Source organism: Pongo abelii, chromosome 19 (assembly GCF_028885655.2).
Source record: "Pongo abelii isolate AG06213 chromosome 19, NHGRI_mPonAbe1-v2.0_pri, whole genome shotgun sequence".
Taxonomy (NCBI): domain Eukaryota; kingdom Metazoa; phylum Chordata; class Mammalia; order Primates; family Hominidae; genus Pongo; species Pongo abelii.
In genome coordinates, this window is record NC_072004.2 from 28,655,891 (window position 1) to 28,727,208 (window position 71,318).

Sequence of the window (71,318 nt, forward strand, 5' to 3'; positions counted from 1 at the left end):
AGTCTTAATGTATTCTTAGCCTTAGTGATGGCAAGGACCCAGCTTTGGGAGACCTGGGTTCTAGTTCCAGTTCTGTCCCAAACTTTCTGTGTGATCTTTGTCTTTCTGAGTCCAGTATTTGCATTTGCATAATAGGACACAAACACCAATTTTCATAGCCTCATAGGGGTATTACAGAGGTCAGAGAAGAGAAGATACATATGAATATTTGCAGACTATAGAGTGTTTTGTTTAGGTGAAAGGCTGTCAGATCCTGACAAGACTCTGGAATGAAGATGTCAGAAGTTGTAAGCCTTCAATGCCCAGAGAGGTGGAGTGACTCTTCCAAGGTCACATAGCTAGCCAGAGACAGACCTAGGGGAAAAAAGAAGAGAAACATGGATTCTAACTTGGGCTCTGTCTCTAACTGCCTGGGAGACTTCTCAAGCCCCTTCCCTCTCTGTGCCTCAGTTTCCTTGTTTTTACAATATGTGAGACAGGATGAGGGGATGGATGGGGAGGATATCTGGGGGCCCTGCTAGAACTCACCTCTAGGGCCCAGGCTTGGGAATCCCCAGAACCCCCATATTGTCCTGTATGCCTGAGTGGCTGTGCTCAAGGGCTCAGGGAGGGGGGACTCTTGCGGCCCTGGACTCCCTAGCCCTTCCCCTTCTGTGGGCCCACCCTAGGCTGTCAGCATGTTACGTGCTGGAAGGGTCTGAGCTGGTTTGTAGTCATTTCCGAGGCAGTTTATGGTCGCCTCACCTCTGTCCGTGCCATGTCCTGAGCAGAGGCCCCGGGAAGAAGAAGTCCCGGGGGCCAGAGCCACCCGTGTCACCACTAGTCATGGTAGTCCTCTTCCCCATGAGGAGGGTGCACCCTGGGAGATGGCATTGGGTGGAATGGAGCATCTGTCCTGACCTCCCCGTTAAGCAGAGGTGGCTCTGGGGCTCTGGGCAGGGATACTGGAGTGGCAGTGGGAAGCGAAGTGGGGGAGGAAATATTGCTGGGTACTAATGAGTCACAGTTGATAGACTCATGTCTTCATGTGCTGTGGAGGCAGTGTGGTGAGGTGCAGATGGCATATGTTTTGGTGATCTACAGGCTTACATTCAAATAGCTGTTACCTGATGTTCCACGTCTGTGACCTTGGCAGGGGGAGCTCCTCAACCCCTAACTTTGCACAGCTGAGTGGGAGAAACCAGAGGGGTCTTGTGTTGTCAGGGACCTGGCATCATGCCTGGCTCAGAGCACTTGCAAAATCTTCATTCTCAAGACTGGCATTTGTAGCTCTGGGGGATACACACAGAGGTCTCTGTTTGTACGGGCAGGTACATGTGGATAGGTGTGGGTCTGTTTGTGTGTATGGGAGTGCATGTTTCAGGGACACAGGCTATCAAAACCAGCACAAGTTGACACTAATAAGGGAAGGGAGGAAAGCGCATGGTAAACCAGGAAGACACACTAGAGATGGGGCTTCCTGCACCCCTCTTGGTGCCTGTGCCATTGTAGCCTTCAGTGCTCATGCTTATCATACCCTCCGGGTCCTCCCCTGGATCTCAGTGCCTGGCCTGTGGAAAGCTTCAGTAAATGGGGAAACATAAATATAAGGCAATATAACTAGCTAATTAGGGTAATTAAGTGAGGAGTAGCCATTTCCAACATATATTAAGCTGTCCCTGATTTTTAGGGCCTGGAGGTCTAGTGAGGGAGACAATTTGCAGCATGATGGGGAGGAAGTAGGATTCACAGAGAAGGTGAACTCGGCTTTGTTGGTTAAGTAGAAATTCAGCAGGCAGAGAAGATGTGGGAAGATGCTCCAGGCAGAAGAGCAAAGGGATCAAAGCCATGTGGTGAAAGAACAAGGCAAGTGGGTCAGCAATGCTACTAGAGGGGGAGGAGAACAAGTCAAGGTAGAACTGGAGGGGCCTCAGCTCCTCAGTGCATGGGGTGTTATGCTAAGGAATTTGGATCTTACCCTTTAGTCTATGGGACAAAGGAGGGACATGACCAGGTTTGCAGTTTGAGAAAATTATCAGGATGGTATCTGGAAAGAGGAAGTTCTGGGGCAATGAGACCAATGGGAGGCTTCTCTGCTCAGGTGAGAGATGGTGATCATCTGGATTAGGGAGAATTTGAACCCAAGGCTGTAGAAACTGAGAAGACAGTTCCAGTTTACCATATGTGGAGTACCTGCTGTGGCTGGCAGGGCACCAGCACTTCTACTCAGGTTATTTCATTAAAATTCTAAAGTAGACCTGGTCAGCTCTGGAAGACACCTGGGCCTCAGGCATGAGAGAGGAGAAGGAATTGGGGCAAATCTAGTGGGTGGGTGCAGTTGGAGATGCTGAGCCTATTCGCAAAGATGGGACAGGAAAGTGGGGAGCAGAGAAAGGAGTGGCAGGGAGAGTGAGGCCTTTCCCTGCCTGGCTGCAGCCTTTACCCATGAGCCTCCCGTTCCTCATTCCTGCCAGATCTGCTGGACCAAGGACCAGGACCCTGGTTGGTGTTGAAGGTTCTGTCTCTTCTGTGGGCTTCCCTCCCTCTGCTTCTTCCTTCTGAGGATTGCTCAATGTTCTGCCTAAACACGAATCTGACTGCATACTCTCCTGCTGATAAATCTTCAAGGATGCCTCTGATTCTGGGCAAAGCCTGAGCTTCTTAGTTTTATGTTCTGGGGGTCTCCATTGTTTGATATCCCCTCCTCAGTTTCCACTCTGCCTGTTCCTCCTCATCAAAGTATCTGTATTTTAATATGCTACCTCCTCTCCTTTTCCTCCAAGATTTTCATAATTGTGCTTGTGATGATGATGATGATGGTGATGATGGTGATGGTGAAGGTAGTGATAATGAAAGTGATATTTATGTTGAGGATGATGGTGAGAATAGTGATGGTGATAATGTTGGTAATGGTGAGGAAGGTGATGTTGAAGGTGGTGACCATGATAGTGATAGTTATGCTGAGGATGATGATGATGATGATGATGATGGTGAGAATGGTGAAGGTGAGCATGGTGATGGTGATGATAAGGATGGTGATGGTAAGGTGATAATGATGGTGATGGTGAGGATGATGATGGTGAAGGTGGTGATAATGATAGTGATAGTTATGCGAGGATGATGGTGATAACGGTGAGAATGGTGAAGGTGAGCATGGTGATGGTGATGGTAATGGTGGTGATGATGAAGTGATAATGATGGTGATGGTAAGGATGGTGATGATGAGGTGGTAATGATGGTGATGGTCAGGATAGTGATGGTGAAAATAGTGGTGGTGATAATGATGATGATGGTGATGGTGAGGATGGTGATGGTGAAGGTGGTGATGATACTGTGATAGTTATGGTGAGGATGCTGCTGCTGATGCTGGTGAGAATGGTGAGGGTGAGACTGGTGATGATAATGAGGATGGTGATGGTTCACCCCTTGATTTGGCAATTCGACATCTAAGAATTGTTCATTTATTCTCCGATTTTTTCTGGTTTTTTGGGTCAAGACTTCCCTATGTTGCCCAGGCTGGCCACGAACTACTGGCCACGAGTGATCCTCCCACTTTGGCCTCCTGAGTAGCTGTGATTACAGGCATGAACCACGGTGCCTAGATTTACCGTAGGAATTTATCCTGAGGAAATAATCAGACAAGTGTGCCAAGTGGTATTTAGAGAAGGGTATTTATTGTTGCACTGATGATAGTAGGTAAGATGTGGGAAGAATGTAAATGACCAGCAATAAGAGATTGGCTAAATAATTGTGCTACAGCTAGACAAGGGGCTGGCTTATGGCCATTCAGAACACAGACCCTCCTGATTGAGTCAAATCTCCCGTCACTGCTCTCACACACCACACATCTCCGTCCTTTTCAGCACAAATTACAATCGTAATTTTACATTTCTTTGTGAACCTCTTTGATGAATTTCTGTATCCCTCATTAGATGCTAAGCTCCATGGAGGCAAGGAGTATGCTGTGTTCATTATTGTGTCCTGCATGCCAAGTTAAGTTCCTGGAACACAGTACACTCTCAAGAATTTCTTGTTAAATGAATGACTGAATCTATATTTCTTAGTATGGAAAGATGTTTCAAATATGCAATTAAGAGAAAGAGCAGATTATAAAGCAGCATGCATGCTGTAGTACACACTGCAAATTCCCTCCTTTCTTGATCTTCTTTGGGGGACCACATGCGCACTCTCAGTCAATGAATTATGATTGATCCAAAGTCAATCATGACAATGCTGTTCTCTACTGCTAGGGATGGTCATAAGATCAGGTTCTGGCCAATCGAAACACAGATTTCCAGACTTAAAGAGGAATCCTCTGGGGGTCACCTCTGAAGTTCTTGCTTTTCTAATAAGACTACAGAAGTGACTGCTTTTGCTGGTCTTGTAAACTCATGTAGTGGTTGGAGCTGCAGTAGCCGTCTTACAGCCATGAGCTAAATTCCAATAGACTCACAAAGATGCTGGGCCTAACATTGTTGAACCAGTGAACCATAGCCAGGAACCATAGATACTCTAACTATGTAAGAAAAATGAACCTGTCTTTGTTTAAGTGACTGAACTTTCAGATTAATGCACTCCCAACAGATACAGAGCATGATCCCATCTATACCTCTATGTGCAAATATGAATAGAAAAATAATTAAAGTGATTATCTCTGTGTAGTAGGATTCTCCTTCATATTTTTTATTTTATAAAGTTTTCCCAAAGGGCATGTAAATAATAATCAGACAAATATTTCTGTACATTCAGAAAATAATCAATGGTACTAATTTTATTTTTAAAAAATAAAAAAAATATTGGGGCCTCAGAAGGTAGTTCACTACCATATGGTAAGTTAATTAGCCACGACCGAGATGAACACTTGTGGGTATCCTGGAGGACAGGTTCTGCAGCAGTGAGAGGTCCCCTCCAGAAGAGTATGTGGTTCTAAACTCCTGAGGGAGGTGGGGCAGACCCCAAGGAAGTAGATGAGAACCTGAGTGAGGCTCTGTGGGGAGAGAGGATGTTCCTCAGCCCTCACAAGGACATGTCAGTTTCAAACGAAATTAAGCCCCAGCCTTGGCTGGGAAGCCTGCCAGGCAGGTTCTCAGCAGCATGGGGTGATAACAGGAGGAGGGGAAGCCTGGCAAGCTGGGGCAACTCTGGGGTCTTCAGCTGTGGCTATCTCTGGCAGCAACTGTGTTGGCTGTAAACACAGATTTCCAGGAAGCAGAGCGTTGCCATCTCTCCCATCACAAACCTGGACCATTAGGGATGTGTCCATAGCAGCATCCATGCCAGTGAGGCATCTGGACATGATCTGTGATCCCTTCTCCCACTTTTCCTTTTCTCTTAGAATGGGACAGAGCAGCCTGGAGCAGCTAGTGTCCTGTAGTGACTCCAGTTTGCTGCTCTCTTCCTTATCTTCTTCCTCCTGTCCTCTGTCTCCTCTGCATCCTTCACCTTCTACATCAGGAAGCTCAAGTCACTGGGCTGAGCCTGGGCTTCTCATCTAAATCACGGAGTGCCAGTCAATGCCTCCCTTCCTCTTCCCAGGGAGCAACTTCAATCTTCCCTGCCTCAGTGGGGAGCTAGACCCTGCTCCTTATTCCCTGTGGGACCATCCGCAGCCTGTTTCCTCACCCCTGTAATGGGACTGCAGCCCTCCCTGCCCACCTGGCAGTGCCAATTCCAGGCCGGGAGCCCTCCTGGGAAAATCAACAGTGTGGGTGATACGGTGGGTGTTTGTGTGTGTGGAGGGGTGGGGCTGCCACCTGGCCATTTACAGACCCCACCCCTCTCTCCCTGTGTTTGTCGCATGTCAGGAATCCCTCTCCTTTGTGCCATGAAACATAAGGCATTTTCAGATCCATCATCTCACTGAGCCTTGCATCTCCTTGGTGAAGTTGGAGTTATTGTCACCATTCTACTGATGAGTAAAATGAGGCTCAGAAAGGGGAAAGTCGTTGCCAGGGTTCCGCTGTGGACTTATAGCGGAGCTGGGATTACGATGCGTGTTCTGGATTCCTGGCGGGGTCCTGGCCCATCTGCAGCTAAGGCCTGTCTTTCTGCTCCCATGAGGTCCCTTTTCCATTCCTTTCCTCCCCATGACAGCCACTGTCACCACCACTCAGGGTGTGTGCTCACTGTCACACCACCCCTCGCTGACCCCTGCGTCTGGGCTGGAACCCACCATGTCCATCAGACAGATTTTCCTCAATGGTTGTTGGGCTCCAAATCCACTCTCCCCAGACTGACACAAATTGCACTACAGGGGGCCGCAACTGTAGGCATTTCTGATCTAGAGAGAGAGAGATGGTCCCATAGAAATGTCAACATCACTTGGTGAAGAGGAGAGTGGAAACACAGGGGAAAGTTCAGGGAGTGATGTCAGGAGGAGGTGGCCCTTGAGTTGGGTTTTGAGGGATGTGTAAGAGTTACCAGGCAAGGAACGCTGGGAAGGACATTCCAGGAGGAAAGAGCAGCATTCTCCAAGGCTCAGACAGGTCTGGTGGCTACAAGGTAGAGCTGGGTGATCTGGACCCCTTGAGACAGTGCTCCCTTTTCAGGAGGAAATCTGCAGTTCCCATACCTTGGGATGTCTCAGAGTCCCCCAGAGATCTTGGGAAATTCCTGGGTCCAGTTCCCAGGCATTCTAGTCCAGGCAGAGGAATCCGCACTTCTCACAGGCAGGGGCTGTGACCTCACCCCACAGTTCTGATGCAGTTGCTCCCTGGATTACTCTTGGAGAAATACAAGCAGGACTGAGAGGCTTTGACCCAAGCACTGTGCAGGGGGTGGGATGGGGATAGATGTGGAATGGGCCAGAGGAATAGTGGTTGGAGCTATACCCTCCTGGACAACCTTGTCAAAATTGTGGCTCTCCCATCCCCCTTTCCCACTGACACATTCTATCCTCTTTCACTTTTCCTTTATTTTATTTCATTTTATTTTATTTTTTGTAGATTCAGGGTCTCACTATGTTATCCAGACTGGTCTCAAATTCCTGACCTCAACCATCCTCACATCTCGGCCTCCCAAAGCATTAGGATTACAGGCATGAAGCACCATGCTCTCATCACCAACTCACATGCTGAACATTTGACTAGTTTATTTATTACCTGTTTCACTCTACTAGCATGAGGGCTACATGAGGAGAGGGACTTTGTCTATATCATTCACTGCTGTAGCCAAGTGTCTACAATGTGTAAGGTCATGGAAGCTTTTTCTGTTTTGGTTTGTAATTTTAATTTTGGGAAGCAGAAGATATCTGAGTGGACACAGTGGCTGACAGGAAAAGGGAGAACAGTCTTGGTGTGCACAAGAGTGACAGGGAGACCTAGACAGAGAGATGTCAGAGGACAGTTCCTGGAAGAGGCTGATGGAAAGGTGGGGCAACTGGGGAGGGTCTCTCTGGACATGAATTCCTTTGAAGCTGGTAGGGAGGGAGGAAGTGCATGGGTGGAGAGGAATGTCTGAAGAAGACCTCCTTGGCTTCCATATTCTTCATGAAGTGACAGGTGAGGGGCTGCCTGGGAAGAGAGGGCAGGAGGGGAGCAAATGTAGGCTGGTGATGGTGGGCCTGCAGCAGTGCCCCAGGATGAAGGGGTGAATGCATTACTGAGGCTGGACCCTGGTCGTGACCCTTGCCTTGGCCTCAAGACTCATTAAAAACCAGCCTCCTCCAGTGAGCTTAGATCATGCCACTGCCCTCCAGCCTGGAGACAGAGTGAGACTCCGTCTCAAAAACAAAAACAAAAAAAGAGCCTCCAGTCCCAATGTGCCCAGCTGGACCATGCGCTTCTTCCTGGATGTGCCACCAACACAATTGGAACACAAATCCTGAGTCACTGCCTCTAGAAAGCCTGCCTGGATTCAGTGCCCATCAGACTGGGCTCCTGCAGCACCTGGTCTGCCACTACTATGTGACTTGCCTCTGCCTGCCTCTTATCACAGGTGCCTGTGTTTTTACCTGCCTCAGTGAGGGCTGTTGAGGACCGGGCCAGGCTGATCCATCTTAGGGGCTACAGCAGGTGCCAGCAATGGCTGGGCTGTGTCAGGGCTGGGCAATAGGCAGCCCAGGTTCTCACGCAGGGCACTGGGTGCCCTTTGTGGGCTCAACTGGGCATGACCACTGCTTCTGAGTGGCCAGAAGAGTCCTGGGAGAGGCCTGGTTATCTTGGGCTGACCCTCGCTCCCCAGTTCCTTCCTCCCTTCCTCCCTTGCTGAAACCCTTTTGCATGTCCTCAAAATCCTGCTCCAGCACCAGCAGCCCCCTGGTTTTCAGCAGCCTCAGGGAACTCTTCCTTTTCTTCCTTGCTGTGAGTAAGAGGCCCGATCCCCTGAAGACACTGCTGCCTTGCTGTCCTCTGCTCCAACCCTTCCCTGAGCCTGAGCAGGATAGGTCCTCGTTGCTTCTCATTGCCTCCCTCTTTCAGCTCATCATCCTTCTCTCCCATAAAAATACATTCATATGCCACAAAATGATGTTTCCGTCAACCCAGACCGCATGTGCAGTAGTGGACCCATGAAACTATAATGGAGCCGAAAGACACCTACTCCCTAGCCCAGTGACATAACAATTGTAACATTATGGCACAGTTACTTTAAAAATATATTTATTAAAAAAGATTTATAATTCTGTAGAAAAAGAAATATATATCTCATAGTGTAGCCTAAGTGTCCAGTGCTTATAAAATCTGCAGTAGTTCACAGTCATGCCCTACGACTTCACCTTCACTCACCATTCACTGACTCACCCAGAGAAGCTTCCAGCCCTGCACGTTCCATTCATGGTAAGTGTCCTAGACCAGTGCACCATGTCTAGGTACCATACTATATTTTTATATAGTGCAATACTATGTTTTTACTGTACTTTTCATGATATGTTTGGATGCACAAGTACTGACCATTGTGCTACAACTGCCAACAGTATTCACCGCAGTAACCTGTGCCCAGGTGTGCAGCCTGAGTGCAGTAGGCTGTGCCATAGAGCCTAGGTGTACAGTAGGTAAAATATTGAGGTGTGTGTAAGCACACTCTGTGACGTTCACCCAAAGAAAAATTACCCAAGGACACGGTGACACACGAAGGGAATCAGTATTGAAGCTCTTGCCCTCAGATTGCACCCAGGACAACATCCCTATGCAATGAAGACTTATCTCCCAGTTCATGGGCACTTTCTCCTACAGAGGTGATGCCAACATGCACATAGAGAGTCCTCTTCATGCTCTGGCTCTTGGTCCCTCCACCCCTAGAGACCTTGTCTCCACCCTCCCTGAGTCACCCACTCCTACCTTTATATTCTTGTCCTTGTCACTGCAGAAACTGTAGCTACTCCAGACCCTCAATTTCAAACACCCTTTTTTTGACCACCACTTTCCTTTTTCCCGCTGCCTCCCAACTCCAACACACTTCAATGACTCCAAATTTTCACTTTTGTTTCTCACTCACTTTCTTGCAAATTTCCGCTCCTCCCAGCTGAGACTATATGGTCCAGCCTGTCATCCACCCTCTCTAACACTCTCCACTCTCTTGCCCTACAATTGATTGTACTCCCAGGGCAAAACTGCACTCTGCTGAAAACCAGCCACCCGCTCCCTCTGCTCCTGCACTCAGGTGGCTGAGCACAGCAGAGAGAAACACACATGCATTTTGCTCTCATTTAATCATTAAGCCCAAACCTCCAGGGGGCCCTGGATGATGTCCTACAAACTCACTCATTTCCTGAGTCCATAAGTCTGCCAGACTTCTCTATTTGTTATCTTAATAAAAATATATATAATCTAAGCATGTTATGAATACCAACTGATTTAATTATCATAAAACTCTATGAATCTGTTCTATAATAATCACCATTTCACAGCTGAGGAGATGCTGGCACAGGAAGAGATGAAGTGACTTGCCCTGGAGCCCAGGCACCCAGCTCTGGAAATGCTGCCCTGTCCCCAAGCAACAGTATCGTGCCTTCTCCTTCCTCCTTAAACCTCTAAAACCTTCCCCAGCCTTCCTTACACCTGCTGCCTTGCTTCCTATTTCAATTTGAAAATAGATGCAATAAAGAGAGAACCTTCCCTGGATCCCACCCCCACATCTCCCCAGCTGCTTGCCTCTGTGCTTCCTTCTCCACCTCCACTTGATTGTAGCTGGAGTGTCTGCACTCATGTTAGGGGAGACTTTTCTCCATCATATCCACAGCTCAACCCTCAGGTTCTTTCCTGAGTGTCCGCTTTGCACACTGCCCGATTCCGCAATGCAGCTCTCCCACCCATCTCACACCCTGCATGCTTACTTATTCATCATCTGTTCTGCTCTACTACATGAGGGCTACACAGGGGCAGGGATTCTGGGTAACTTATTCACTGCAGATTCCAGCATCTGGAGCAATACCTGGCCCCTAGAAGGCGTTGGTATTCAATGAAGTCAGTCATTTTATATGTCAGGCTCTGGCCTGCTGCTGGGGACACTAGGGTGATTCAGACAGGTCCCTGCTTATACCAAGTTTACAGTCCCATAGGGGAGACAAACACATTACCTGACACATTTGCAGGCAGCCATTTATATTTTTCATCTTACAAAGCAGTCCTTATTGTACTTGAGAGGAAATGCACTCAAGCTGTGAGCTGTAGCCCCATCTCCCCTACTTCAGGACAGAAAGCCCCCGGCTCCAGCCCTTACATTCCTGGGCCTCCAGGGCTCCTTGGACTTTAGGAAACAGCTTGTAAGGGAGTCCAAGTCCACTTTGACTCAGAGCTCTGGGATGTCAACAAGGTGCTTCCCCTCTCTGGTCCTCAATGTCTTTGTCTATTCCAAGAGATAATGGTGCCAGCTCAGCAAGCTCCACGGGGCTGGGGCAAATGGAACAGGGATGGTGACAATGCTTTGTGGACAGAGGAAGAATTCTGAGTGGCTACCGGAAAGGCACCATGTTTATTTGACAATTTCAAACATGGCAGAACTGCAGAACACAGACATCAAGACTCCCCTGTAATTCCATTTGGAGTCTAAAGCTTAGATGTTGTTTTGTTTAAGCAGTGGCAAACATTATGTATAGATATAGATGTGGGATCATAAAATGTGTCTAAATGTTATTGATGTGGGATGACTTTGCCTATCAATATACAAGCATTTATTTTGTTTTAATAGCTGTGAAATATCCCACTGTGTGAAGAGACTAAAATCTGTCCTTCTATTGTGGATATTTGGATTGATGAACCATTGGACCAAAACAGAGAGGGCAATCAAATCATTTGACAGCCTGGCAGATCAAAGTGAGAGGTTTATTACAGAAGACAGTAATGCTAAAAGGGGAAGAGAGCTAAGTGAATCCACCTGCTGCAATCAGAGCCCAGAATCCCACCACCCTAAGAGGCATGAGACAACGTGGCTAAAAGGGCAGAGACCCCCAGGGCTCCCAGCAGTGCCAGATGCAAACTTGTCATCCCACCCTGTGTGTGGGCTTCCTATGCCCTGGACAGTCTTTCCTGAGGCAGAGGCTGTTTTAAGAGCTTAGAGCACCCATTCTACAGCAGATTTTCTTATGAATGAGGTCCCTGTTCTGTGCTCCTCACCTATGCTGGGTCCTTTTCTCAACTTGACTTTGAGTAGTGTGTGGATATAGGCTCCCGGTAAACACGAGGCCCCAGGTGACATCAGGGCTCAAGTGGACACACAGGCTCCATGTGTATATCAGGCCCCAGGTATATACCATTTTCCTGGTATGTATTAGTAACCAAGGGGACACTGGAGTCCAGGTGTACATCAAGCTCACAAGTGGACACCCAGGCCCCATATGGACACCAGCCTACAGGTGAGCATCTGGCTGCAGGAGGATACCCAGGCCTTAGGTAGATATCAGGCCCTATAAGGACACCAGGCCTCATGTGGACATCAGGGCCTAATTGGGGACTCAGGATCTAGGAAGACACCTAGGCCTCAAGTAGCATCAGGGCCAAGGTGGATACTAGACTCCAGGTGGACATCAGACCCTAGTTGGACACTAGGCCCTAGGTGGACACCTGGGACCCTGGTGACCATCAGGCCCCAGATTAACTCTAGGCCTTAGGTGAACATCTGATCCCAGTTGGATATCAGGCCCCAGGAGAACATCAGTCCCCAGGTGGATATCAGCTTCCAAGTTGACATCAGGCCACAAGTGGACACTGGATTTGAGGTGTACATCAGGCCTCAGATGGACACCCAGGCCCCAGGTGTACATCAGGCTCAGGTGGAAATCAAGGCACAGGTAACACCATGCCCTAGGTGGTTACGTAGGCTTCAGGTAGACATCAGACCCCAGGAGGACACCTGGGTCTCAGGTGGTCATCATGCCCTAGGTGGAAACTCGGGTCTCAGGTGGTCATCAGGCCCTAGGTGGAAACTCAGGTCCCAGGTGCACATCACGTTCCAAGTGGACACCCAGGCCCCATGGTGATACCCAGGTTCCAGGTGGGCACTGGGCCCCAGATGAACACCAGGCTCCGGATGGATACCAGAACCTGGGTGGACACCCAGCTCTGAGGTGGATATCAGGCTCCAGGTGGACATCAAGTCTCGGGTAGATATCTAGTCCCCAGGAGGACATAAGGCCCCAGTTCGACACCATACCCTGGGTGGATACCTAGGTCTCGGGTGGATGCATCTCCAGCTGAACATCAGGCTCCAGGTGGACACCCAGGCCCTAGGTGAACACTAGGTCTTAGGTGGACATTAGGCCCCAAGTGGACAACCAGGCCCCAGGTGGACACCCAGCCTTAACATGGACATCAGGCCCTAGGTAGACGGGCAGGTTCAAGGTGCATATGAGGCTCCCGATAAACATCAGTCCCCAGGGAAACCCTTTTCCCCAGGTGAACACCAGCACCCAGGAAGACATCCACCTCCACCTGCACATCATTCCCCAGGTGTATACCTAGGCCCTATGGGAGCACCAGGCCCCAAGTGAGTACACAGATCCCTGGTGGCTATTAGGCACCAGGTTGACACCCAGGGCTTAAGTGGACATGAGGCCCCAGATGAATGCTAGTCCCCAGGTGGATAAATAGGCCCCAGGCATACATCAGGTCTGAGGTCTATACTCAATCTTCAGGTGGACACCAGGCCCCATGCAGACACCAGACCCCAGATGGGTACCAGGCCCTATGCAGACACCAGTCTGCAGGTGGACAGCAGGCCGCAAGAAGACATTATGCCCTGGGTTGACACCTAGGCTTCAGGGGAACACTAGGCCACAAGTGGTTCCCTATGCCCCCGGTGGACATCAAGCCTTAGTGGAATTCCTAGTCGCCAACTGAACATCAGGCCGCAGGTGGATGCCCAGGCTCTAGGTGAATAGCAGGTCTCACATGGACATTCGGCCCCAGGTGAACATCAAGCCCCAAGTGAGTACCTAGGTTCCTGGTGAACATCAGGACCCAGGTGGCACTCAGACCCTACACTCAGGCCATAGGAAATCAGAACATATGTGGACACTCAGGGCCCAGGTGGCTATCAGGCCCCAGGTTTATATCACTTTCCTGGTAGACATCAGTATCCAGGTAGATACTGGACTTCAGGTATACATCAGGTTCCTAGTGGACACCCAGGCCCCAGGTGGACGCAGCCTACAAGTGGACATCAGACCACAGGAGGACACCCAGGACCCAGATAGATATCAGTCTCCAGAAGAACACCCAGGCCTCAGGTGGACATCAGGTCCCAGGTTAATTCCAGACCCCATATGGAACTCGGGCCCCACCTGGACACAAGTCCCTAGGTAGATACATAGGCTCTGTAGGCCCTGGGGAACATCAGGCCTTAGGTGAAGTTCTAGACTACAGGTGGACATCTTGCTCCAGTTGGACATCTGGTCCCAAGTGGATATCAGTCTCCAGGTGGACACAGAGTCCCAAGTTGGACATCAGGCACCAGGAGGACTTTAGTCCTCTGGTGAACACCAGCTCCCAGGTTGACATCAGGCTACAAGTTGACACCTAGGGCCCAGATGGACACGTGGCCCCATATGAACACTAGTCCCCAGTCAGCTAGGGCCTGGGTCCACCTGGAGCCTGATGCTTAGCTAGAGACTGGATATCCACCTGAGGCCTAGGTATCTACCCAGGGACTGGTGTCAAAGTGGGGCCTGATATCCACCTGGGGACTAGGTATCCACCTGGGGCTTGATATCCACCTCGAGCCAGATGACCTTCTGGAGTCTGATGTCCACCACAGGCCTGGGTGTCCATCTGGGGCCTGGTGTTGATTTGGATTCCAGTGTCTACCTGGAACCTGGGGTCATGTTGTCCACTTGGAGCCTGGAGTTTTCACCTGGGGCCTGGTAGACATCTGGCCCCAGTAAACATCAGCCTGGGGCCTGGTTGTCCACTTAGAGCCTGGAGTTTTCACCTAGGGCCTGAAGATCACCTGGGACCCAGGTGTCCACCTGGGACACCAGACTCCAGGTTTACGCCGAGGCTCCTGGGTGCAACAGGCCCCAAAAGAACTCTAGGCCATATTAAACATCAAGTCTCAGGTGGATGCCCAGGCCCCATGTGTACACCAGGCCCCAGGTAGACAGTGGACGCCAGCTGATCATCAGCCCCAAGGTTGACACCCACACTACAGGTGGGTATCAGGCCCCAGGTGAAAACCTATGCTTCAGGTGTGCATCAGTCCCCAGGTGAACATAAGGCCACAGATAGACATCAGGCCTCAGGTGCACATCTGGGTCCAGGTAAACATCAGGCCTTAGGTGGATACCCAATCCCCAGGTGGACATCAGAGACCAGGTTGACACAAAACAATCCCAGTGGGTATCATGTCCCAGTGGACATTCAGGCTCCAGGTAAACACATCAGCCCCACCGTAACCATAGCCACCATAACGAGAAATGGTAGGTCTAAGTACCATCATGCTCCTTGCTCACAAAAGGATGCTTAGCTATTTTATTCAAAATACAACTCCATTCATCACTCTAAGCAGCGATGTGTAGAAAGAAAAAGAAAAATAAACCAGGCCTCAAAGAATCCATCCAAAATGAGGTAGATATTATAAGGGACAGAAATCCCCAAATGAAATGTTATAGTTGACATAGAATAGTCTTTAAAACCCATTAATTTTCTCGCACATTTGATACAGAGCATTATTTCCAGAGACTGAACCTAGAAAGAATTGCTTAAGACTAGAAGTCTTGTTCCAGCCTAGATTCCACACTGTTGAACATCTATACTTAGTACACCACATTATACATAGCACTGACATGACCTGTGTGCATTTAATTTTCTAATACTTGTTCATCTCTGGCATACTTTATATATATATATATAACATATATTATGTACATACATACAAGTACACACACACACAAAGTATATAAGGGTAGGATAGTATAATTGTGCAGTAACGTTTCTTGTGAAAGTGGTGGAAAGTGGATTGCGTTGGCCACATGCTGGAATGTGCTTCCATTGGCAGAAGTAAGGCTTTCAAAACTAGTCGTTTACATTTTTCTTTAGCAACTGGGAATATTAATAATTGAAGATGTGTTGGTATAAAAATAATCATAATAATCACAATGAAGTGGTGTTAATAATTGTATCACAAGATATAATAAACATTATAGATATTATAAGATGTCAAAAAAAGAAGATGTCATAAAATCTTTGAGATGATTGACACGTTAAATGCGGCCTCCTGTGCCGCCCTGGGGCGCCACTCTCTTTGGGTTCTTGGCGGTGCTCACCCTACTCCACCTGCTCAGCCCAGGCTCCTGCGCCCCCGGAGTCACGCCATGGGAGCGAGGACTTTGCCTCGGCCCTAGACAAGGACAGTGAGGAGGGGGTGCACGTGGAGTCCCCGCGGAGAGGCTGGACGCCGGGCAGGAGACTTTGCGGGGGTGCACAGCCTCCTCTGGAATCCCTGGTCGCTGCCCGGTGCCTGCTGCGCCCTGCGAGCTCCGCGGCGGTGGAGCCAGGCCTGCGCTGCCGGCTCTCGGCCCCGCCTGCGGAGCCTCTGCCCTTTGTCTTGCCCCTGGGGCCCGGGCCTCAGCTGGCCCGGGGTTCCTGATGTTAGCTGATGATGGGCTGGCCTCTGGGACTGGGTCGTGGGCCTCGTGCAGTGGCCGCCGCGTCACCAGCGCCAGGCCTCCCCGCGGTGCTGCTGGCGATGCGGGATGCCCGGGCTCTGGGTCTGCTGGGCCCCCTGGCGCTGCGAACTCCGTCACCTTCCATCGCGGCCACCATGCTGCCCGCTGGTCAGCCCTGGTCTGCAGCCTTCCTGGGACCCCTCCGGCCCCAAGGAGGCAACACTCACAGCCGCTTGCGACACCGGGGCCGCCTGAACCTCCGCCAGGGCTGCGCCGCCCAAGTGGCTCCAGCCAGCCAGCCCTGGCCCACGAACGAGACTTTCCGCTCCCCGAGAAGATCGCCCTCGGCAGGCATACACGGCCATGGAGGATGCAGCGGATACCTTTCAAAGTTTGTGGACACTCTTCTGCCACAACAAAAGTTTCACCATCAGCTGCGATGCCGACTGGGGCGCAGAGACCCCTCCGGGAGGTGGACCAGGCAGTGCCTTTGCTGGGCATCCGCAGTGCTGACCACCCCAAGTGCAGATCCCCACTTCGTGTTCCTCCTCCTCCATGTTCCGCATCCAAAGTTCTCTCACCATTTCTAAGCAGGAGAAATCAAAAGAAACTGAAATCAGAAAGAGAGAGAGAGAGGGAGAAAAAGCCACGAGCAAAAAAAGAGCAAAACCTTTTGGAAAGCGTAAAACGCCCCAAAGCCAAAAACTAATTCTTATCTCTTTTAAAGCTTCTGCACTTCTCCAATGATGAATGATTTATTTTTTTTTAACCACTGGCAATTCGTAATTATTAACTTCTCTGGCATTAATGAATAGAAGTTGAATCACATGTGGTAGTATTATTTGTATTATATGAAGCTTTCCATATTTTAAAAAATAATTGTCTAGTTTTTCTCCATGGATTAACAATTAATGGAAAATTTTCAACATTACTGTGTTAATGTCTCCTGAGATAATTAGATGTGAGCAATTTTTATAAATAGAATTTCCTGGGTGGAATTTCTCATCTTCAGGAGCTCCATAAATAACCATATCCCAAGAGAACTGTGAATTTGGGAACCGAAAGAACTGAGTCCCAACTTGTCCAGCCTGGAAACTTTTGGGTGATCACTCTTGCAGGTGACTTCACTGCCTTCTGTTGAAGGGCTAGTGAGAGCCTGGGGGTTTCAACTTGCAAGAGCCTTACCATTTTAGGGTTAGCATTAACAATGAGGAAAAGGCATATTTTTTGATATTCTCCGTATGTAATAAAATAGTTACCAAAACAAAGCAAAGTGTGAGTGGTGACTATTGAGAGGACCCTTTCTATCTTTGCTGGATTCCCAGAGATTTCTGGGTTTCTTTTGGAGTCAATAGTATTTCCGTGTTAATTCTGAGCTCTTAAAACCCACAATATGAGTTGCAGCCAGTGACTAGAGTTGCAGCCAGTGACTAGAGTTGCAGCCATTGACCAGTGTTGCAGCTTGTTAAACTGATCACTGGTGGTAGAGCCTTTTCATTCTGCTCACTTCTTAAAAGGTCAGCTTGGTCAGGGATTAGTGCTACCCTGCCAGAAATAAGCAGTTAGGAATTAAGTAAAGGAGTCAGCTAAAAGCGTAATTACGAAGTAGTGAGGTCACAGCTAGATGGTTGTTGATCTCATTTTCTCTCTGCTGCTGATTTCAAGGCTTTATACTGTGTTTTGATGTAACATAGAATGTATACTATGAAGGACAAACAGTCTGTTAGCTTCTTGGAGCTATACTCCGTTACTGGAGCAGGGGACAACAATTTGAAGGACATTATTACTTAGACAGTTTAATCTGCCTTTGGCTAGGATAAACTTCAAGTTCCAAGGGGTGGGTTCAGTTGTTATGCAAACTTAGATTGTTGCGGTAAAATTTCCAAAAAAAAGGATAGGACTCTTTAGATGAAATAAGAATTTAACTGTATTTGAACCCCGTTGAAGGCCAGACAAGTTTAGGCAAAATCCCATGACTGATGAGTCCCTTTAAATTCCAACATATAATCGATGTTGGTAAATATGATACGTGCACTGGAAAAGGATGTGTATTCAGTAGTCGTTGAGTGTCCCGTTCTGTATATGTCAGTTTATGTCAAGTTTGTTCATCGTGTTCATCAAATCTCCCTTTCTCTTATGGATTTTTTTCTGTTGGTTCCATCGGTAATTGAAAGGTATGTTAAAATCTATATTGTAGATTAGTCCATGTTTCTTTTAGTTATATCAGTTTCTGTAGTAAATAATTTGAAGGGATATTTTATATTTAGACATATTTAAAATTGGCATACTTTTCTGGTGACTGACATCATAAAATCTTTTTTATCTTAGCAATATTTCTTGGCTTAAGTCTAAACTGTCAATAATAACATAGCAACGTGAGCTTTGTGCTGATTAGTGTTTGCAGGCATGTTTTCCATTGTTTTACTTCCAAATGTCTAGATTCTTGTATTCAGATAAATTAATTAAAACATAAAAATTAAATATAATATAAAACACTAAAAAGTGAATATTCTAAAAATCCAGCCAGAGATGTTTCACTTTTAATTGAAGTGTTTAGGACCACGGCTCTCACACTGTGTGCTAAGGTGCTCTAAGATGCTGTGTTTAACTGACAGGGGCACCAGCAAATAGCGTGTGAGTATGTGTATGTGTGTGTGTGTGTCTGAGATGGGGGTCTCACTCTGTCCCCCAGGCTGGAGTGGAGTGGTAAGGTCTAGGCTCACTGCAGCCTCTGCCTCCCTGAGTAACTGGGACAACAGGCAAGCACACCACCATGCCTGGCTAAATTTTATAATTTTAGTAGAGACGGGCTTTTGCCATGTTGCCCAGGCTGTATATTTTTGAGGGAAACAAAGCAACATTTGCTGGAGACCTTAGGAACTACTAGCCTGAGGCAGTTCATAGTTCAAAAGTAGTTAGAAGTGCATTTCTTTACCTTTAAGGTGGGTGTTGTTAATTACTGCGATGAAAGGAAGTATTGTGCTAAAGTCAGTGAGGAATAGGAATAAGGTCCAGTGGTTGAGATCCAGTCCGATTTTAAGATTTGAAAAGTTGTGCTGTGTGCCCAACAGGCACATACATCCCATTAGTAAGTAAATTGTGCTTTTTTAAGAAAGAAACAAAAATACTGTTTCTACTTCCATTGCGTGTTATTTTTTATATGTACTTGCAAATCCATCACCAAAATAAAAATAATGGACATATCCAGCACTCATAAAAGTTTCCCCTTGTCCTTTTATAATCCCAAACTTTCTGTATCTTCCTACCTTACCACTCTCCCTGACAATCACCAATCTCTCACTATAAAAGAGTTTGCCTTGTCTAGACATTTATATAAATGAAGTGTAGTATGGACCCTTTTTTGGAGGGGTCTGGCATCTTTCACACAACATAATTATTTTGAGATTCAGCTATATTGTAGGCAACAATAGGTCATTAATTTTATTACTGAGTAGTATTCTATTGTGCAGATCGGTCACAACTTATATATCCATTTGCCTGTTGATGGGTTTTTGCATTGCTTCCAGTTTGGGACTTACACAAGTACATTTGCAATGAACATTCATGTACATAAGTTCTTATAACTTTGAGTAAATATTAGGAGTGTAATAGCTAATAGGTTTAGGTTTAGATTTAATAGACCGTCAAAATGTTTGCCAAAATGGTTGTACCATTTTATATTTTTATCAGCAGTATGTAAGAATTCCACACTCTTGCCAACACTTTGTATGGGTCTTCTTTTAAAATTTTAGACATTTTCATGTGTGTACAACAGTATTTTATTGTGGTTCCATAATGCCTAATAATATGTAGTATCTCTTTATGTACTTACATGCCATCTGTATATATTTGGTAAATGTATGTTCACATTTTTTTTTGCTTCTTCCCTTTTTGTTTTTTTCTTTGCTTATTTTCTCATTATTAAATTTTAATAATTTCTTTATATACTCTGGATTCAAATCCCTTATTAGATATGAGACTTGCCAGTATTTTCCCCTTGAGATTTCTTTTTTGTTTTCATAACACTATCTTTCAAATAGCAGATGCTTTTAATATTGATGGGGTCCAATTTATTAATTGTTCTTGTGCATTTGGTTTTTGGGGCTTCATCTAAGACATTTTTGATTAATTGAATATTACAAAGATTTTTTTTCTGTATTTTCATCTAAAAATTCATAGCTTTTAATACTTTATTTTATATTTAAGTCAATGGTCCTATAAGTGACAGAGCTTTAGCCCAAGTCGCTGTCATGCATAGCTGGACCCAGGGGCTTATATAAAATCGTCAAGAAATGTTCTCCTTCTTTCTCTCGACACTTTTCCTTTTGTTTTAGCCTCATTTTTTCCTTCTGAAGATGACTCTCTTCTCTCTCTGTAGCAAGAGATAGTACGACGAATAAGCCACTTTACTTTGTCCTCGCAGACCACAGTGGTAGAAAAAGCAAGAGTCCTTCCTGATGATTCCAAAAAAAAAAAAGTACTGAAACTGTTGCTATGATCCAAGGGTAGAGTCTTTTGCCAGAGCTGGGCATCATGATCACCTCTAGGACTGGGGCTGGTAGGTTGGGTCAGGCCCAGTTGGTGCTCATTGAAATGGTCCTCAAAGAAAATGGGGGCTCTCAAGAGGAGAGTTGCTGAACACCCCACCAAAAAATAGCCACTGTGTACATACCTACAATTCCTTGCCATTTTATAAGCAACTGGTTGGGTGGAAAATGACTAGAAATTCAGTTGTCATTAACTTTCCTTTATAATGTCAGTAGAATGAGCCATACATTTCACATGTTGTGGGTTATGTCCATGATAGTCATTTCTGTATATTAAGTATCAATTTGAAGTATCATCTGAAGAAATACACTATTTTGTGACATTATCCTTAAATTAATAATTTTAGGATAAAGAATTATAGGATGAAAGAAAAGTCTAGGATAGAAATAAAAGAATAGAGAAAATGGGAGCATGGATATACTGCAGAAAATGGCCAAACAGGAAAAGTACTTGTGAGAGGTATTGAAGTACATAATTGATATCACATAGACCTCCAGGAAATTACAACTACTGGCTTAAGAACAAACTATCTGAATAGTCTTTGCTATTACTGAGTCTTTTCTGCTTGCAAAAGAAGTAAGAATGGTAAGGAATTGGGACATTGTTCAGATACGCCTGAATGCATTTATTCATTTACCTGTTGATGGGGTTTGGGGGTATTAATGAAGGATGTTAATAAATAATAATGGGCATGTTAGGTAATCATAATTGATTTGTCCATTGGGTCTGAAGAAAATTTTGCCTAACTTCTTTTTTGTCAAGGGATTCATTTTTAATGTCATGTTGGATTCTATGGCTTACTGAATGTGTAATTGCCTATTTATGGATTCTGAAGAATTTTGTAAAATATATTTGCCAAACATTTTGAAAGCTTAGAACTTCTCCTAGGCAGAAGTTCTTTAGTGCTTTAGTGCTGCCCTGACAAATATGGTAGCCACAGCCATGTGAATATTGAGCACTTGAAATGTGGCTAGGCTGGTCTGAGATGTGCTGTCAGGGTAAAACACACACCAGATTTTGAAAACTTAGTAGGAAATAAAACTAAACATATCTAATTAATAACTTTTATATTGGTTAGACATTGAAATAATATTTTGTATATATTTTACATATAAATATACATTCATGTGTATGTGTAATTAACATCTTCATATGAAATACTTCTCAATTACAATTGGAAGAATGATGACTTTGTGGTGAAGAAATCTGGCACAAACTTGATCATGTGCCTCCTGCTGTGATGTCCTAGGAAGACCACAGCAGTATTTCTGTGGTTTTCTTGTGAAAGATACATGACCTAAGTCCGGATGTGGAAACACATCAGATGGAAAAAGGTGAACACATCCTTCATAAATGCTTATGCTCTTTAAAACTCTTAAGGTTATGAAAAATAGGGCAAAACAGAGGAACTGTTTGAAGGAGCTTAAGAGACATGACAATTAATGCAATGGGAACTCCTGGATTGGATCCTGGATTACAAAGTTCAAAAAAAATGTATTTAGGGCACAACTGAGAAAATTTGGATGAGATTATAGCAGCTGTTGTTTGGACAGTAGTGTTGGGTGGATGCTGATATCCTGATATGGATGATTATGTTCTGGTTAGGAGAACTTTTCCCAGATTCCTCATCGTTTGCCCAGTGAGTTCGTGGACAATGTGGCAATGGTAGCAGGAGAAGATGCTACATGTTTCCAATAACATGAACTTCCCTGCAGCAGTGCTGCCTACTGCCCAGATGAGTGCCCTGACTGCTGACAATGAGCAATGCTGAGACCCTGGAAAGAGGAACTGCCTTGCCTAGACCAGACAGATTTCTGGTAATGTTGTAATAATATTTTCTCCTTTCCTTCATGGAAGTGGTAAAGGATTGCCGTCACTGGAATAGATGCATATCGGAATATGAACTCCGCTTCATATGCTTCTCATAGCATCAAATTATTTACATTTTCTGAGTTCTTATTGTCTGCTATCATACAATTACTACTGATGATGTAGCTTATTTTACAAAAAAAGAAGTGATGTGGGCTTCAGCCCATATTTATTGGTCTTGTGACATCCCACATCACCCAGAGGAACATGACCTCACAAGAATCAGTTACTTCACCAACTGTGAGACCCTGAGGGGCTGGGTTTCTATCCTACGAGATGTGTTAGATGCCCTGACCCAAGAGCCCTCCTACCCAGAATGCATGGTTCCATGTAGCAAGGATCATTGTGATGGTGGTGATGATGATGGTGAAGATGGTGATGGTGAAGGTGGAGGTGGTGATAATGAAGTGATAGTTATGTTGAGGATGATGAAGGTGATGATGATGGTGAGAATGGTAAAGGTGAACATGGTGATGGTGAGAATGGTGATGGTGGTGATTGTGATGGTGATGATAAGGATGGTGATGGTGAAAGTGGTGATGATAACAGCGATAGTTATGGTGAGGATAATGGTGATGATGATGAGGATGATGATGGTGAGAATGGTGATAGTGATGATGATAGTGATGGTAATGTTAATAATGATGATTATTATGAGGATGGGGAGGGTGACAATAATTATTATGGTGAGGATGGTGATGGTGAAGGTGGTGATAATGATAGTGATAGTTATGGTGAAGATGCTGGTGTTGATGATGGTGAGAATGGTGAGGGTAAGAATGGTGATGGCGATGATGATAGTGTTGGTGATTGTAAGGATGGTGATGGCGATCATGGTGATGATGATAATGGTGCTGACTGGGCTATGAGGTAATGGAGGCAAAAAAGTGGCAGTTTCTAGGAAGTATAGAGCCAGCTGGGAACTGCAAGGCAATCTTAGTGGGGGTGGAAGATGTCGGGCCTCTGCCTCATTTCTAGACATCTGGGGAAAGCTCACCCCTCACAGTAGTTCCAGGAACCCCTCCATCCAGCATTTCCTTCTCACAATCAGCATGGAGCTTTTGGGGTGCAGAGAAGTGTCTTCTATTCACTGCACTCTGTGGGAAGGGAAATGGGGGAGTGGTATTTATGAACCCAGTATAATACAGTAGGGTCTCATCTAATATATTTTGGGAGAATTTTCAGCTGAAGAGAGCAAGCCTCAGAGAAGTCAGGTAACTTTATCTTCAATAGCATCCAGTTGTGATTTATTGAGCAGTTACTATGTGCCAGGCAACATGCTGGGTGGTTCCTTATATGTTATCTCATTAAATCCTACAGCAACACAAGAAGACAGGCACAACTACCCCATTATAAAAATTGTGGTAAAATAAACTAAAAGTTGCTGTCTAACTATGTTTAAGTTTACATTTCCGTGGCACTAAATACATTCACAATGTTGTGCAACCAATTTCCAGAATGCTTTTCATCTTGTAAAACTACAATTCTGTAACTCATTTAAAAACAACTCCCCAATCACCACCCTCCCCAGGACCTGGTAGCCACCATTTTCCTGTCTGTCTGTATGGATTTGACTACTCTAGGTGCCTTGGAAAAGTGGAATAATACAGCATTTGTCTTTTTGGTCTGGCTTATTTTGCTCAGCCTAATGTCCTCAAGGTTCATTCTTGATGCAGCAGGCATCAGAGTCTCCTTCCTTTTCAAGGCTGAACACTATTCCACTGTATGCATAGACAGCATTTTGTTGATCCGTCCATCCATCCATGGACACTTGGGTTGCTTCCACCTTTTGGTTATTGTGGATGATGCTGCTCTGAACATGGTTGTGCAAGTATCTCTTCCATGCTAGCCCCATTATACAGAAGAGCATAGAGAGATTCTGGGAGGAGGGATGACCTGCCCGGGGCCTTTGGTGAGGTTCGGGTGGAGGATCTCCCCGACCTCAAAGGCAGAGTTCCTCTCCTCACCCCACTGCCTTTCTCAGGACCTGCCTCCTGCCCCACCACACAGTGCCCACTCCCTGGTACTAGACTTGCTAAGGCCTCTTGATCCCTGAAAATTCAGGGACAGGAACTGGTGGGCACAATTACAGTCACTCACTTCTCTGTCACCTACTGCAGATTCTGTGCCAAACAATACATGATAATGACCTGCTTTCCACTCTTTCACCAGATGTGGATGAGGCGCCTGCTGCATGCCAGGCATGTGTGGTCACAGGACAGAGACCCCTGGGAAATGAGAAGATGTGAACTCCTCAAGGCCAGGGGCAGCCCTTTCACTTGCTGCTACCCTCTGAGGGATGGAGGGGAACCCTGAAGCATTGGAGAAGTGCATGAGTGACCTAGCTCAGATGATGATATCATAGTAACCCTGTTTATTCTCACCTACCATGTGCCAGGCATTGTGCGAAGTACTTTGCACACATTACCTGCTGTAAAGCTCAGAGACAACTGTAGGAGTGAATCTGTTATACCTCCCACTTTACAGGGGAGGAAACTGATGCCCAGAGAGGTGAACCAGTCTTCCCCAGGCCTTGCAGCTAGTCTGTGGCATGCAAATCCAGGCGGTCTAACTCAGAGATCCCCTCATCCTCTTGGTTTTTTCCCCTGCAGCCCTCTGGCCTGTCCCCAGAGCCCTGTACCCTGGGCCACCCCTAAGATGACCTGGACATGGGCTTCAGCAAAGGCAGCAACCCCGGCACATCTCCATTTGACAGGGAGGAACCTCAGGCGCACCACAGGAGCCCTGGGCTTCAGGTGGTGTAGGTGCTGGCTGAACCACAATGCACCCATGTTGGAGGATGCACCCTAGGATGGGCAGCAGCAGGAGGTCACCCTGCCCAACAACTGGTAGTGGTACCTGAGAACAAAGGAGGAGAAGGAGGCTTTGGAAACAGGTGTGGAGAAGCCCAAGGAGGAAGAAGAAGACTTGGACTATGGGCTGCTGGATGGCCTCAAGGACCCCCTCCCAGAAAAGGAACTTTGAGACTTATACCAAGGGCTGAGATGAAAGTGCTCCCTATTTTCTATCCTGGAACTGCTGCAGACCTCGGTGTGACATCACAGGGCCTCGTTTCCCTATTTGTAAAATGGGATTATATGGGGGTTCCAATGAGACACTGGACCAAGAGCATTTTGAGAATTGTAAAAAATGTACAGTGAGGGAATAATTATTATCAATGGACCATTGCTCTTCCAATAGTTAGTATTCTTTAGCAAATATTTGAAGGTAAAATATGATTTGTTGAGGAGGTTTGCAGCAGCTGAGACCCTCAAGAACCTTTTCTGTCTCCGTTCAAAGCTGGCCTCTGACAGGGACCTTCTTGGTGCCACCCCTGGGCCTCTCATCCTTTGTGCAGGCTTCTCAGGGTTCTTATTTCTGTTGTGTCTTCTGGTTCCCTAGTGGATGGTGTGCTCCATCTTCACTCAGAGCTAACTGCATCTCCTCCAGGCCCATGTCCCTCATGCAGCACCCACTGCTCCCTCACCAGGATTCAAACCCTTCTGTGACTGACCTCTGCTGACCTCCCTCATTCTTTCTGCTCCTCCAGTTCCATGCCTGTGCCCCTCAATCCCGTGGCTCACACTCTCACCCAAGCTGTTCTCCATCGGGATTTCCTTGGCTCCCTTTCCTGCTCAGCAAATTTGTGTTCATCCTTCCAAGCCCTGCACAGATGTCCTCCTTTCAAAGCTCTCCCTGAGGTCACAGAGTCCAGGAACAAGGTAGTCCTTGCTCCACTGCTGCCTCTGGGTTTTGTGCCTTTATCACTTTGGTGTGACTGCCTGCCTCTTGCTGAAGGGAGGCATTTTGGCTTTACTCACCTCAGTATCTCCTGGGTCCAGCTGGGTGTCTGGCCTGGCCCAGAATCGGTGCTCATCGAGGGTGTATAGAACTCACAAGGACCAAGTAATGTCTTGCAAATAATACCACCCTCCCACACTTCTCCAATGTTTACTTTCTAAGCTCCTTTATTCTTTGACATTCAAATTTCTAAATGGCCTGTATGCATTTACAAAGCCTGGGAAAATGCCTTCAGAGGACAAACACACCCCACCGGCAGAATGTATTTGCATTGACTAGGATTATGGAAGAAATTCAGCTTTCTGGAAAATGAATCATTGGGCATTGGCTGAGTATCTGCTCTGTGCTGGATATTAAGCTGTGATCTCTAGAAAGAGACATGAACTACTGACACAGTCCTTGACCCTGAAGAGCTCAGAATCCAGTGAGCTTGATTTCTTGTAAGTTAGAGACAGAGTTCAGAGCAGAAGCTCAGGCAGAAGGAGAGAAGTAAAATGGACATACCAGAGGCAGTGACAGCCACACAGCTGTCTGGGGACACTGAGTGCAGCAACAAATAGCTTGCGCTGCCTTGGCAGCCCACGAAGGTATCACGGTTTGCTATTGCAGCATCTCACTGATGCTTTTGTTATGCTGATCTCTGCAAAGCCCCTCTGTGCCCCAGCCCAGGATGGTGGCAGCCATGCTGTGGAGAAAAGGGCAGTGACCAGGACCACAGGCTCAGTGCTTGTACCCTGGACCACCTGCGAATGGGAGCCCTTCACATGTTCTCTGCCTCTGTGTTCAGGTTGGGGGACCTGGCCAAGGAAGGGAGATGACCCCCATGCTGAGTCAAAAGGACACACTCCCGGGAACAGACTATCTCTTCTTTCTGGGTAATTTCTGCCTCTGCAGTGAATGGTGAAACCAGACACATCCTCTCTGTTGGTATGACACAAAGACAGGCGTTCCTGCTCATGGGCTGAATCTTCAGATGAGGGGAGGTGTAGCACACTCCTGTGATCTGCTGACTAAGGCAGGGACACATGTCACCCCATCAGAATGACTGCCAGACCAATGGCTAAAATAAAATCATTTCCAATATTCAAAGGAGTTACCTTCATTCATCTACAAATATTTTTCCTTTACTTTTCTTTCTTTCTTTTTTTTTTTTTTTTTTTTTTTTTTGAGATGAGGTCTTGCTCTGTTGCCTAGGCTGGAGTGCAGTGGCATGATCTTGCTCACCGCAACCTCCGCCTCCTGGGTTCAAGGGATTCTCCTGCAGCAGCCTCCCGAGTAGCTGGGACTACAGGCGCCCACCACCACATCTGTCTATTTTTTGTATTTTTCATAGAGACAATGTTTCACTATATTAGCAAGGCTGGTCTTGAGCTCCTGGCTTTGTGATCTGAAAGACTTGGCCTCCTAAAGTGCTGGGATTACAGGTGTGAACCACCACGACTGGCCCAAGTTTTTTTCTATAAAACGACCTATTGCACTCAGGGTAGGGTAAATGATGCATCATGTCTGCTGGCAACATGGGCCCTATCTGGAAAACGAGTGCCCACCACAATGGCACAGTGCTGTGCAGTGCCTGTGTCGTGCTGAATCTCAGGAGCAGCCCCCATCCTGTGAACCACAACCACAGGGAACTTAGAAAAGAGCAGAGACCTCTGGTGGCCAGGCCTGCCAGTAAGCAGATGCTAACCCTGTCCTGGGGGTCTGCAGGGAGGTCAGGCAAGTGGAGAGGTGGCGAGACACATTTGTGGTCTCCCCCACTCCCGCCCTTGCTATGCAATGGGGGCGACCACACACCCGCTCTGCCTGGGAGGGTCCTGGTGTGCCCACTGCCTCGCTGAGTTATGAGGGATGCTGCGTTTCACATCTCACCGGTATTGCATTTGAAGGACAAATTATGTCTTCCCTTCTCCACCCTGCGGAACTCCGTTTCCTCATGTGCAAGTGGGGGATGATATGCTTACATGGTTATGCAGTAGTTGTATCGATGGGATCCATCTGTCAATACCCTGCATCCAGCGACCACCTGGAGCACACTTGCAGTTCGCAAGCTGGGCTTCCTGCTGCAGGCAGGGGAGCAAGCACTGCCTGGAGCCAGGGAGCTTCTCTGAAGGAGGTTTTGGAAAAGACTTGTTCCAGAATTTGGGCTTGTATTGGAAGCTTGCGGGAGGGTTGAAAGAAGCCTTTGCTCCAGATTGGATGCTGTCAGAGGCAGGGTGGATTCTATCACCTGGCATCTTCCCCAATCTTACCTAGAAGGAAGGAAGACAAGACCAAAGCTAACGCTGCAATTGACAAGGAGGTAGTGGTCCTGACATAGCCACAGGAGAGGGGGTGTGAGGTCACTTTTGTCCATGTTTTGCATGAGCTGAGCCATGATAGCTACCAAGTGACCTTGCTTTGTCTTGACCCATCATGGTCACAGAGCAACCTTGTCTGATGCTGACAACCTGGGCAGTTCAACAGGAGAACACCAAAGCCTTGCCAGCCATGGTTGCCATCCTCCTGAGGCTTCGCTGCTCCTCCTCTGGGGCCGACTGCTGACCATGGATGGTGTCGAGTGGGAGGGGAATATGCTGTGGGTTTTTTTTTGCAGAGCAAGGGCAGAGGACTCTGATGCCTTCAGCTCTGGCCATCCTGAGTGCTGTGATCTGCTTCCCCTGCTTCCTACACCACCCACAATCCCACCATGCTGTTGCAGTCAGTGCCAACTCATAGTCCCTTCTAAGGGCCCCAGTGTCTCTGGGTCACCCCCTCTCCCCTGGGAGGGAAGCAAGGTTCTCATGAAGGTCCCAGGTGGAGGTGCTGAAAGAGTGTGGAGGTGCCTTCTTGAGTGTCAAAGTCTGGGATTCCAGCTTTCAGCCTCAGGCTCCAGGTGTGTGTGCCGAAGTGGAATTTTCTGCTCTCATTCGCTCTCCTGTCTGGTCAGAGGAACTTGGGGAGTTTCCTCTCTAGGGGAGGGAAAGGCCCTGGAGAGGTGGCCTTGCCCTGAACTGGGAAGAGGTGGGCACGGGAAAGCAGGGGACTGGGCTCTGCCTACCGCTTGCTGACAGCTTGGGCACAGCACTGCCCTCCCTGGGCTCCTGTCTCTCTTCTCTGTATGATTAGGTGGAGGTGGATGGGATTCTGCTTCTACTCCCGGTCCTTGGGCACCATGTCAGGTACTCACACACTTATGACCCCATCTGGTCCTTGGAACAGCACTAGGGGATGGATCTGTTAACCTCACGTTGCAAATATTTGTTCTAAATCCCACACTCTGAAGTCAGAAAGACCTGGGTTTGCCCTCAGCCACTGACGCTTGCTTGCTATGTGACCTTGGACAAGTCACTGCCCTTCTCTGAGCCTCAACACCCACATTTACACAGGGGAAGAATAATACCTCCCTCTTGGGCTGCTGTGAAGCAGAGCTAATGGGTACATTGCCTCAGGCACATTGCAGGTGCTCAGAGTGTTGGTCTTTCCTTCCCTTTCTAGGTCTCCATTTCCTCATCTACACAGTGGGGAGCAAGTCTGTCCTGATTATAAATAAGACAATAGGTGAATGCACTCAGGAAGCCTGGGGACAGGGATGCATAGAGAAGCTTCTTGCAAAGGTGAAGAATGCGTGCCCTGAGCCCCGCACTGAGTGGCAGGTGAGAGGACAGCAAGCCCAGCGACTGAGGCCTACAAAATGCCCCCTGCAGAGAGGGAGGAGGAGCAGTGTTCTAAGGTGGGTGGTTGGCAGCATCCCCAGTGCTTGCAGGAGGAGCAGGACTGCTTGTGCTTGCTCAGGTGGGTGGTAGGTTAGGTTCTTAGGCATCTGCTGGGTATCAGATGCTGCACAAGCATCATCTCCGTGAATTTAATCTTTCCATCATCCCTGAGAGATGGGCATTACAGGGGCATAGTGGGATTGAAACACAAGTCCTCTGAGCCTGTGCCTTTTCTACAAGGCAACTTGGTTCACATGTAATAATAGGACCCAAAAATACACCTGCTATGCTGTGCTCACCAAATTTCATAACATCCTTGTGACCTGCGAGGTTGGTGTACTGTCTTCATTTTATGGATGAGAAAACTGAGGCTCAGAGAGGCTGAATAGTTTGCTCATCCTTCCAAAGAACTAAAGGGAAGAGGGGTGCTATAGCTGTGGGGCCTTCTATTCCTGGCAGGAAGTGTGCAGTACCCCAGGCCATTCTGACCCTACTGCAGGCAGGAGAAAAGGCACATCAACAAATCCAGCAGCAAGCTTCCACTGAGGGCCTCCCTGGCCTTTGCTTGCGCTAGTGCTGAGGGAGAAACAGCCTTGTTCCTTCACATAACATGGCTTCCTGACGCCCCCAGGATAAAGGTCAGAGTCCTCAGGTCTGTGTTTGAGACTCTTCATGGTCTGGTCCCACCTGCATTTCCAGCCAAATTCTCCACTACGGCCCCCAGTGCAGCAGCCCTGGCCATCTGTCCCATCCCACCATCCTGCCTTGGCTCAAGCTGTTCCCTCTGTCCCATGCTATTCACACATAGAACAAGGAGAAGCTTGATAGAGGCTAGCCTGAATTTTCCATTTGAGAGCATTTACAGCTTCTGGAAACAGACATTTCACCCAAAATTCCAGATTCCCTGCTACTCTGAAAATACATACATACATACATACATACATACATACATACATACATACATAAATCTGCTCTTACTCTGCACTATTCTGTTTTTTGAGACAGAGTTTCACTCTTGTTGCCAGGCTGGAGTGCAGTGGTGTGATCTCCATTCACCACAACCTCTGTCACCCGGGTTCAAGCGAGTCTCCTGCCTCAGCCTCCTGAGTAGCTGGGATTTACAGGCATGAACCACCATAGCCGGCTAATTTTCATGAACTTTTTTTTAGTAGAGATGGAGTTTCACGATGTTGGTCAGGCTGGTCTCCAACTCCTAACCTCAGGTAATCCACCAGCCTCGGCCTCCCAAAGTGCTGGGGTTACAGGTGTCAGTCACCTCACTTGTCCAGTCTGCACTATTCCTTAGTGCAGACTAACAATGTCTTGAGCCAAACAATGTCTTTCTCATTTGGACGTGACCTTCAGGGTCTAATTTTTGTATTTTTAGTATAGATCAGGTTTTTTTTGACAGAGTTTCACTCTTGTCACCGAGGACCCATGGTGCAATGGCATGATCTCAGCTCAATGCAACCTCCGCCTCCTGGGTTCAAGGGATTCTTCTGCCTCAGCCTCCCGAGTAGCTGGGATTACCGGCACCTGCCACCACACCCGGCTAATTTTTTGTATTTTTATTAGAAACAGGGTTTTGCCATGTTGGGCAGACTGGTCTCGAACTCCTGAACTTAGGTGATCCACCCTCCTCAGCCTCCCAAAGTGTGGAATTACAGGCATAAGCCATATCCTGGCCTCACCTGGCTAATTCTTTTTATATTTGAAGAGACAGTGTTTCACCGTGTTGGCCAGGATGGTCTTGATCTCCTGACTTTGTGATCCGCTGGCCTCAGCCTCCCAAAGAACTGGGATTAGAGGTGTGAGCCACTGCACCCAGCCTCAATGTAGCTTATTATCAAAGTATTTACATAGAAAAATTAATCAAACAGCACAAGCATTTCAATACTTAGGTTAAGATGAAATCTGTGCCCGGAAGAGTGCCAGACACACATGAAATGTTTTGTGCATGAAGCAACCACAACTTAAAATGATTTTGTTATTCATTTTTGTATGTTATTTTGGGAATGTGATTAATCACCTATGTAAAGGACGTTGGGAAGAATTTCCAGATACTCTGATATGCATGACATCTTAATCATACAATATAAAGCAAGGCTATCTTAGAAAATTAGGTATCACTGCCAAGGACCTTTACAATTGAAGATAAATTAAAATTTCTATTAAATTTGTAACAGTCAGATGGGTTGGCATGCAAGATGTGTCATTTTTTTCTCAGCATTTTTTCTTTTCCTTGATTCAATAAAACAAACTTAAATGCCAGCTATCTGCAGAACCCTCACTAGACTATGTTTAATGATATGTGAAACACAGCCTGCACACTCACAGATCCTTGCCACGTCCCGTTCCCATCCTCTCAAAACCTGTGTTACCCTGTGGCTAGATTTCTCAAGAAAATGAAAGAGAGAGACGAACGAGAACCATCTTCTTTCAGGTCACTCCGCACTGCTCCTGCGGGTAGACAATGACCTCTCCGGTGAGGCTTTTATCCTTGACTGTGGGGTGGAGGCCTTAATCCTAGAAAAGAGGCCTCTCAGGGTGGGGAGGTGATTTAAATTCTTACTAGAGAGATGCAGCTCCCCACTTCATCTGGACCTTCACAAACCTAAACTGGAGCCACCTGAAAAATGACTTACAACCGGCCACACAAGCCAGGCAGAGAGGCGAGGACAGGCTGACCACAAGAAAGGCGGACGTAGAAGATACCGACCTCTGGCGCACAGGGCACATGTGTCCCAACACACACACACACACACACACATACACACACACACACACACAGACGGACACAGAGCAAATGAGTGAGAAAGGGGAGAGAGAGAAACAAGAGAGACACATACGCACACACACAAACGCACAAAGACATACAGCAGCGGCATGGTAACACCTACCCCCAGGCAGCCCCTGAATTTTCTGGGTTCTGCTCTCCATGACTACAACCCACTGGTGAGAGAGCAGCCCACGGACACATAAGCAAACCTCTCCTTTTTTGAAGAGACTCACTGGCACACCGTCCGTGCAGGCCTGAGGCTGGGATCTCGCGCTGCTTCCCCGGCCCTCCGCCCGCAGTTTCTTCCTCCTGGACGACCCTCCATGAATCCCGGCCTCCAGAGACCATCCTGTTGATGCCCTGGCCAGGACTGGTCTTAGCCCCGACGCTGACTAATCCCTCTAGTCCTAGGTACTCGGGAGGTGGAGGCAAGAGAATCGCTTGAACCCGGGCGACAGAGTTTGCAGTCAGCTGAGATCCCGCCACTGCACTCGACTGAGTGACAGAGTGAGACTCCGACTATAAAAAAAAAAAAAAGAAAGAAAAGAAAAATGATCCCGGAGCGGCGGCTGCGGGACTGGGGCGGCGGTGGGTGAAGTGAAGTTTGGGATACGGGTCTCGTCGACCCTCCCCGAATCCAGGCCTGAGGCTGGGATCTCGCGCTGCCGCCCTGGCGATACGCCTGAGGTTTCTTCCTTCTGAGGTTTTTTCCTGATGGTCGACCCTCCGAGAATCCCAGGCTCCGGAGACCATCCTGTTAATGCCGTGGCCAGGACTGCTCTCAGACCCGACTCTGACGCACTATCACACCGGAGCTCCTACTTCGCAAAGTCTCAGGGACCCATCCCCGGGCAAAGGTGGCAATCACTACGACCAAAGCGGAGGCTCAGACCTTGCGCTTGCGCACTGGCGAGGCCGAATCTCCGCTTGCTCCGGAGAGTCAGGCTGCTGATCCTTTAAAAAATGGCGGCGACGCGCGGCTCAGGGTACCGGGGCAGCGGTGGCGGCGGCAGCGCAGTCCGAGGCCGCGGGTGGGAAGAGGACTACCAGAGGGTCCTGCGGGAGACCCAAGGGTTGGACCCATAGAGGTCCTGTCATCAGGACCTTCTTGATCGGTCTTCTTCTTCGGTTCCCTGTGGAGGAGGAGTTTCAGGGTGCGGCTGGGCTCTCTGGACTCCTCTTCAGATCTGACTATGGATCGCACGGGGTGATCAGGAATGGGGTTACAATGCAGTGAGGCGGGAAGGGTCTCGCTGGGGCACAGAAAGATCCTAAGGGCTGCAAGGTGTACTGTCAGCTGAAAATGCACTAACCTATGAGCCCACTGCCTCCCTCCTTCCTAGGTGGAGCAGTGGCCTGACTTCATCTCCAAGGTCCGGGACTCTGGCATCCCGACACCGCTTTCCGCGGCATGTGCAAGGACAGACAGAAGCGAGTCCAAGATGGAGCTAATGTGACAACACGTGGCACTAATGTTCCAACACGTGGCACTAATGTTCCCCAAGAACAGATGGAGTCAGTGTGTGTCTTTGATTGCCATATGGGGCGACGCTGAGATGGATAGTGATGTCCAGGTGTGCGCAGGTGGGTCACTGGGACCTCCCACACAAAGCCAAGGAAAAGCCAAGCACACCAGAAAAGCTGTGAGACAGGGCCTGTGCCTGAGTCCAAGCCACATTCAGGGATGACTGCCAGAGGGGCCAAGAGGTTTCGACAAAATACACCACACCGACATCCTGCCACCGGTAGGTACCCCTGACGCCACCTCCCCTGCACCCAGCAAAACCCAGTCCCTTTGGCTCCTTGACATCCGTGGCAGCCAAAAGATTCGGTGCCTGAAGGCATTTTCCCCAGGAGCAGAGGAACCGGATGGCCCTCAGGAATGAGAGAGGAAGGGCAAGTGGGATGTAACACTAACTTTCCTTGAAGGCAAATGTCAGCCATGGTGGGGCTGCTTCCCGCTCTTCCTGGACTGACCATGAAGCAATTACTTGGGACATGCAGACCAAGGGAGCTTCCCTGTCCAAGACAGGTACGAAAGCCCAGAACTCCAGGATCATCACACCCTATCATCCAGAAATCGGTTTGGAGAGGGAAGCAATCATAAAAGGGACCCCAACGAAATTTCTCCCTAATGGACTGGGAAGTGTTCTTTGTTGAAGACATTGAGCCAGACTAAGAAGCCTCTAAGCTTCACAGGAGCTGGGCAGACAGAGCAAGAGGGAGGACAGAGCAGAGGCCAATGTCACAACACAATGCCACTATCACTAGCATCCAGGAAAAAGTGCTAAATGGGTGACTTGGTGAGGAAGGCCAGTGTTTGAGTGACAGACATGCTTGCCCCATCTTGTTGCCATCTTCCTTCTCCATCCCAGTGTATAGCTTTGGGTAGATTTCTCAATGAGGGCAAAGGGCGAGAGGAGTGAGAACCGTCTTCTTGAAGGTCTGTGGGCACACTCCTGCGGGTGGACAATGAGCACCTGTGAGGCCTTTGTCCTTGGCGGGGATGCCGTCATCTTGGTCCTAGCAAGGAGCCAGCACAGGATGGGAAGGGTATTAAAACTCCTGCAAGACAGGCCGGAGGCACGAAGCCCCTTCACCGAAGCACAGCCATGGAGAACTCCTGCTATGCCAAAATTCAGGGACTGGATATTAAGACAACAGTGGAAATCACTGTGAAGAGACAGTCAGCTAGAGCCTTGCGGAGGCACATTGGCTGGGCCGACTAAAGCTCTGGTGCTGGAAGTCTGGCTGCTGATCCTTTAAACAATGGCAACACTGCGGTAGCAGAGGGGCTCCTGTTGAAGCCTCCGCAGCGACTGGATCCAGGGTCCAGTTTGGGACAGCCTGGGAGAGGGAGCCGCGGGTGTCCTGTCCCAGGGCCAAACCCCCAGGAGTCCTGTCCTCCGGACCTCCTTATGGCGACTTCCACTGAGGGAGGGGGAGCTTCAGGACGCCTGCTGTGTTCTCGGGATTCCCATTCAGATCCGATTTTGGCCCCCTGCAAGTGAGATAAGATGGGCTCACCATATCTGGTGAGGCAGACAGAGCATGGTTGCAGCACAGAATGATCCCATGGGTCTTAAGGAATGATGTCAGCTCAAAATTCACTGATCCAACAGCTCTCTGCCTCCCTCCTCCTTTGAAAGAGCACTGGCCTACCCGGCTTCTAAAAGCCCTGGGGCTCCGGAAGTCGACAGAAATTTGCAGGACACATGCAAACAGGAAAAGGGACAAATCCCAGGTGGAGACCATGGGATGACACGTGGCACTGGACCATCCCACAAGAGATGGCATGAATGTGTATAACCAGAGGAATGTTGGGCAACACCAAAACAAACGGTGGTGTCTAGACATGTGCCCAGTGGAAGGGGGGAAAAAGTGACATATCCATCACAGGAATGGAAAATTAAAGAATACCCGGGAACGAGGAGGGGGCCTGTGACTGACTGGAGCCACATTTTTAAATTAATGCCAGAGGAGCAAAGAGGTTTCTGCAAAACTCACCCCACCGCCAAAGCTCCATCACCCAGGTAGCCCTCACAAAACGTCCCCTGCAACAAGATCCAGCACCAGCTCCAGACCCAGCCCCAGCCCCAGGCCCAGCCCCACAACCAGCCAAGTCCCCAAGGATCCCTGACATTCGTTACGGCCAAAAGATCTAGGGAGTCAGTCCACCCAGTAGCAGAGGAGAGGATGTCCCTCAAGAATGAGACAGGAAGTGCAGAGGAAATGCGACACGATCCGTGGAAGAAGACAAGGTCATTCACGGACGACTAGCGCTCATTCTTGGCAATCCAGCCACCCATGAGGGAAACATGGAAAAAAGCAAGCTTTCCTGTCTGACACACTTATGGAAGCGAAGAGCTCCATGGTCATGAGACGTGCCGAATCAAGCAAAAGACGTTTGGAGAGAGAAACAATCATGACAGAGATCTCCAGGAAGTGTCTCCCAGAAACACTGGGAAGTCAAGGACTGGGAAGTCCCTGACAGACAGGGAAGACATTTGGCCAGAGAGAAAGGCATCTAGGCCAGGGGAGGCAGAGGAAGAGGGAGGACAGCTGAGAAGGAGCAAGAGGAAGGAAACAACAGAGGGAAGACAGAGCAAGAGGGAGGACAGAGCAGAGGCCAGAGCCGAGGCAGGATGCAGCACCATGCAACCGCCGCGGGCATAAGGGGAGGGGTTCCAAAACGGTGGCTTGTCCAGAGAGGCCAACGTTCCAGTGACAGGGATTGTTGCCATCTCCCATTCCCGGCTTCTTCTTCTACACGGTATGGTGGTGTGGCTTCATTTCTCAGAGACGAGCCTTGAAAAGGTACAACCATCTTCTCTGATGTGGTTCTGCTCCCCTACTGCAGGACAAAGAGCTCTTGTGGGGCTCTTTTCCTTGGTTGCTGTGTGGTCATCTTGATCTTAGAAAAGAGGCAGCTCATGATGGGGATGAGATTTCAATTGCTCCGGGACCGATGCATCTCCTCACGTGGGCCAGGCCTTCACACACCCAAAGCGGATCCGCGGCGGAGAAAACGATTGACAGCCGGCCTCAGGACCCAGGCAGAGACGCAGAAAGAGGCTCAGCAAAGACAGGCCGACATGCCAGAAATCGCCATGTGCTGCACAGGGCACATTCTGCCAAAGACACACACGCAGAAGGGCACGCACACACTAACCGACAGAGAGAGGGAAAGAAAGACACAGAGACTGAGAGACAGAGAGAGAAGAGAGAATGGGAGACACACACACACGCGCGCACACATACACGCACACACACGAACAAACAAACAGAGTCATACAGCAGAGGCATTGAAACACACCCCCCCAGGAAAACCCTGAGGCTGCGGGCTTCTGCTCTCGACGAGAACGACCCTGGGGTGAGAGAACAGCCCAGGGGCACGCAGGCCGACCTGTCCTCGAGATGACGGCGGCACGACTTTTGGGGAGACTCACCCCAACAGCGTCCGGGCAGGCCTGAGGCTGTGATGCCGTGCTGCTTCCCCCGGACTCCGCCTGGGGTTTCCTCATCCTGGTCGGCCCTTTGCGACTCCTGGCATCCGGAGACGTTCCCGTCGACCCCGTGGAGAGGTCAGGCCGGAGCCTCAGAGCCCCGCCACCCAAGCACTGCCACGGAGGGCTCCTGCTCTGCCAAGCCTCAGGGACCGGTTTCTAAGACAACCGTGGGAAGCACTGTGACGGCAGAAGCCGCTCGCGCATGCGCATTGGCTGGACCGACTAGCGCTCCGCTCCTGGCAGTCAGGCTGCGTCCCCTTTAAATAATGCCCCTGCTGCAGCCGCGGCGGCGTGTGGATACGGGGTCCAGCTTGGGACGCCGTGGGAGAGGGGGCCGCCGGTGCCCTGTCGCAGGGCCAAACCCCCAGGAGTCCCACCCTCAGGATCTCCTTGAGCCGACTTCCACGGAGGGAAGGGGAGCTTCAGGACGCCTGCTGTGTTCTGGGGACTCCCGTTCAGATCCGATTTTGGCCCCCTCCCAGTGAGATAGGATGGGCTCACCACATCTGGTGAGGCAGGCAGGGCCTCGCTGCCGCGCAGAATGATCCCATAGGTCTCAAGGCGTAGCGTCAGCTGAAACTTCACTGATCCATCAGCCCTCTGCCTCCCTCCTCCTTCGAAAGAGCAGTGGCCTGCTCCGCTTCTAAAAGCCCTGGGGCTCCGGAAAGCCGACCGCGCTTTACAGGACACGTGCAGGCAGGAACAGGGGCGAATCCGAGGTGGAGACCATGTGACCACGCGTGGCACTGGCGTATCCCACAGTAGATGGTGTGAATGTGTGTCACCGGAGGCATACCGGGAGACGGCGAAACAAACGGTGGTGTCCAGGCATGTGCCAGTGGAAGGGGGGAACAAGTGACCTTTCGGTCTATGCCAAGGGAAATCAAAGAACACCTGGGACTCCGTGGGTGGGGGGCCTGTGCTGACCCAAGCCAGGTTTTCCAATGCCTATCAGAGGAGCAAAGAATCTTCTGCAGAATTCGCCCAGCCCCCAACCCTCCTCCTCCCTGGTAGCCCTGACACAACTTCCCCTGCACCCAGCCCCAGCCCCAGCCCCAGCCCCAGCCCCAGACACAGACCCAGCCCCAGCCCAGTCCCTCTGGTTCCCTGACATTCGTTTCGGCCACAAGATCAAGGGAGTCAGTCCACCCAGGAGCAGAGGAGAGGATGTCCCTCAAGAATGAGACAGGAAGTGCAGAGGAAATGCGACACCACCTGTCCTAGAAGACAAGGCCAGTCACGGTCGCCTAGCGCTCATTCTTGGCAATCCACCCACCCATGAGGGGAAACATGGAGAACAAGGAAGCTTCCCGGTCTGAGACACGTATGGAAGCCAAGAAATCCAGGGTCATGAGACCTGCCCAATGAAGCAGAAAGACGTTTGGAGAGAGATACCATCATGACACGGATCTGCAGGAAGTGTGTCCCTGACGGACTGGGAAGTCATCTTTGTTGAAGACATTTGGCCAGAGCGAGAGGCATCCAGGCCCCTGAGAAACAGGTGAGGCAGAGCAAGAGGGAGGATAGAGCAGAGGCCAGAGCCCCGGCAGGATACAGCGCCGTGCCACCACCACGGGCAGAAGGGGAGGGCTTCCAAAAGGGTGGCTTGTCCAGAGAGGCCAGCATTCCAGGGACAGGGATTGTTGCCATCTCCCATTCCCGGCTTCTTCTTCTACACGGTATCGTGGTGTGGCTTCATTCCTCAGAGAAGAGCCGTGAAAAGATACAACCATCTTCTCTGATGTGGTTCTGCTCCCCTACTGCAGGACAAAGAGCTCCTGTGGGGCTCTTTTCCTTGGTTGCTGTGTGGTCATCTTGATCTTAGAAAAGAGGCAGCTCATGATGGGCATGAGATTTCAATTGCTCCGGGACCGATGCAACTCCTCACGTGGGCCAGGCCTTCACACACCCAAAGCGGATCCGCGGCGGCGAAAACGATTGACAACCGGCCTCATGACCCAGGCAGAGACGCAGAAAGAGGCTCAGCAAAGACAGGCCGACATGCCAGAAATCGCTTTGTGGTGCACAGGGCACATTCGTCCAAAGACACACACGCACAAGGGCACACACACACTAACCGACAGAGAGAGGGAAAGAAAGACACAGAGACTGAGAGACAGAGAGAGAAGAGAGAATGGGACACACACACACACACACACACACACACACACACAGAGTCATCCAGCAAAGGCATTGAAACACACCCCTCCAGGCAACCCCTGAGGCTGCGGGGTTCTGCTCTCGACGAGAACGACCCTCGGGTGAGAGAACAGCCCAGGGGCACGCAGGCCGACCTGTCCTCGAGATGACGGCGGCACGACTTTTGGGGAGACTCACCCCAACAGCGTCCGGGCAGGCCTGAGGCTGTGATGCCGTGCTGCTTCCCCCGGACTCCGCCTGGGGTTTCCACATCCTGGTCGGCCCTTTGCGACTCCTGGTATCCGGAGACGTTCCCGTGGACCCCGTAGAGATGTCAGGCCGGAGCCTCAGAGCCCCGCCACCCAAGCACTGCCGCGGAGGGCTCCTGCTTTGCCGAGCCTCAGGGACCGGTTTCTAAGACAACCGTGGGAAGCACTGTGACGGCAGGAGCCGCTCGCGCCTCGCGCATGCGCATTGGCTGGATCGAATCGCGCTCCGCTCCTGCCAGTCAGGCTGCGTCCCCTTTAAATAATGAACCCTCTGCAGGGCTGCAGCGAGGCTCCCGCTGCAGCCGCGGCGGCGTGTGGATACGGGGTCCAGCTTGGGACGCCGTGGGAGAGGGGGCCGCCGGTTCCCTGTCCCAGGGCCAAACCCCCAGCAGTCCCGCCCTCAGGATCCCCTTGAGCCGACTTCCACCGAGGGAAGGGGAGCTTCAGGACGCCTGCTGTGTTCTGGGGACTCCCGTTCATATCCGATTTTGTCCCCCTCCCAGTGAGATAGGATGGGCTCATCACATCTGGTGAGGCAGGCAGGGCCCCGCTGCAGCACAGAATGATCCCATAGGTCTCAAGGCGCAGCGTCAGCTGAAACTTCACTGATCCATCAGCCCTCTGCCTGCCTCCCTCCTTCGAAAGAGCAATGGCCTGCCCCGCTTCTATAAGCCCTGGGGCTCCGGAAAGCCGACCGCGCTTTACAGGACACGTGCGGGCAGGAACAGGGGCGAATCCGAGGTGGAGACCATGTGACCACGCGTGGCACTGGCGTATCCCACAGCACATGGTGTGAATGTGTGTCACCGGGGGCATATCGGGAGACGGCGAAACAAACGGTGGTGTCCAGGTATGTGCCAGTGGAAGGGGGGAACAAGTGACCATTCGGTCAGTGCCAAGGGAAATCAAAAAACACCTGGGATTCGGTGGGTGGGGGCCCTGTGCCTGACCCAAGACAGGTTTTCAAATGCCTATCAGAGGAGCAAAGAAGTTTCTGCAGAATTCGCCCCACCCGCAACCCTCCTCCTCCCTGGTAGCCCTGACACAACTTCCCCTGCACCCAGCCCCAGCCCCAGCCCCAGCCCCAGCCCCAGCCCCAGCCCCAGCCCCAGCCCCAGCCCAGTCCCTCTGGTTCCCTGACATTCGTTTCGGCCACAAGATCAAGGGAGTCAGTCCGAACAGGAGCAGAGGAGAGGATGTCCCTCACCAATGAGACAGAAAGTGCAGAGGAAATGCGACACCACCTATCCTAGAAGACAACGCCAGTCACGGTCGCCTAGCGCTCATTCTAGGCAATCCACCCACCCATGAGGAGAAACCTGGAGAACAAGGAAGCTTCCCTGTCTGAGACACGTATGGAAGCCAAGGAATCGAGGGTCATGAGACCTGCCCAATGAAGCAGAAAGACGCTTGTAGAGAGATACAATCATGACACGGATCTGCAGGAAGTGTGTCCCTGACGCACTGGGAAGTCATCTTTGCACAAGGGCACACACACACTAACCGACAGAGAGAGGGAAAGAAAGACACAGAGACTGAGAGACAGAGAGAGAAGAGAGAATGGGAGACACACACACACACACACACACACACACACACACACACACAGAGTCATACAGCAGAGGCATTGAAACACACCCCTCCAGGCAACCTCTGAGGCTGCGGGGTTCTGCTGTCGACGAGAACGACCCTCGGGTGAGAGAACAGCCCAGGGGCACGCAGGCCGACCTGTCCTCGAGATGACGGCGGCACGACTTTTGGGGAGACTCACCCCAACAGCGTCCGGGCAGGCCTGAGGCTGGAATGCCGTGCTGCTTCCCCCGGACTCCGCCTGGGGTTTCCTCATCCTGGTCGGCCCTTTGCGAATCCTGCCAACCGGAGACGTTCCCGTCGACCCCGTAGAGATGTCAGGCCGGAGCCTCAGAGCCCCGCCACCCAAGCACTGCCGCGGAGGGCTCCTGCTTTGCCGAGCCTCAGGGACCGGTTTCTAAGACAACCGTGGGAAGCACTGTGACGGCAGAAGCCGCTCGCGCCTCGCGCATGCGCATTGGCTGGACCGACTAGCGCTCCGCTCCTGGCAGTCAGGCTGCGTCCCCTTTAAATAATGCCCCCTCTGCGCGGCTGCAGCGAGGCTCCCGCTGCAGCCGTGGCGGCGTGTGGATACGGGGTCCAGCTTGGGACGCCGTGGCAGAGGGGGCCGCCGGTTCACTGTCCCAGGGACAAACCCCCCAGCAGTCCGCCCTCAGGATCCCCTTGAGCCGACTTCCACCGAGGGAAGGGGAGCTTCAGGACGCCTGCTGTGTTCTGGGGACTCCCGTTCAGATCCGATTTTGGCCCCCTCCCAGTGAGATAGGATGGGCTCACCACATCTGGTGAGGCAGGCAGGGCCTCGCTGCAGCACAGAATGATCCCATAGGTCTCAAGGCGCAGCGTCAACTGAACCTTCACTGATCCAACAGCCCTCTGCCTCCCTCCTCCTTCGAAAGAGCAGGGGCCTGCCCCGCTTCTAAAAGCCCTGGGGCTCCGGAAAGCCGACCGCGCTTTACAGGACACGTGCGGGCAGGAACAGGGGCGAATCCGAGGTGGAGACCATGAGACCACGCGTGGCACTGGCGTATCCCACAGCACATGGTGTGAATGTGTGTCACCGGAGGCATATCGGGAGACGGCGAAACAAACGGTGGTGTCCAGGTATGGGCCAGTGGAAGGCGGGAACAAGTGACCCTTCGGTCAATGCCAAGGGAAATCAAAGAACACCTGGGATTCGGTGGGTGGGGGTCCTGTGCCTGACCCAAGCCAGGTTTTCAAATGCCTATCAGAGGAGCAAAGAAGTTTCTGCAGAATTCGCCCCACACCCAACCCTCCTCCTCCCTGGTAGCCCTGACGCAACTTCCCCTGCACCCAGCCCCAGCCCCAGCCCCAGCCCCAGCCCCAGCCCCAGCCCCAGCCCAGTCCCTCTGGTTCCCTGACATTCGTTTCGGCCACAAGATCAAGGGAGTCAGTCCACCCAGGAGCAGAGGACAGGAGGTCCCTCAAGAATGAGACAGGAAGTGCAGAGGAAATGCGACACCACCTGTCCTAGAAGACAAGGCCAGTCACGCTCGCCTAGCGCTCATTCTAGGCAATCCACCCACCCATGAGGAGAAACCTGGAGAACAAGGAAGCTTCCCGGTCTGAGACACGTATGGAAGCCAAGAAATCCAGGGTCATGAGACCTGCCCAATGAAGCAGAAAGACGTTTGGAGAGAGATACAATCATGACACGGATCTGCAGGAAGTGTGTCCCTGACGCACTGGGAAGTCATCTTTGTTGAAGACATTTGGCCAGAGCGAGAGGCATCCAGGCCCCTGAGAAACACGTGAGGCAGAGCAAGAGGAAGGATAGAGCAGAGGCCAGAGCCCCGGCAGGATACAGCGCCGTGCCACCGCCAGGGGCATAAGGGGAGGGGTTCCAAAAGGGTGGCTTGTCCAGAGAGGCCAGCATTCCAGGGACAGGGATTGTTGCCATCTCCCATTCCCGGCTTCTTCTTCTACACGGTATCGTGGTGTGGCTTCATTCCTCAGAGAAGAGCCGTGAAAAGATACAACCATCTTCTCTGATGTGGTTCTGCTCCCCTACTGCAGGACAAAGAGCTCCTGTGGGGCTCTTTTCCTTGGTTGCTGTGTGGTCATCTTGATCTTAGAAAAGAGGCAGCTCATGATGGGCATGAGATTTCAATTGCTCCGGGACCGATGCATCTCCTCACGTGGGCCAGGCCTTCACACACCCAAAGCGGATCCGCGGCGGCGAAAACGATTGACAACCGGCCTCATGACCCAGGCAGAGACGCAGAAAGAGGCTCAGCAAAGACAGGCCGACATGCCAGAAATCGCTTTGTGGTGCACAGGGCACATTCGCCCAAAGACACACACGCACAAGGGCACACACACACTAACCGACAGAGAGAGGGAAAGAAAGACACAGAGACTGAGAGACAGAGAGAGAAGAGAGAATGGGACATACACACACACACACACACACACACACACACACACACACACACACACACAGAGTCATCCAGCAAAGGCATTGAAACACACCCCTCCAGGCAACCCCTGAGGCTGCGGGGTTCTGCTCTCGACGAGAACGACCCTCGGGTGAGAGAACAGCCCAGGGGCACGCAGGCCGACCTGTCCTCGAGATGACGGCGGCACGACTTTTGGGGAGACTCACCCCAACAGCGTCCGGGCAGGCCTGAGGCTGTGATGCCGTGCTGCTTCCCCCGGACTCCGCCTGGGGTTTCCACATCCTGGTCGGCCCTTTGCGACTCCTGGTATCCGGAGACGTTCCCGTGGACCCCGTAGAGATGTCAGGCCGGAGCCTCAGAGCCCCGCCACCCAAGCACTGCCGCGGAGGGCTCCTGCTTTGCCCAGCCTCAGGGACCGGTTTCTAAGACAACCGTGGGAAGCACTGTGACGGCAGGAGCCGCTCGCGCCTCGCGCATGCGCATTGGCTGGATCGAATCGCGCTCCGCTCCTGCCAGTCAGGCTGCGTCCCCTTTAAATAATGAACCCTCTGCAGGGCTGCAGCGAGGCTCCCGCTGCAGCCGCGGCGGCGTGTGGATACGGGGTCCAGCTTGGGACGCCGTGGGAGAGGGGGCCGCCGGTTCCCTGTCCCAGGGCCAAACCCCCAGCAGTCCCGCCCTCAGGATGCCCTTGAGCCGACTTCCACCGAGGGAAGGGGAGCTTCAGGACGCCTGCTGTGTTCTGGGGACTCCCGTTCAGATCCGATTTTGTCCCCCTCCCAGTGAGATAGGATGGGCTCATCACATCTGGTGAGGCAGGCAGGGCCCCGCTGCAGCACAGAATGATCCCATAGGTCTCAAGGCGCAGCGTCAGCTGAAACTTCACTGATCCATCAGCCCTCTGCCTGCCTCCCTCCTTCGAAAGAGCAATGGCCTGCCCCGCTTCTATAAGCCCTGGGGCTCCGGAAAGCCGACCGCGCTTTACAGGACACGTGCGGGCAGGAACAGGGGCGAATCCGAGGTGGAGACCATGTGACCACGCGTGGCACTGGCGTATCCCACAGCACATGGTGTGAATGTGTGTCACCGGGGGCATATCGGGAGACGGCGAAACAAACGGTGGTGTCCAGGTATGTGCCAGTGGAAGGGGGGAACCAGTGACCATTCGGTCAGTGCCAAGGGAAATCAAAAAACACCTGGGATTCGGTGGGTGGGGGCCCTGTGCCTGACCCAAGACAGGTTTTCAAATGCCTATCAGAGGAGCAAAGAAGTTTCTGCAGAATTCGCCCCACCCGCAACCCTCCTCCTCCCTGGTAGCCCTGACACAACTTCCCTTGCACCCAGCCCCAGCCCCAGCCCCAGCCCCAGCCCCAGCCCCAGCCCCAGCCCCAGCCCCAGCCCAGTCCCTCTGGTTCCCTGACATTCGTTTCGGCCACAAGATCAAGGGAGTCAGTCCGAACAGGAGCAGAGGAGAGGATGTCCCTCACCAATGAGACAGAAAGTGCAGAGGAAATGCGACACCACCTATCCTAGAAGACAACGCCAGTCACGGTCGCCTAGCGCTCATTCTAGGCAATCCACCCACCCATGAGGAGAAACCTGGAGAACAAGGAAGCTTCCCTGTCTGAGACACGTATGGAAGCCAAGGAATCGAGGGTCATGAGACCTGCCCAATGAAGCAGAAAGACGCTTGTAGAGAGATACAATCATGACACGGATCTGCAGGAAGTGTGTCCCTGACGCACTGGGAAGTCATCTTTGCACAAGGGCACACACACACTAACCGACAGAGAGAGGGAAAGAAAGACACAGAGACTGAGAGACAGAGAGAGAAGAGAGAATGAGAGACACACACACACACACACACACACACACACACACACACAGAGTCATACAGCAGAGGCATTGAAACACACCCCTCCAGGCAACCTCTGAGGCTGCGGGGTTCTGCTGTCGACGAGAACGACCCTCGGGTGAGAGAACAGCCCAGGGGCACGCAGGCCGACCTGTCCTCGAGATGACGGCGGCACGACTTTTGGGGAGACTCACCCCAACAGCGTCCGGGCAGGCCTGAGGCTGGAATGCCGTGCTGCTTCCCCCGGACTCCGCCTGGGGTTTCCTCATCCTGGTCGGCCCTTTGCGAATCCTGCCAACCGGAGACGTTCCCGTCGACCCCGTAGAGATGTCAGGCCGGAGCCTCAGAGCCCCGCCACCCAAGCACTGCCGCGGAGGGCTCCTGCTTTGCGGAGCCTCAGGGACCGGTTTCTAAGACAACCGTGGGAAGCACTGTGACGGCAGAAGCCGCTCGCGCCTCGCGCATGCGCATTGGCTGGACCGACTAGCGCTCCGCTCCTGGCAGTCAGGCTGCGTCCCCTTTAAATAATGCCCCCTCTGCGCGGCTGCAGCGAGGCTCCCGCTGCAGCCGTGGCGGCGTGTGGATACGGGGTCCAGCTTGGGACGCCGTGGCAGAGGGGGCCGCCGGTTCACTGTCCCAGGGACAAACCCCCCAGCAGTCCGCCCTCAGGATCCCCTTGAGCCGACTTCCACCGAGGGAAGGGGAGCTTCAGGACGCCTGCTGTGTTCTGGGGACTCCCGTTCAGATCCGATTTTGGCCCCCTCCCAATGAGATAGGATGGGCTCACCACATCTGGTGAGGCAGGCAGGGCCTCGCTGCAGCACAGAATGATCCCATAGGTCTCAAGGCGCAGCGTCAACTGAACCTTCACTGATCCAACAGCCCTCTGCCTCCCTCCTCCTTCGAAAGAGCAGGGGCCTGCCCCGCTTCTAAAAGCCCTGGGGCTCCGGAAAGCCGACCGCGCTTTACAGGACACGTGCGGGCAGGAACAGGGGCGAATCCGAGGTGGAGACCATGAGACCACGCGTGGCACTGGCGTATCCCACAGCACATGGTGTGAATGTGTGTCACCGGAGGCATATCGGGAGACGGCGAAACAAACGGTGGTGTCCAGGTATGGGCCAGTGGAAGGCGGGAACAAGTGACCCTTCGGTCAATGCCAAGGGAAATCAAAGAACACCTGGGATTCGGTGGGTGGGGGTCCTGTGCCTGACCCAAGCCAGGTTTTCAAATGCCTATCAGAGGAGCAAAGAAGTTTCTGCAGAATTCGCCCCACACCCAACCCTCCTCCTCCCTGGTAGCCCTGACGCAACTTCCCCTGCACCCAGCCCCAGCCCCAGCCCCAGCCCCAGCCCCAGCCCCAGGCCCAGCCCAGTCCCTCTGGTTCCCTGACATTCGTTTCGGCCACAAGATCAAGGGAGTCAGTCCACCCAGGAGCAGAGGACAGGAGGTCCCTCAAGAATGAGACAGGAAGTGCAGAGGAAATGCGACACCACCTGTCCTAGAAGACAAGGCCAGTCACGCTCGCCTAGCGCTCATTCTAGGCAATCCACCCACCCATGAGGAGAAACCTGGAGAACAAGGAAGCTTCCCGGTCTGAGACACGTATGGAAGCCAAGAAATCCAGGGTCATGAGACCTGCCCAATGAAGCAGAAAGACGTTTGGAGAGAGATACAATCATGACACGGATCTGCAGGAAGTGTGTCCCTGACGCACTGGGAAGTCATCTTTGTTGAAGACATTTGGCCAGAGCGAGAGGCATCCAGGCCCCTGAGAAACACGTGAGGCAGAGCAAGAGGAAGGATAGAGCAGAGGCCAGAGCCCCGGCAGGATACAGCGCCGTGCCACCGCCAGGGGCATAAGGGGAGGGGTTCCAAAAGGGTGGCTTGTCCAGAGAGGCCAGCATTCCAGGGACAGGGATTGTTGCCATCTCCCATTCCCGGCTTCTTCTTCTACACGGTATCGTGGTGTGGCTTCATTCCTCAGAGAAGAGCCGTGAAAAGATACAACCATCTTCTCTGATGTGGTTCTGCTCCCCTACTGCAGGACAAAGAGCTCCTGTGGGGCTCTTTTCCTTGGTTGCTGTGTGGTCATCTTGATCTTAGAAAAGAGGCAGCTCATGATGGGCATGAGATTTCAATTGCTCCGGGACCGATGCATCTCCTCACGTGGGCCAGGCCTTCACACACCCAAAGCGGATCCGCGGCGGCGAAAACGATTGACAACCGGCCTCATGACCCAGGCAGAGACGCAGAAAGAGGCTCAGCAAAGACAGGCCGACATGCCAGAAATCGCTTTGTGGTGCACAGGGCACATTCGCCCAAAGACACACACGCACAAGGGCACACACACACTAACCGACAGAGAGAGGGAAAGAAAGACACAGAGACTGAGAGACAGAGAGAGAAGAGAGAATGGGACATACACACACACACACACACACACACACACACACACACACACAGAGTCATCCAGCAAAGGCATTGAAACACACCCCTCCAGGCAACCCCTGAGGCTGCGGGGTTCTGCTCTCGACGAGAACGACCCTCGGGTGAGAGAACAGCCCAGGGGCACGCAGGCCGACCTGTCCTCGAGATGACGGCGGCACGACTTTTGGGGAGACTCACCCCAACAGCGTCCGGGCAGGCCTGAGGCTGTGATGCCGTGCTGCTTCCCCCGGACTCCGCCTGGGGTTTCCACATCCTGGTCCGCCCTTTGCGACTCCTGGTATCCGGAGACGTTCCCGTGGACCCCGTAGAGATGTCGGGCCGGAGCCTCAGAGCCCCGCCACCCAAGCACTGCCGCGGAGGGCTCCTGCTTTGCCGAGCCTCAGGGACCGGTTTCTAAGACAACCGTGGGAAGCACTGTGACGGCAGGAGCCGCTCGCGCCTCGCGCATGCGCATTGGCTGGATCGAATCGCGCTCCGCTCCTGCCAGTCAGGCTGCGTCCCCTTTAAATAATGAACCCTCTGCAGGGCTGCAGCGAGGCTCCCGCTGCAGCCGCGGCGGCGTGTGGATACGGGGTCCAGCTTGGGACGCCGTGGGAGAGGGGGCCGCCGGTTCCCTGTCCCAGGGCCAAACCCCCAGCAGTCCCGCCCTCAGGATCCCCTTGAGCCGACTTCCACGGAGGGAAGGGGAGCTTCAGGACGCCTGCTGTGTTCTGGGGACTCCCGTTCAGATCCGATTTTGTCCCCCTCCCAGTGAGATAGGATGGGCTCATCACATCTGGTGAGGCAGGCAGGGCCCCGCTGCAGCACAGAATGATCCCATAGGTCTCAAGGCGCAGCGTCAGCTGAAACTTCACTGATCCATCAGCCCTCTGCCTGCCTCCCTCCTTCGAAAGAGCAATGGCCTGCCCCGCTTCTATAAGCCCTGGGGCTCCGGAAAGCCGACCGCGCTTTACAGGACACGTGCGGGCAGGAACAGGGGCGAATCCGAGGTGGAGACCATGTGACCACGCGTGGCACTGGCGTATCCCACAGCACATGGTGTGAATGTGTGTCACCGGAGGCATATCGGGAGACGGCGAAACAAACGGTGGTGTCCAGGTATGGGCCAGTGGAAGGCGGGAACAAGTGACCCTTCGGTCAATGCCAAGGGAAATCAAAGAACACCTGGGATTCGGTGGGTGGGGGTCCTGTGCCTGACCCAAGCCAGGTTTTCAAATGCCTATCAGAGGAGCAAAGAAGTTTCTGCAGAATTCGCCCCACACCCAACCCTCCTCCTCCCTGGTAGCCCTGACGCAACTTCCCCTGCACCCAGCCCCAGCCCCAGCCCCAGCCCCAGCCCCAGCCCCAGCCCCAGCCCAGTCCCTCTGGTTCCCTGACATTCGTTTCGGCCACAAGATCAAGGGAGTCAGTCCACCCAGGAGCAGAGGACAGGAGGTCCCTCAAGAATGAGACAGGAAGTGCAGAGGAAATGCGACACCACCTGTCCTAGAAGACAAGGCCAGTCACGCTCGCCTAGCGCTCATTCTAGGCAATCCACCCACCCATGAGGAGAAACCTGGAGAACAAGGAAGCTTCCCGGTCTGAGACACGTATGGAAGCCAAGAAATCCAGGGTCATGAGACCTGCCCAATGAAGCAGAAAGACGTTTGGAGAGAGATACAATCATGACACGGATCTGCAGGAAGTGTGTCCCTGACGCACTGGGAAGTCATCTTTGTTGAAGACATTTGGCCAGAGCGAGAGGCATCCAGGCCCCTGAGAAACACGTGAGGCAGAGCAAGAGGAAGGATAGAGCAGAGGCCAGAGCCCCGGCAGGATACAGCGCCGTGCCACCGCCAGGGGCATAAGGGGAGGGGTTCCAAAAGGGTGGCTTGTCCAGAGAGGCCAGCATTCCAGGGACAGGGATTGTTGCCATCTCCCATTCCCGGCTTCTTCTTCTACACGGTATCGTGGTGTGGCTTCATTCCTCAGAGAAGAGCCGTGAAAAGATACAACCATCTTCTCTGATGTGGTTCTGCTCCCCTACTGCAGGACAAAGAGCTCCTGTGGGGCTCTTTTCCTTGGTTGCTGTGTGGTCATCTTGATCTTAGAAAAGAGGCAGCTCATGATGGGCATGAGATTTCAATTGCTCCGGGACCGATGCATCTCCTCACGTGGGCCAGGCCTTCACACACCCAAAGCGGATCCGCGGCGGCGAAAACGATTGACAACCGGCCTCATGACCCAGGCAGAGACGCAGAAAGAGGCTCAGCAAAGACAGGCCGACATGCCAGAAATCGCTTTGTGGTGCACAGGGCACATTCGTCCAAAGACACACACGCACAAGGGCACACACACACTAACCGACAGAGAGAGGGAAAGAAAGACACAGAGACTGAGAGACAGAGAGAGAAGAGAGAATGGGACATACACACACACACACACACACACACACAGAGTCATCCAGCAAAGGCATTGAAACACACCCCTCCAGGCAACCCCTGAGGCTGCGGGGTTCTGCTCTCGACGAGAACGACCCTCGGGTGAGAGAACAGCCCAGGGGCACGCAGGCCGACCTGTCCTCGAGATGACGGCGGCACGACTTTTGGGGAGACTCACCCCAACAGCGTCCGGGCAGGCCTGAGGCTGTGATGCCGTGCTGCTTCCCCCGGACTCCGCCTGGGGTTTCCACATCCTGGTCGGCCCTTTGCGACTCCTGGTATCCGGAGACGTTCCCGTGGACCCCGTAGAGATGTCAGGCCGGAGCCTCAGAGCCCCGCCACACAAGCACTGCCGCGGAGGGCTCCTGCTTTGCCGAGCCTCAGGGACCGGTTTCTAAGACAACCGTGGGAAGCAGTGTGACGGCAGGAGCCGCTCGCGCCTCGCGCATGCGCATTGGCTGGATCGAATCGCGCTCCGCTCCTGCCAGTCAGGCTGCGTCCCCTTTAAATAATGAACCCTCTGCAGGGCTGCAGCGAGGCTCCCGCTGCAGCCGCGGCGGCGTGTGGATACGGGGTCCAGCTTGGGACGCCGTGGCAGAGGGGGCCGCCGGTTCCCTGTCCCAGGGCCAAACCCCCAGCAGTCCCGCCCTCAGGATCCCCTTGAGCCGACTTCCACCGAGGGAAGGGGAGCTTCAGGACGCCTGCTGTGTTCTGGGGACTCCCGTTCATATCCGATTTTGTCCCCCTCCCAGTGAGATAGGATGGGCTCATCACATCTGGTGAGGCAGGCAGGGCCCCGCTGCAGCACAGAATGATCCCATAGGTCTCAAGGCGCAGCGTCAGCTGAAACTTCACTGATCCATCAGCCCTCTGCCTGCCTCCCTCCTTCGAAAGAGCAATGGCCTGCCCCGCTTCTATAAGCCCTGGGGCTCCGGAAAGCCGACCGCGCTTTACAGGACACGTGCGGGCAGGAACAGGGGCGAATCCGAGGTGGAGACCATGAGACCACGCGTGGCACTGGCGTATCCCACAGCACATGGTGTGAATGTGTGTCACCGGAGGCATATCGGGAGACGGCGAAACAAACGGTGGTGTCCAGGTATGGGCCAGTGGAAGGCGGGAACAAGTGACCCTTCGGTCAATGCCAAGGGAAATCAAAGAACACCTGGGATTCGGTGGGTGGGGGTCCTGTGCCTGACCCAAGCCAGGTTTTCAAATGCCTATCAGAGGAGCAAAGAAGTTTCTGCAGAATTCGCCCCACACCCAACCCTCCTCCTCCCTGGTAGCCCTGACGCAACTTCCCCTGCACCCAGCCCCAGCCCCAGCCCCAGCCCCAGCCCCAGCCCCAGCCCCAGCCCCAGCCCAGTCCCTCTGGTTCCCTGACATTCGTTTCGGCCACAAGATCAAGGGAGTCAGTCCACCCAGGAGCAGAGGACAGGAGGTCCCTCAAGAATGAGACAGGAAGTGCAGAGGAAATGCGACACCACCTGTCCTAGAAGACAAGGCCAGTCACGCTCGCCTAGCGCTCATTCTAGGCAATCCACCCACCCATGAGGAGAAACCTGGAGAACAAGGAAGCTTCCCGGTCTGAGACACGTATGGAAGCCAAGAAATCCAGGGTCATGAGACCTGCCCAATGAAGCAGAAAGACGTTTGGAGAGAGATACAATCATGACACGGATCTGCAGGAAGTGTGTCCCTGACGCACTGGGAAGTCATCTTTGTTGAAGACATTTGGCCAGAGCGAGAGGCATCCAGGCCCCTGAGAAACACGTGAGGCAGAGCAAGAGGAAGGATAGAGCAGAGGCCAGAGCCCCGGCAGGATACAGCGCCGTGCCACCGCCAGGGGCATAAGGGGAGGGGTTCCAAAAGGGTGGCTTGTCCAGAGAGGCCAGCATTCCAGGGACAGGGATTGTTGCCATCTCCCATTCCCGGCTTCTTCTTCTACACGGTATCGTGGTGTGGCTTCATTCCTCAGAGAAGAGCCGTGAAAAGATACAACCATCTTCTCTGATGTGGTTCTGCTCCCCTACTGCAGGACAAAGAGCTCCTGTGGGGCTCTTTTCCTTGGTTGCTGTGTGGTCATCTTGATCTTAGAAAAGAGGCAGCTCATGATGGGCATGAGATTTCAATTGCTCCGGGACCGATGCATCTCCTCACGTGGGCCAGGCCTTCACACACCCAAAGCGGATCCGCGGCGGCGAAAACGATTGACAACCGGCCTCATGACCCAGGCAGAGACGCAGAAAGAGGCTCAGCAAAGACAGGCCGACATGCCAGAAATCGCTTTGTGGTGCACAGGGCACATTCGTCCAAAGACACACACGCACAAGGGCACACACACACTAACCGACAGAGAGAGGGAAAGAAAGACACAGAGACTGAGAGACAGAGAGAGAAGAGAGAATGGGACATACACACACACACACACACACACACACACACACACACACACACACACACAGAGTCATCCAGCAAAGGCATTGAAACACACCCCTCCAGGCAACCCCTGAGGCTGCGGGGTTCTGCTCTCGACGAGAACGACCCTCGGGTGAGAGAACAGCCCAGGGGCACGCAGGCCGACCTGTCCTCGAGATGACGGCGGCACGACTTTTGGGGAGACTCACCCCAACAGCGTCCGGGCAGGCCTGAGGCTGTGATGCCGTGCTGCTTCCCCTGGACTCCGCCTGGGGTTTCCACATCCTGGTCGGCCCTTTGCGACTCCTGGTATCCGGAGACGTTCCCGTGGACCCCGTAGAGATGTCAGGCCGGAGCCTCAGAGCCCCGCCACCCAAGCACTGCCGCGGAGGGCTCCTGCTTTGCCGAGCCTCAGGGACCGGTTTCTAAGACAACCGTGGGAAGCACTGTGACGGCAGGAGCCGCTCGCGCCTCGCGCATGCGCATTGGCTGGATCGAATCGCGCTCCGCTCCTGCCAGTCAGGCTGCGTCCCCTTTAAATAATGAACCCTCTGCAGGGCTGCAGCGAGGCTCCCGCTGCAGCCGCGGCGGCGTGTGGATACGGGGTCCAGCTTGGGACGCCGTGGGAGAGGGGGCCGCCGGTTCCCTGTCCCAGGGCCAAACCCCCAGCAGTCCCGCCCTCAGGATCCCCTTGAGCCGACTTCCACCGAGGGAAGGGGAGCTTCAGGACGCCTGCTGTGTTCTGGGGACTCTCGTTCAGATACGATTTTGGCCCCCTCCCAGTGAGATAGGATGGGCTCATCACATCTGGTGAGGCAGGCAGGGCCCCGCTGCAGCACAGAATGATCCCATAGGTCTCAAGGCGCAGCGTCAGCTGAAACTTCACTGATCCATCAGCCCTCTGCCTGCCTCCCTCCTTCGAAAGAGCAATGGCCTGCCCCGCTTCTATAAGCCGTGGGGCTCCGGAAAGCCGACCGCGCTTTACAGGACACGTGCGGGCAGGAACAGGGGCGAATCCGAGGTGGAGACCATGTGACCACGCGTGGCACTGGCGTATCCCACAGCACATGGTGTGAATGTGTGTCACCGGGGGCATATCGGGAGACGGCGAAACAAACGGTGGTGTCCAGGTATGTGCCAGTGGAAGGGGGGAACAAGTGACCATTCGGTCAGTGCCAAGGGAAATCAAAAAACACCTGGGATTCGGTGGGTGGGGGCCCTGTGCCTGACCCAAGACAGGTTTTCAAATGCCTATCAGAGGAGCAAAGAAGTTTCTGCAGAATTCGCCCCACCCGCAACCCTCCTCCTCCCTGGTAGCCCTGACACAACTTCCCCTGCACCCAGCCCCAGCCCCAGCCCCAGCCCCAGCCCCAGCCCCAGCCCCAGCCCCAGCCCCAGCCCAGTCCCTCTGGTTCCCTGACATTCGTTTCGGCCACAAGATCAAGGGAGTCAGTCCGAACAGGAGCAGAGGAGAGGATGTCCCTCACCAATGAGACAGAAAGTGCAGAGGAAATGCGACACCACCTATCCTAGAAGACAACGCCAGTCACGGTCGCCTAGCGCTCATTCTAGGCAATCCACCCACCCATGAGGAGAAACCTGGAGAACAAAGAAGCTTCCCTGTCTGAGACACGTATGGAAGCCAAGGAATCGAGGGTCATGAGACCTGCCCAATGAAGCAGAAAGACGCTTGTAGAGAGATACAATCATGACACGGATCTGCAGGAAGTGTGTCCCTGACGCACTGGGAAGTCATCTTTGCACAAGGGCACACACACACTAACCGACAGAGAGAGGGAAAGAAAGACACAGAGACTGAGAGACAGAGAGAGAAGAGAGAATGGGAGACACACACACACACACACACACACACACACACACACACACACACACAGAGTCATACAGCAGAGGCATTGAAACACACCCCTCCAGGCAACCTCTGAGGCTGCGGGGTTCTGCTGTCGACGAGAACGACCCTCGGGTGAGAGAACAGCCCAGGGGCACGCAGGCCGACCTGTCCTCGAGATGACGGCGGCACGACTTTTGGGGAGACTCACCCCAACAGCGTCCGGGCAGGCCTGAGGCTGGAATGCCGTGCTGCTTCCCCCGGACTCCGCCTGGGGTTTCCTCATCCTGGTCGGCCCTTTGCGAATCCTGCCAACCGGAGACGTTCCCATCGACCCCGTAGAGATGTCAGGCCGGAGCCTCAGAGCCCCGCCACCCAAGCACTGCCGCGGAGGGCTCCTGCTTTGCCGAGCCTCAGGGACCGGTTTCTAAGACAACCGTGGGAAGCACTGTGACGGCAGAAGCCGCTCGCGCCTCGCGCATGCGCATTGGCTGGACCGACTAGCGCTCCGCTCCTGGCAGTCAGGCTGCATCCCCTTTAAATAATGACCCCTCTGCGCGGCTGCAGCGAGGCTCCCGCTGCAGCCGTGGCGGCGTGTGGATACGGGGTCCAGCTTGGGACGCCGTGGCAGAGGGGGCCGCCGGTTCACTGTCCCAGGGACAAACCCCCCAGCAGTCCGCCCTCAATATCCCCTTGAGCCGACTTCCACCGAGGGAAGGGGAGCTTCAGGACGCCTGCTGTGTTCTGGGGACTCCCGTTCAGATCCGATTTTGGCCCCCTCCCAGTGAGATAGGATGGGCTCACCACATCTGGTGAGGCAGGCAGGGCCTCGCTGCAGCACAGAATGATCCCATAGGTCTCAAGGCGCAGCGTCAACTGAACCTTCACTGATCCAACAGCCCTCTGCCTCCCTCCTCCTTCGAAAGAGCAGGGGCCTGCCCCGCTTCTAAAAGCCCTGGGGCTCCGGAAAGCCGACCGCGCTTTACAGGACACGTGCGGGCAGGAACAGGGGCGAATCCGAGGTGGAGACCATGAGACCACGCGTGGCACTGGCGTATCCCACAGCACATGGTGTGAATGTGTGTCACCGGAGGCATATCGGGAGACGGCGAAACAAACGGTGGTGTCCAGGTATGGGCCAGTGGAAGGCGGGAACAAGTGACCCTTCGGTCAATGCCAAGGGAAATCAAAGAACACCTGGGATTCGGTGGGTGGGGGTCCTGTGCCTGACCCAAGCCAGGTTTTCAAATGCCTATCAGAGGAGCAAAGAAGTTTCTGCAGAATTCGCCCCACACCCAACCCTCCTCCTCCCTGGTAGCCCTGACGCAACTTCCCCTGCACACAGCCCCAGCCCCAGCCCCAGCCCCAGCCCCAGCCCCAGCCCCAGCCCCAGCCCCAGCCCAGTCCCTCTGGTTCCCTGACATTCGTTTCGGCCACAAGATCAAGGGAGTCAGTCCACCCAGGAGCAGAGGACAGGAGGTCCCTCAAGAATGAGACAGGAAGTGCAGAGGAAATGCGACACCACCTGTCCTAGAAGACAAGGCCAGTCACGCTCGCCTAGCGCTCATTCTAGGCAATCCACCCACCCATGAGGAGAAACCTGGAGAACAAGGAAGCTTCCCGGTCTGAGACACGTATGGAAGCCAAGAAATCCAGGGTCATGAGACCTGCCCAATGAAGCAGAAAGACGTTTGGAGAGAGATACAATCATGACACGGATCTGCAGGAAGTGTGTCCCTGACGCACTGGGAAGTCATCTTTGTTGAAGACATTTGGCCAGAGCGAGAGGCATCCAGGCCCCTGAGAAACACGTGAGGCAGAGCAAGAGGAAGGATAGAGCAGAGGCCAGAGCCCCGGCAGGATACAGCGCCGTGCCACCGCCAGGGGCATAAGGGGAGGGGTTCCAAAAGGGTGGCTTGTCCAGAGAGGCCAGCATTCCAGGGACAGGGATTGTTGCCATCTCCCATTCCCGGCTTCTTCTTCTACACGGTATCGTGGTGTGGCTTCATTCCTCAGAGAAGAGCCGTGAAAAGATACAACCATCTTCTCTGATGTGGTTCTGCTCCCCTACTGCAGGACAAAGAGCTCCTGTGGGGCTCTTTTCCTTGGTTGCTGTGTGGTCATCTTGATCTTAGAAAAGAGGCAGCTCATGATGGGCATGAGATTTCAATTGCTCCGGGACCGATGCATCTCCTCACGTGGGCCAGGCCTTCACACACCCAAAGCGGATCCGCGGCGGCGAAAACGATTGACAACCGGCCTCATGACCCAGGCAGAGACGCAGAAAGAGGCTCAGCAAAGACAGGCCGACATGCCAGAAATCGCTTTGTGGTGCACAGGGCACATTCGTCCAAAGACACACACGCACAAGGGCACACACACACTAACCGACAGAGAGAGGGAAAGAAAGACACAGAGACTGAGAGACAGAGAGAGAAGAGAGAATGGGACATACACACACACACACACACACACACACACACACACACACACACACACACACAGAGTCATCCAGCAAAGGCATTGAAACACACCCCTCCAGGCAACCCCTGAGGCTGCGGGGTTCTGCTCTCGACGAGAACGACCCTCGGGTGAGAGAACAGCCCAGGGGCACGCAGGCCGACCTGTCCTCGAGATGACGGCGGCACGACTTTTGGGGAGACTCACCCCAACAGCGTCCGGGCAGGCCTGAGGCTGTGATGCCGTGCTGCTTCCCCTGGACTCCGCCTGGGGTTTCCACATCCTGGTCGGCCCTTTGCGACTCCTGGTATCCGGAGACGTTCCCGTGGACCCCGTAGAGATGTCAGGCCGGAGCCTCAGAGCCCCGCCACCCAAGCACTGCCGCGGAGGGCTCCTGCTTTGCCGAGCCTCAGGGACCGGTTTCTAAGACAACCGTGGGAAGCACTGTGACGGCAGGAGCCGCTCGCGCCTCGCGCATGCGCATTGGCTGGATCGAATCGCGCTCCGCTCCTGCCAGTCAGGCTGCGTCCCCTTTAAATAATGAACCCTCTGCAGGGCTGCAGCGAGGCTCCCGCTGCAGCCGCGGCGGCGTGTGGATACGGGGTCCAGCTTGGGACGCCGTGGGAGAGGGGGCCGCCGGTTCCCTGTCCCAGGGCCAAACCCCCAGCAGTCCCGCCCTCAGGATCCCCTTGAGCCGACTTCCACCGAGGGAAGGGGAGCTTCAGGACGCCTGCTGTGTTCTGGGGACTCTCGTTCAGATACGATTTTGGCCCCCTCCCAGTGAGATAGGATGGGCTCATCACATCTGGTGAGGCAGGCAGGGCCCCGCTGCAGCACAGAATGATCCCATAGGTCTCAAGGCGCAGCGTCAGCTGAAACTTCACTGATCCATCAGCCCTCTGCCTGCCTCCCTCCTTCGAAAGAGCAATGGCCTGCCCCGCTTCTATAAGCCGTGGGGCTCCGGAAAGCCGACCGCGCTTTACAGGACACGTGCGGGCAGGAACAGGGGCGAATCCGAGGTGGAGACCATGTGACCACGCGTGGCACTGGCGTATCCCACAGCACATGGTGTGAATGTGTGTCACCGGGGGCATATCGGGAGACGGCGAAACAAACGGTGGTGTCCAGGTATGTGCCAGTGGAAGGGGGGAACAAGTGACCATTCGGTCAGTGCCAAGGGAAATCAAAAAACACCTGGGATTCGGTGGGTGGGGGCCCTGTGCCTGACCCAAGACAGGTTTTCAAATGCCTATCAGAGGAGCAAAGAAGTTTCTGCAGAATTCGCCCCACCCGCAACCCTCCTCCTCCCTGGTAGCCCTGACACAACTTCCCCTGCACCCAGCCCCAGCCCCAGCCCCAGCCCCAGCCCCAGCCCCAGCCCCAGCCCCAGCCCCAGCCCAGTCCCTCTGGTTCCCTGACATTCGTTTCGGCCACAAGATCAAGGGAGTCAGTCCGAACAGGAGCAGAGGAGAGGATGTCCCTCACCAATGAGACAGAAAGTGCAGAGGAAATGCGACACCACCTATCCTAGAAGACAACGCCAGTCACGGTCGCCTAGCGCTCATTCTAGGCAATCCACCCACCCATGAGGAGAAACCTGGAGAACAAAGAAGCTTCCCTGTCTGAGACACGTATGGAAGCCAAGGAATCGAGGGTCATGAGACCTGCCCAATGAAGCAGAAAGACGCTTGTAGAGAGATACAATCATGACACGGATCTGCAGGAAGTGTGTCCCTGACGCACTGGGAAGTCATCTTTGCACAAGGGCACACACACACTAACCGACAGAGAGAGGGAAAGAAAGACACAGAGACTGAGAGACAGAGAGAGAAGAGAGAATGGGAGACACACACACACACACACACACACACACACACACACACACACACACAGAGTCATACAGCAGAGGCATTGAAACACACCCCTCCAGGCAACCTCTGAGGCTGCGGGGTTCTGCTGTCGACGAGAACGACCCTCGGGTGAGAGAACAGCCCAGGGGCACGCAGGCCGACCTGTCCTCGAGATGACGGCGGCACGACTTTTGGGGAGACTCACCCCAACAGCGTCCGGGCAGGCCTGAGGCTGGAATGCCGTGCTGCTTCCCCCGGACTCCGCCTGGGGTTTCCTCATCCTGGTCGGCCCTTTGCGAATCCTGCCAACCGGAGACGTTCCCATCGACCCCGTAGAGATGTCAGGCCGGAGCCTCAGAGCCCCGCCACCCAAGCACTGCCGCGGAGGGCTCCTGCTTTGCCGAGCCTCAGGGACCGGTTTCTAAGACAACCGTGGGAAGCACTGTGACGGCAGAAGCCGCTCGCGCCTCGCGCATGCGCATTGGCTGGACCGACTAGCGCTCCGCTCCTGGCAGTCAGGCTGCATCCCCTTTAAATAATGACCCCTCTGCGCGGCTGCAGCGAGGCTCCCGCTGCAGCCGTGGCGGCGTGTGGATACGGGGTCCAGCTTGGGACGCCGTGGCAGAGGGGGCCGCCGGTTCACTGTCCCAGGGACAAACCCCCCAGCAGTCCGCCCTCAATATCCCCTTGAGCCGACTTCCACCGAGGGAAGGGGAGCTTCAGGACGCCTGCTGTGTTCTGGGGACTCCCGTTCAGATCCGATTTTGGCCCCCTCCCAGTGAGATGGGATGGGCTCACCACATCTGGTGAGGCAGGCAGGGCCTCGCTGCAGCACAGAATGATCCCATAGGTCTCAAGGCGCAGCGTCAACTGAACCTTCACTGATCCAACAGCCCTCTGCCTCCCTCCTCCTTCGAAAGAGCAGGGGCCTGCCCCGCTTCTAAAAGCCCTGGGGCTCCGGAAAGCCGACCGCGCTTTACAGGACACGTGCGGGCAGGAACAGGGGCGAATCCGAGGTGGAGACCATGAGACCACGCGTGGCACTGGCGTATCCCACAGCACATGGTGTGAATGTGTGTCACCGGAGGCATATCGGGAGACGGCGAAACAAACGGTGGTGTCCAGGTATGGGCCAGTGGAAGGCGGGAACAAGTGACCCTTCGGTCAATGCCAAGGGAAATCAAAGAACACCTGGGATTCGGTGGGTGGGGGTCCTGTGCCTGACCCAAGCCAGGTTTTCAAATGCCTATCAGAGGAGCAAAGAAGTTTCTGCAGAATTCGCCCCACACCCAACCCTCCTCCTCCCTGGTAGCCCTGACGCAACTTCCCCTGCACCCAGCCCCAGCCCCAGCCCCAGCCCCAGCCCCAGCCCCAGCCCCAGCCCCAGCCCAGTCCCTCTGGTTCCCTGACATTCGTTTCGGCCACAAGATCAAGGGAGTCAGTCCACCCAGGAGCAGAGGACAGGAGGTCCCTCAAGAATGAGACAGGAAGTGCAGAGGAAATGCGACACCACCTGTCCTAGAAGACAAGGCCAGTCACGCTCGCCTAGCGCTCATTCTAGGCAATCCACCCACCCATGAGGAGAAACCTGGAGAACAAGGAAGCTTCCCGGTCTGAGACACGTATGGAAGCCAAGAAATCCAGGGTCATGAGACCTGCCCAATGAAGCAGAAAGACGTTTGGAGAGAGATACAATCATGACACGGATCTGCAGGAAGTGTGTCCCTGACGCACTGGGAAGTCATCTTTGTTGAAGACATTTGGCCAGAGCGAGAGGCATCCAGGCCCCTGAGAAACACGTGAGGCAGAGCAAGAGGAAGGATAGAGCAGAGGCCAGAGCCCCGGCAGGATACAGCGCCGTGCCACCGCCAGGGGCATAAGGGGAGGGGTTCCAAAAGGGTGGCTTGTCCAGAGAGGCCAGCATTCCAGGGACAGGGATTGTTGCCATCTCCCATTCCCGGCTTCTTCTTCTACACGGTATCGTGGTGTGGCTTCATTCCTCAGAGAAGAGCCGTGAAAAGATACAACCATCTTCTCTGATGTGGTTCTGCTCCCCTACTGCAGGACAAAGAGCTCCTGTGGGGCTCTTTTCCTTGGTTGCTGTGTGGTCATCTTGATCTTAGAAAAGAGGCAGCTCATGATGGGCATGAGATTTCAATTGCTCCGGGACCGATGCATCTCCTCACGTGGGCCAGGCCTTCACACACCCAAAGCGGATCCGCGGCGGCGAAAACGATTGACAACCGGCCTCATGACCCAGGCAGAGACGCAGAAAGAGGCTCAGCAAAGACAGGCCGACATGCCAGAAATCGCTTTGTGGTGCACAGGGCACATTCGTCCAAAGACACACACGCACAAGGGCACACACACACTAACCGACAGAGAGAGGGAAAGAAAGACACAGAGACTGAGAGACAGAGAGAGAAGAGAGAATGGGACATACACACACACACACACACACACACACACACACACACACACAGAGTCATCCAGCAAAGGCATTGAAACACACCCCTCCAGGCAACCCCTGAGGCTTCGGGGTTCTGCTCTCGACGAGAACGACCCTCGGGTGAGAGAACAGCCCAGGGGCACGCAGGCCGACCTGTCCTCGAGATGACGGCGGCACGACTTTTGGGGAGACTCACCCCAACAGCGTCCGGGCAGGCCTGAGGCTGTGATGCCGTGCTGCTTCCCCCGGACTCCGCCTGGGGTTTCCACATCCTGGTCGGCCCTTTGCGACTCCTGGTATCCGGAGACGTTCCCGTGGACCCCGTAGAGATGTCAGGCCGGAGCCTCAGAGCCCCGCCACCCAAGCACTGCCGCGGAGGGCTCCTGCTTTGCCGAGCCTCAGGGACCGGTTTCTAAGACAACCGTGGGAAGCAGTGTGACGGCAGGAGCCGCTCGCGCCTCGCGCATGCGCATTGGCTGGATCGAATCGCGCTCCCCTCCTGCCAGTCAGGCTGCGTCCCCTTTAAATAATGAACCCTCTGCAGGGCTGCAGCGAGGCTCCCGCTGCAGCCGCGGCGGCGTGTGGATACGGGGTCCAGCTTGGGACGCCGTGGGAGAGGGGGCCGCCGGTTCCCTGTCCCAGGGCCAAACCCCCAGCAGTCCCGCCCTCAGGATCCCCTTGAGCCGACTTCCACCGAGGGAAGGGGAGCTTCAGGACGCCTGCTGTGTTCTGGGGACTCTCGTTCAGATCCGATTTTGGCCCCCTCCCAGTGAGATAGGATGGGCTCATCACATCTGGTGAGGCAGGCAGGGCCCCGCTGCAGCACAGAATGATCCCATAGGTCTCAAGGCGCAGCGTCAGCTGAAACTTCACTGATCCATCAGCCCTCTGCCTGCCTCCCTCCTTCGAAAGAGCAATGGCCTGCCCCGCTTCTATAAGCCGTGGGGCTCCGGAAAGCCGACCGCGCTTTACAGGACACGTGCGGGCAGGAACAGGGGCGAATCCGAGGTGGAGACCATGAGACCACGCGTGGCACTGGCGTATCCCACAGCACATGGTGTGAATGTGTGTCACCGGAGGCATATCGGGAGACGGCGAAACAAACGGTGGTGTCCAGGTATGGGCCAGTGGAAGGCGGGAACAAGTGACCCTTCGGTCAATGCCAAGGGAAATCAAAGAACACCTGGGATTCGGTGGGTGGGGGTCCTGTGCCTGACCCAAGCCAGGTTTTCAAATGCCTATCAGAGGAGCAAAGAAGTTTCTGCAGAATTCGCCCCACACCCAACCCTCCTCCTCCCTGGTAGCCCTGACGCAACTTCCCCTGCACACAGCCCCAGCCCCAGCCCCAGCCCCAGCCCCAGCCCCAGCCCCAGCCCAGTCCCTCTGGTTCCCTGACATTCGTTTCGGCCACAAGATCAAGGGAGTCAGTCCACCCAGGAGCAGAGGACAGGAGGTCCCTCAAGAATGAGACAGGAAGTGCAGAGGAAATGCGACACCACCTGTCCTAGAAGACAAGGCCAGTCACGCTCGCCTAGCGCTCATTCTAGGCAATCCACCCACCCATGAGGAGAAACCTGGAGAACAAGGAAGCTTCCCGGTCTGAGACACGTATGGAAGCCAAGAAATCCAGGGTCATGAGACCTGCCCAATGAAGCAGAAAGACGTTTGGAGAGAGATACAATCATGACACGGATCTGCAGGAAGTGTGTCCCTGACGCACTGGGAAGTCATCTTTGTTGAAGACATTTGGCCAGAGCGAGAGGCATCCAGGCCCCTGAGAAACACGTGAGGCAGAGCAAGAGGAAGGATAGAGCAGAGGCCAGAGCCCCGGCAGGATACAGCGCCGTGCCACCGCCAGGGGCATAAGGGGAGGGGTTCCAAAAGGGTGGCTTGTCCAGAGAGGCCAGCATTCCAGGGACAGGGATTGTTGCCATCTCCCATTCCCGGCTTCTTCTTCTACACGGTATCGTGGTGTGGCTTCATTCCTCAGAGAAGAGCCGTGAAAAGATACAACCATCTTCTCTGATGTGGTTCTGCTCCCCTACTGCAGGACAAAGAGCTCCTGTGGGGCTCTTTTCCTTGGTTGCTGTGTGGTCATCTTGATCTTAGAAAAGAGGCAGCTCATGATGGGCATGAGATTTCAATTGCTCCGGGACCGATGCATCTCCTCACGTGGGCCAGGCCTTCACACACCCAAAGCGGATCCGCGGCGGCGAAAACGATTGACAACCGGCCTCATGACCCAGGCAGAGACGCAGAAAGAGGCTCAGCAAAGACAGGCCGACATGCCAGAAATCGCTTTGTGGTGCACAGGGCACATTCGTCCAAAGACACACACGCACAAGGGCACACACACACTAACCGACAGAGAGAGGGAAAGAAAGACACAGAGACTGAGAGACAGAGAGAGAAGAGAGAATGGGACACACACACACACACACACACACACACACACACACACACACACACACAAACAGAGTCATCCAGCAAAGGCATTGAAACACACCCCTCCAGGCAACCCCTGAGGCTGCGGGGTTCTGCTGTCGACGAGAACGACCCTCGGGTGAGAGAACAGCCCAGGGGCACGCAGGCCGACCTGTCCTCGAGATGACGGCGGCACGACTTTTGGGGAGACTCACCCCAACAGCGTCCGGGCAGGCCTGAGTCTGTGATGCCGTGCTGCTTCCCCCGGACTCCGCCTGGGGTTTCCACATCCTGGTCGGCCCTTTGCGACTCCTGGTATCCGGAGACGTTCCCGTGGACCCCGTAGAGATGTCAGGCCGGAGCCTCAGAGCCCCGCCACCCAAGCACTGCCACGGAGGGCTCCTGCTTTGCCGAGCCTCAGGGACCGGTTTCTAAGACAACCGTGGGAAGCAGTGTGACGGCAGGAGCCGCTCGCGCCTCGCGCATGCGCATTGGCTGGATCGAATCGCGCTCCCCTCCTGCCAGTCAGGCTGCGTCCCCTTTAAATAATGAACCCTCTGCAGGGCTGCAGCGAGGCTCCCGCTGCAGCCGCGGCGGCGTGTGGATACGGGGTCCAGCTTGGGACGCCGTGGGAGAGGGGGCCGCCGGTTCCCTGTCCCAGGGCCAAACCCCCAGCAGTCCCGCCCTCAGGATCCCCTTGAGCCGACTTCCACCGAGGGAAGGGGAGCTTCAGGACGCCTGCTGTGTTCTGGGGACTCTCGTTCAGATCCGATTTTGGCCCCCTCCCAGTGAGATAGGATGGGCTCATCACATCTGGTGAGGCAGGCAGGGCCCCGCTGCAGCACAGAATGATCCCATAGGTCTCAAGGCGCAGCGTCAGCTGAAACTTCACTGATCCATCAGCCCTCTGCCTGCCTCCCTCCTTCGAAAGAGCAATGGCCTGCCCCGCTTCTATAAGCCGTGGGGCTCCGGAAAGCCGACCGCGCTTTACAGGACACGTGCGGGCAGGAACAGGGGCGAATCCGAGGTGGAGACCATGTGACCACGCGTGGCACTGGCGTATCCCACAGCACATGGTGTGAATGTGTGTCACCGGGGGCATATCGGGAGACGGCGAAACAAACGGTGGTGTCCAGGTATGTGCCAGTGGAAGGGGGGAACAAGTGACCATTCGGTCAGTGCCAAGGGAAATCAAAAAACACCTGGGATTCGGTGGGTGGGGGCCCTGTGCCTGACCCAAGACAGGTTTTCAAATGCCTATCAGAGGAGCAAAGAAGTTTCTGCAGAATTCGCCCCACCCGCAACCCTCCTCCTCCCTGGTAGCCCTGACACAACTTCCCCTGCACCCAGCCCCAGCCTCAGCCCCAGCCCCAGCCCCAGCCCCAGCCCCAGCCCCAGCCCCAGCCCAGTCCCTCTGGTTCCCTGACATTCGTTTCGGCCACAAGATCAAGGGAGTCAGTCCGAACAGGAGCAGAGGAGAGGATGTCCCTCACCAATGAGACAGAAAGTGCAGAGGAAATGCGACACCACCTATCCTAGAAGACAACGCCAGTCACGGTCGCCTAGCGCTCATTCTAGGCAATCCACCCACCCATGAGGAGAAACCTGGAGAACAAAGAAGCTTCCCTGTCTGAGACACGTATGGAAGCCAAGGAATCGAGGGTCATGAGACCTGCCCAATGAAGCAGAAAGACGCTTGTAGAGAGATACAATCATGACACGGATCTGCAGGAAGTGTGTCCCTGACGCACTGGGAAGTCATCTTTGCACAAGGGCACACACACACTAACCGACAGAGAGAGGGAAAGAAAGACACAGAGACTGAGAGACAGAGAGAGAAGAGAGAATGGGAGACACACACACACACACACACACACACACACACACACACACACACACAGAGTCATACAGCAGAGGCATTGAAACACACCCCTCCAGGCAACCTCTGAGGCTGCGGGGTTCTGCTGTCGACGAGAACGACCCTCGGGTGAGAGAACAGCCCAGGGGCACGCAGGCCGACCTGTCCTCGAGATGACGGCGGCACGACTTTTGGGGAGACTCACCCCAACAGCGTCCGGGCAGGCCTGAGGCTGGAATGCCGTGCTGCTTCCCCCGGACTCCGCCTGGGGTTTCCTCATCCTGGTCGGCCCTTTGCGAATCCTGCCAACCGGAGACGTTCCCATCGACCCCGTAGAGATGTCAGGCCGGAGCCTCAGAGCCCCGCCACCCAAGCACTGCCGCGGAGGGCTCCTGCTTTGCCGAGCCTCAGGGACCGGTTTCTAAGACAACCGTGGGAAGCACTGTGACGGCAGAAGCCGCTCGCGCCTCGCGCATGCGCATTGGCTGGACCGACTAGCGCTCCGCTCCTGGCAGTCAGGCTGCATCCCCTTTAAATAATGACCCCTCTGCGCGGCTGCAGCGAGGCTCCCGCTGCAGCCGTGGCGGCGTGTGGATACGGGGTCCAGCTTGGGACGCCGTGGCAGAGGGGGCCGCCGGTTCACTGTCCCAGGGACAAACCCCCCAGCAGTCCGCCCTCAATATCCCCTTGAGCCGACTTCCACCGAGGGAAGGGGAGCTTCAGGACGCCTGCTGTGTTCTGGGGACTCCCGTTCAGATCCGATTTTGGCCCCCTCCCAGTGAGATGGGATGGGCTCACCACATCTGGTGAGGCAGGCAGGGCCTCGCTGCAGCACAGAATGATCCCATAGGTCTCAAGGCGCAGCGTCAACTGAACCTTCACTGATCCAACAGCCCTCTGCCTCCCTCCTCCTTCGAAAGAGCAGGGGCCTGCCCCGCTTCTAAAAGCCCTGGGGCTCCGGAAAGCCGACCGCGCTTTACAGGACACGTGCGGGCAGGAACAGGGGCGAATCCGAGGTGGAGACCATGAGACCACGCGTGGCACTGGCGTATCCCACAGCACATGGTGTGAATGTGTGTCACCGGAGGCATATCGGGAGACGGCGAAACAAACGGTGGTGTCCAGGTATGGGCCAGTGGAAGGCGGGAACAAGTGACCCTTCGGTCAATGCCAAGGGAAATCAAAGAACACCTGGGATTCGGTGGGTGGGGGTCCTGTGCCTGACCCAAGCCAGGTTTTCAAATGCCTATCAGAGGAGCAAAGAAGTTTCTGCAGAATTCGCCCCACACCCAACCCTCCTCCTCCCTGGTAGCCCTGACGCAACTTCCCCTGCACCCAGCCCCAGCCCCAGCCCCAGCCCCAGCCCCAGCCCCAGCCCCAGCCCCAGCCCAGTCCCTCTGGTTCCCTGACATTCGTTTCGGCCACAAGATCAAGGGAGTCAGTCCACCCAGGAGCAGAGGACAGGAGGTCCCTCAAGAATGAGACAGGAAGTGCAGAGGAAATGCGACACCACCTGTCCTAGAAGACAAGGCCAGTCACGCTCGCCTAGCGCTCATTCTAGGCAATCCACCCACCCATGAGGAGAAACCTGGAGAACAAGGAAGCTTCCCGGTCTGAGACACGTATGGAAGCCAAGAAATCCAGGGTCATGAGACCTGCCCAATGAAGCAGAAAGACGTTTGGAGAGAGATACAATCATGACACGGATCTGCAGGAAGTGTGTCCCTGACGCACTGGGAAGTCATCTTTGTTGAAGACATTTGGCCAGAGCGAGAGGCATCCAGGCCCCTGAGAAACACGTGAGGCAGAGCAAGAGGAAGGATAGAGCAGAGGCCAGAGCCCCGGCAGGATACAGCGCCGTGCCACCGCCAGGGGCATAAGGGGAGGGGTTCCAAAAGGGTGGCTTGTCCAGAGAGGCCAGCATTCCAGGGACAGGGATTGTTGCCATCTCCCATTCCCGGCTTCTTCTTCTACACGGTATCGTGGTGTGGCTTCATTCCTCAGAGAAGAGCCGTGAAAAGATACAACCATCTTCTCTGATGTGGTTCTGCTCCCCTACTGCAGGACAAAGAGCTCCTGTGGGGCTCTTTTCCTTGGTTGCTGTGTGGTCATCTTGATCTTAGAAAAGAGGCAGCTCATGATGGGCATGAGATTTCAATTGCTCCGGGACCGATGCATCTCCTCACGTGGGCCAGGCCTTCACACACCCAAAGCGGATCCGCGGCGGCGAAAACGATTGACAACCGGCCTCATGACCCAGGCAGAGACGCAGAAAGAGGCTCAGCAAAGACAGGCCGACATGCCAGAAATCGCTTTGTGGTGCACAGGGCACATTCGTCCAAAGACACACACGCACAAGGGCACACACACACTAACCGACAGAGAGAGGGAAAGAAAGACACAGAGACTGAGAGACAGAGAGAGAAGAGAGAATGGGACATACACACACACACACACACACACACACACACACACACACACAGAGTCATCCAGCAAAGGCATTGAAACACACCCCTCCAGGCAACCCCTGAGGCTTCGGGGTTCTGCTCTCGACGAGAACGACCCTCGGGTGAGAGAACAGCCCAGGGGCACGCAGGCCGACCTGTCCTCGAGATGACGGCGGCACGACTTTTGGGGAGACTCACCCCAACAGCGTCCGGGCAGGCCTGAGGCTGTGATGCCGTGCTGCTTCCCCCGGACTCCGCCTGGGGTTTCCACATCCTGGTCGGCCCTTTGCGACTCCTGGTATCCGGAGACGTTCCCGTGGACCCCGTAGAGATGTCAGGCCGGAGCCTCAGAGCCCCGCCACCCAAGCACTGCCACGGAGGGCTCCTGCTTTGCCGAGCCTCAGGGACCGGTTTCTAAGACAACCGTGGGAAGCAGTGTGACGGCAGGAGCCGCTCGCGCCTCGCGCATGCGCATTGGCTGGATCGAATCGCGCTCCCCTCCTGCCAGTCAGGCTGCGTCCCCTTTAAATAATGAACCCTCTGCAGGGCTGCAGCGAGGCTCCCGCTGCAGCCGCGGCGGCGTGTGGATACGGGGTCCAGCTTGGGACGCCGTGGGAGAGGGGGCCGCCGGTTCCCTGTCCCAGGGCCAAACCCCCAGCAGTCCCGCCCTCAGGATCCCCTTGAGCCGACTTCCACCGAGGGAAGGGGAGCTTCAGGACGCCTGCTGTGTTCTGGGGACTCTCGTTCAGATCCGATTTTGGCCCCCTCCCAGTGAGATAGGATGGGCTCATCACATCTGGTGAGGCAGGCAGGGCCCCGCTGCAGCACAGAATGATCCCATAGGTCTCAAGGCGCAGCGTCAGCTGAAACTTCACTGATCCATCAGCCCTCTGCCTGCCTCCCTCCTTCGAAAGAGCAATGGCCTGCCCCGCTTCTATAAGCCGTGGGGCTCCGGAAAGCCGACCGCGCTTTACAGGACACGTGCGGGCAGGAACAGGGGCGAATCCGAGGTGGAGACCATGTGACCACGCGTGGCACTGGCGTATCCCACAGCACATGGTGTGAATGTGTGTCACCGGGGGCATATCGGGAGACGGCGAAACAAACGGTGGTGTCCAGGTATGTGCCAGTGGAAGGGGGGAACAAGTGACCATTCGGTCAGTGCCAAGGGAAATCAAAAAACACCTGGGATTCGGTGGGTGGGGGCCCTGTGCCTGACCCAAGACAGGTTTTCAAATGCCTATCAGAGGAGCAAAGAAGTTTCTGCAGAATTCGCCCCACCCGCAACCCTCCTCCTCCCTGGTAGCCCTGACACAACTTCCCCTGCACCCAGCCCCAGCCCCAGCCCCAGCCCCAGCCCCAGCCCCAGCCCCAGCCCCAGCCCCAGCCCAGTCCCTCTGGTTCCCTGACATTCGTTTCGGCCACAAGATCAAGGGAGTCAGTCCGAACAGGAGCAGAGGAGAGGATGTCCCTCACCAATGAGACAGAAAGTGCAGAGGAAATGCGACACCACCTATCCTAGAAGACAACGCCAGTCACGGTCGCCTAGCGCTCATTCTAGGCAATCCACCCACCCATGAGGAGAAACCTGGAGAACAAAGAAGCTTCCCTGTCTGAGACACGTATGGAAGCCAAGGAATCGAGGGTCATGAGACCTGCCCAATGAAGCAGAAAGACGCTTGTAGAGAGATACAATCATGACACGGATCTGCAGGAAGTGTGTCCCTGACGCACTGGGAAGTCATCTTTGCACAAGGGCACACACACACTAACCGACAGAGAGAGGGAAAGAAAGACACAGAGACTGAGAGACAGAGAGAGAAGAGAGAATGGGAGACACACACACACACACACACACACACACACACACACACACACACACAGAGTCATACAGCAGAGGCATTGAAACACACCCCTCCAGGCAACCTCTGAGGCTGCGGGGTTCTGCTGTCGACGAGAACGACCCTCGGGTGAGAGAACAGCCCAGGGGCACGCAGGCCGACCTGTCCTCGAGATGACGGCGGCACGACTTTTGGGGAGACTCACCCCAACAGCGTCCGGGCAGGCCTGAGGCTGGAATGCCGTGCTGCTTCCCCCGGACTCCGCCTGGGGTTTCCTCATCCTGGTCGGCCCTTTGCGAATCCTGCCAACCGGAGACGTTCCCATCGACCCCGTAGAGATGTCAGGCCGGAGCCTCAGAGCCCCGCCACCCAAGCACTGCCGCGGAGGGCTCCTGCTTTGCCGAGCCTCAGGGACCGGTTTCTAAGACAACCGTGGGAAGCACTGTGACGGCAGAAGCCGCTCGCGCCTCGCGCATGCGCATTGGCTGGACCGACTAGCGCTCCGCTCCTGGCAGTCAGGCTGCATCCCCTTTAAATAATGACCCCTCTGCGCGGCTGCAGCGAGGCTCCCGCTGCAGCCGTGGCGGCGTGTGGATACGGGGTCCAGCTTGGGACGCCGTGGCAGAGGGGGCCGCCGGTTCACTGTCCCAGGGACAAACCCCCCAGCAGTCCGCCCTCAATATCCCCTTGAGCCGACTTCCACCGAGGGAAGGGGAGCTTCAGGACGCCTGCTGTGTTCTGGGGACTCCCGTTCAGATCCGATTTTGGCCCCCTCCCAGTGAGATAGGATGGGCTCACCACATCTGGTGAGGCAGGCAGGGCCTCGCTGCAGCACAGAATGATCCCATAGGTCTCAAGGCGCAGCGTCAACTGA

At 53.6% G+C, this 71,318-nt stretch overlaps 1 protein-coding gene across 6 annotated transcripts; it reads right to left on the minus strand.

Moving 5' to 3' along the window:
• Positions 1–15,307: 15,307 nt before the first annotated feature.
• On the minus strand, positions 15,308–49,748 carry LOC129051056 (protein FAM182A-like). Of its 6 annotated transcripts, none has more exons than XM_063718497.1 (5): positions 41,893–43,020; positions 28,195–28,482; positions 23,430–23,529; positions 16,399–16,625; positions 15,308–15,449 (listed from the first exon to the last, which is right to left on the minus strand). In XM_063718497.1, the coding sequence occupies exons 1-4, from the start codon at positions 41,965–41,967 to the stop codon at positions 16,402–16,404; spliced, it is 687 nt and encodes a 228-aa protein (XP_063574567.1). In that variant the 5' UTR covers positions 41,968–43,020; the 3' UTR covers positions 15,308–15,449; positions 16,399–16,401. The 6 variants fall into 6 exon arrangements, 5 of the variants coding, with proteins under 5 accessions (XP_063574567.1, XP_054391560.1, XP_063574570.1 ...); XM_054535585.2 differs by having other exon boundaries at positions 16,399–16,601; positions 41,893–43,019; XM_063718500.1 differs by lacking the exon at positions 41,893–43,020 and adding an exon at positions 40,051–40,262 and having other exon boundaries at positions 16,399–16,601.
• Positions 49,749–71,318: the final 21,570 nt, after the last annotated feature.

Coding starts and splice junctions, on each gene's coding strand:
- LOC129051056 (XM_063718497.1), bottom strand. CDS start 41,967: ATGAGGAAACCCCAGGCGGAGTCCGGGGGAAGCAGCACGGCATTCCAG. Junction 23,530..28,194: donor TACAACTACTGCATAACCAT/GTAAGCATATCA, acceptor CCCTTCCCACAG/AGTGCAGTGAATAGAAGACA. Junction 16,626..23,429: donor TCCTGGAACTACTGTGAGGG/GTGAGCTTTCCC, acceptor TTCTGATTTCAG/TTTCTTTTGATTTCTCCTGC.